The sequence below is a fragment of the Cavia porcellus genome, unplaced genomic scaffold (assembly GCF_034190915.1).
Source record: "Cavia porcellus strain 051 isolate PalLab524CR breed Dunkin Hartley unplaced genomic scaffold, mCavPor4.1 scaffold_29, whole genome shotgun sequence".
Lineage (NCBI taxonomy): Eukaryota > Metazoa > Chordata > Mammalia > Rodentia > Caviidae > Cavia > Cavia porcellus.
Genome location: NW_026947512.1, coordinates 20,889,535 through 20,946,318, shown reverse-complemented (window position 1 = coordinate 20,946,318; position 56,784 = coordinate 20,889,535). Strand labels below are relative to the sequence as shown.

Sequence of the window (56,784 nt, the reverse complement as noted above, 5' to 3'; positions counted from 1 at the left end):
CTTTGCTCTGTGGCCCCTGACATTTTAGCGTCTCTCACTTGTTCGTGCTTTCCTTCCTCCTTGACCCTTCACGCGTGCATCGTTCTCCTCTGCCTCAGGCAAACCTTCCCAGCAAAGCCTACTCTTAGGTGGACTCAGCTCCTCCTATTCTGTACCATTCCCAGGTGGACAAACATGGCCAGAGGAAAACCACAGCTGCACATCCTGGCCCTGCCCAAATGTGAGCTGTGACAGCCCTAATAAGGCCCAGTACGGCCTGAAACCCAGCCACTCATCCCTGTCACTCTGCACCGCGTGGTCCAGCTCCAGAGAATGAAGAGCCCTGGCTCCTGCTTGTTTAGGGCTTTCTCCCTGGCCACTGTGCGGATCCCATCTCCTCTTGGTCCTGTTGTTCCCTCTCCCCTGCTGAAGGATCGGTTGTTTCTTTTCTCTTGGGTCAAAAGCCCACAGTTTGAAGGGTACTCCCCATCCCTGTCTCTGCAACCTGGGAGCTGCAGTGGGGCAGGAGCGGTGGCCCTGAGCTTGTCTCTACTTCCCCACCTGTGCATCTCTGCCTCCCTTCCTCGCTGGGCTGCCTTCCATCCTCTAGGGCTGTTGTGTGGCCAGGAAAGAAAGGTCCTACAACTGGTGTCTTCTGGCTTTGCAGGTGTCTGAAGCTCACTTCTAGCTCTGGGGTCTTGCACAGGTATCTTGTGGTGCCTCTTCTGGCTTCCTTAATGACAGCATCCTTGACATAGACTGTAGGGAGCGGCACGACAGCCCCATTGCTGCCTCCCCGCCTCCCTCTCCTAAGGGCACATAATGCGCCTGCCTACGTTAACCATAATCCTCTCCTGCTTACGTCACATACCCGGAGGTGATGATGACCCATCAGAAACCACCCCGTAGCCTCTTCCTGTCCCACCAGCCCGCCCTTGGCCCATAAAAGATCCGACCACTTCCTGAATAAACGAGTCTTGATTGGACTCCTCAACTTGTCTCAATCTCTCTTTGTCTCCCACCCTGTTCTATTCATCCCCGTTCCCCCTCCAGGTATATACCCCACAGATTGATCTGCGGGCCGGATCTGCAGACCATGCCTTTCTCCAGCTGCCCATTCACCATGCTTCCCATAGCTCCTGATCACCACATGAATTCTTGTTGGCCAGGGGTACACAGCTCTAACCAATGAGACGTAAGCAGGAGAGTGCGATAAGCTTCCCAGGAAGCTGGTGCTATTCCTAAACGCCTTCCCCGCTCCTCCCCTAAACTGAACTTCGGTGTGGTACCCGGATACACATGGCTCTTCTGAAGTCTATCTATACAGGGGCGGTCTCTGTCCAGACAGCCCAGACCACCATCTCTATTCTCCTACGCATTGGCATTTTGTTCTCACCATCATAGGAGCTGAACTACACTCTCTCCTCCATGGAGCCCAGGCAGCTAGTCAGCCCAGGTTCTTGGCTACCACACCGCTGCAGGCATCTCCAGGCTGCAATGCATGCTAACCCCTAGGAGGCCCCTAACACCCCATCTCTTAGGCTGCTCTGAAGGATGAACTTCTCTTCCACCATACACCAACATTCCACAGCTTTCTTGAAGAAATCAAATTCTCTCTCCACTCTTACTTTCTTCTCAATTTCAACCCTTTAATACCCTCAAGGTGGTCAGTGTGTTTAGGGCCACAGAATAGATTCTCATTTTTTTTTTCATACTGCATGGATAGAAAGTTTAGTCCTGTCTCTAGAATGTGGGGTTAGTTTATACCTCAGGCTTTGTGTTAAGCCTTTGAGCTGTCGGTCAGTCAGAAATACTGTAATCCCAGCACTCTGGGAGGTTGAGGTATATATATATGAATGGGGGGAGAGTGAGAGATGTGAAGACACTGGCTTTAGTTCCCAGCACCACAAACAAAACAAAGAAGCAAGGGAGAAAGATCTACATTTTTATTCCCTTGCTATAGGGATCCATATCTGTAACTGAGTCCATGACATAAAGCTTGTGGGTTAAGATGAGAGACACAAAGCCCTTAAGGGAAGAGCTAGAGGGCGACCAGCCGTGAATACCTGCAGTTCTGCAGCCTTCGAGCACCTTCTTCTCCATCTTTAGAATAAAGGCTCTTTTCACTCTTGTCACCTCAATGTAAAATCCAGCCACTGGGTATCCAGGTGCCACACCCAAGTTCAGTTTAGGGGAGGAGCGGGGAAGGTGTTTAGGAACAGCACCAGCTTCCTGGGAAGCTCCTCACACTCTCCTGCTTACGTCTCATTGGCTAGAGCTGTGTACTCCTGGCCCTAAGCACGCCTGGGAAAGTGAGAATGACTGAAACCAGCTTTATCAAAATCTTAAATTTTACCGTGAGACAATCTCAAACTTCCTGGGAAATTGCAAGAATAATACCAAAACCCCTTCTTCCCCCTTGAACTACCAAGTAAGTTGCCAACTAATGGCCCAGCACCTCTGAAGAATTTAGGGTGCATTTCTTGTACAATCAAGGCTAATCTACATAAAACGTAACCACAATGCCACTGTGGGACCAGGAAAGTCATGACGATATGCTCCACCTTGACGTCCCCAGACCCCTTCACTGTTTTGCTGTTTGTCCCAAGAATCTCCTTGCTAGTAACTGTATCAAGTCAGAATCCTGTCTTGTATTTAGTTGTTGGGTCTCTAGACTCTTCTGTCCGTCTGGAACAGTTTCTGTCTTCGCCTGACTTTTGTAACCTTCACATTTTAAAATGTTAAGACCAGTCATTGTACTGGTGTCCCTCCTGTGGGTTGGTCAGCATCCTCCTGGGTAGATTCAGGTCGTGCCTCCTTGGCAGGACACCCTGAGCATGATCTGTTCTCTCACCACCCCATCCTTATGTGGAGCTTGGTTCCACTTACCCTGTTTCTGAAGATGCCTGCCATGATTGCCATATTGCTGTCTGCTCAGCCCCTCACTGCCACAATTTTCTTTCTTCCCTTTGTAACTAAGAAGTATTGTGTAAGGCAACACTTTGAAACTATTAAAATACCTAGTTCTTTTTTTTTTTTTTTTTTTTGTCTTTTTCATTTTTATCAGTACCAGGGATCGAACTCACGACTGCCTGCTTGCAAGGCAGGCGCTTATGCCGCTGAGCTAAATCCCCAGCCCCCTAAAATACCTAGTTCTTGTCAAACATGAAATTCACCCATTTATTTATATCAGTTGCAACCAGACTGCCAGACCCTTTTTGTGTAAAGGGTCAAATTGTAAACATTTTAGATTTTGTGGTCCAAAGGGTCAACTCTAGGAGATACAGATACTTTTCTAACAAGAGAAAAGAAAAAGTTAACAAAATTTACATCCATGGAAATTAAAATTATAGTTTAAATAGCTACACATTTGGTCTGGGGACGTTTCCCCCGTAACCACCTCTTGCCCGCGTTTCCAGCCTGGTTTCTTGTTTGGTGCCCTTCAGGCCCGGACTCTGATCCCACGAGCAGGTTTGGGCTCCCCGGGAAGCTGCCTTTCTGTCTGGGACTTCTGCTCACCATGCACTACCGGACTCCCCCATCATTCTGCCCCCTACTTCCCTGTCTGCGTCTTACAACCCAGGACAAGCTCCTCTCCCCTGCATGGATGCCCACCTTGCTCTGCCTTATATGATGATTTTAGGGAAAAGGGGGAGTAAGGATGCTTTTAAAAATCTTCACTTTTTGGCACACGTGCTGCTATGGTTTGCATGCAGCTCGTCCCCTGAGGGTTGGAAGCTCAGTCCCCTGTGTGGCTCTGTGAGAGCCAGATGGGCTCTGCAAGGGGAGGGGCCAGTGGGGCTGCTGCCCTCAGAAAAGATGAGTGTGGTTTTCACGGCCTGGAATATCTCTCCCAACACGGTTACAAAAGTACAAGCCTGGCCCTTTCCTAGGCTCCAGTTTCCTATAATTTGTATAGCCAACAGAGCCTTCCCCAAAAGCCACATCAGTGGGTCAGTCTTGGGCTTTTATCCTCTGAAGCTGCAAGCCAAGTAAACCTCTTTTCTTTATAAAGTATTCATCCTTAGGTATTTCATTATAGCAATGCAAGATAGACTAGTGGTTACTTATACTTTAAAACAAATAATGGCTACTGTACATATTGTTTTCATTATTGTAAACACTTGATGCTGACTCATAGAAGCTTCACAGCCTCTATGAGAAATTGTATGATTACAATCTCTATTACATAGATGAGGGAACTGAGGCACACAGAGGTTTAGTAATATATCCATGATCACATTCTCATAAGGGGTAGAACCAGGACTTAGATCTAGGCACCTTCAGCTTTGCTAGTTATTGTCAAAATATTTTTTCAAAATGGTTTTACAGAGATGTTCTCATTACGGGTGAATGAGTTCACATTTTTAAACTTCCCTGCCAGTGACTAATACTATCAAACTAAAATTTTTCCAGCATCATAGGCATAAATATTCATTAATTTTCTAATTTACATGTCATGAATTACTGGTAACACTGAGAATCTTTTCACTAATATACAGTATTTGAGACTTTATTTTTTGAGAATGATCTTTTCTGATCATTTCTCTGTTTATTGGGCTTCTAATTTTCTTACTACCTCTGAGGTTTTTTTGACATATGGGTATGAAGCCTTTGTAAATAATTTCTCCTCATGTGGTTTGTTCTTTAATTTCACAGGTGGAGTTTTTGTTGTACAGATTATAAATTTAAGGCAACTGACTTGATTCTCTCTTCTTTCATAGCTTATAATTTTTGCAAATCATTTGAAAGTGTCTTTCCAGTATGAAAGGCATAAAGATATATCTGTATATTCTTCTAAAAGTTTTAAAGTTCTGCTCTGGAAATATTTAGGCATATATTCCACCTGAAATTTATTTTTGTGAGTGCTATGTGGCAAATATCTAATTTTATTTTTTCCCATATGGATACCCAGTTGTCTTTGCATGGCTGACGTAGAAATCCATCTTTTCCCCTGTTGACTTGAATACCATGCATGTTGTTTATCAAGTTCCCGCACATGTGTGGTTCTGTTTCTGGGTCCTTTAATCTGTTTGTCTCTCCCTGTGTGAATAACACACCCTTTAATGCAAGGCTTCCTTTCTCCGTCCTGGCTTGAGGTGGCACTCTGCTTCTCTGTGTTATTCTATAATCAGCTTCTCAAGCTTTCTAGTTTGTTAGCTTTTTACAGTTTCATTGAGGTACACCTGATGTACAATAACTGCACATTTTTAACATGTACAATTTAATGGTTTCACCATATGTCCTTATTCATCAACATGAGTAAGTGTAGGAATGCATGTACCTGTGCAGACAGCGAAATGGTGCCCAACTATCCCCATGTCCTGCTATTCATGTCCTTGTATACCCCCCTGTGTGGCCAGGACCTGTGGCTTGTTCTAACCAATAAATGTGCACAGCAGCTAATGGGAAGTCACTTCTGTGATTGTGTTACCTGGGGTTGTCATTTCCATCCTGCCTGGACTCCTTTACTCTGGGGAGCAAGCTGCTACACTGTGAGCTACGTTATGGACAACTCCACATTCACAATCTCTGACATGAGCAGAGACTCCAGCCAGTAGCAAGAAGGTCTCTGAAGCTCCAAGCCCAGCGACCCGTGAGGAACTGAACCCTGTCAATATCACCTGGCCGTGGAGTAGACCCTTCCCAGTCAGGGGTTGAGAAGAGTCTGCAGCCCCCGCCTGTACCTTGACCACAGCCTTGTGAATGCCTCTCCAGCAGCTCAGCCGTGCCTGCATCCCTGACCCAAGAAACCGAGAGACAGCGAATGACTGTCAAGTCAGAGGCTGTTGTATTAGTGCATCACGCAGCAATAAAAAACTGATATAATACCCGCTTCTCCCGGTGTCCTTGTGGCTCTCCACTGTCTTCCTGACTCCAACTCCAGGATTCATTGGTCTGTTTTCTGCCCACAGTTTAAATTTCACTCTTGACACAGTCAGACTTTTAAAGTTTGTGCATTCTAGAGGGTATGTAGTGGTAGTTCTTTGTGACTTTAATATTAAAGTACTAATGACTAATGACACTGAATATCTTCCCATGGGCTTATTTGCCATCAGTACGTCTTCTTTGGGACGTTGTCTGTTCAAATCTTTGCCCATCATTTAACTGGGTTGTTTGTCTTCCTCTTACTGAATTTTTTAAAAAGCAAAGGGATCAAGAGCTGGGTGGACAGGGAGGGAGGGAAGGGAAAGAGGATGAAACCGGAAGGAAGCGCTGTTATGTACACATACTGACTTCCCACGAGGAATGTAAACCATGTACTGCAAACACGTACTAATAAAATAAAACTTTAAAGAGTTCTTTGTACTATCTACACACATATCTTTCTCCCCGTCTGTGACTCATCTTTTACTCTTTGTAACACAATTATTTGAAGAGCAAATAGTTTACATTTTTGTAATTGGCTACATAATGTCCCTCCCATCCAAAAATATTTCCAGCAACCTAACTCCTGGAATCTGTGAATACATAACTTTACATGGTAGAAGGAGAAATCATGGTATAGGTGGTTTTAAGATTGTTAGTCAGCTGAATCCTAAAATAAGGCCTTATCCTGGTTTATCTGGGTGAGCACAAAGGCGTTTTAAGAATCGTGAGAAGCAGGACACAGAGAGGTGATTAGGGGCTGGATGGAAGGGGAGGATTCAACCTGCCTTTGTTGGCTGTGGAAACAGAAAGTGTGGGGAAGCTGATGGGAAGGAGCCAGGGCAGACAAAGAATTCTCCCTCCTGCCTCCAGGAGGGAATCATCCCATGGGTGTCCTGAATTTTTATTTTGTATTAGGAATAGAACTCAGGACTTCATCTCGCCAGGCAGGCCCTTCTGCCTCTGAGCTACATCCCTAGCTCAGCATTTTTTTAAAGTTAGATTTATTTTATTTTATTTATTTATTTTTGTTAATTTTTATTTTAAAGGGGGTAAAATTAAACACAACAAAACAGAACAAAATAGGACGTAAGAAAGCAATGTAAGAGATATAAATTTCAAAGCTAGATGACCTGAGATCTTCACAATCATATTGTCTCTTGTTTTCTTCCAAATAGCTGTCCATGTCTTCGCATACAGAGAATTCATGCAAAACAACATAGTATAAAGCTGATCCAAACTGCATAAGGAAGGTGTTTTAGGTCTTCAAAACCAGACAATAGGGAAGTCACTAATGGCTGTTGTAGAGTCTCTCATTCTCTTCAAAATAGCTGTCCATACTTTTATGTATATTGAAGTTCAACAAAACAAAACAGGAGGGGGGAGGGGTTGCTTGGTTTCCCAGTGCTCCAGGTCTCAGCATGGCACAGGTGCCAGTAAACTCTGGTGACTCTTGTCCTGGGCCACCAGAGCCTGCCACACTCACAGCCACTCATGGGAATTGCGGTGCTTCAAGCTGTTTCTTTCTAATGAATTGACCATTTCACTGCCCATGTTCTGAAATGGCCAACAGACCACAGAAACACTCTTTAGGCTCCTGCTTGAAGCCAACAGAGTCAGGAAGCTGCGGCCTCGATTCAGTGCCCGCAGCTCAGCATCTTGACCTTTAACCCAGGAGATGCGTGTCAGATTTCTGATCTACAGAATTATTAATTTGTGTTATTTTAAGCCACTAAATTTGAGGTAACAAAAAGTAACTGATAAAAGTGTTATTCTTTGTGTTTTATTCTTCCATAATTTGTGCTTTTTCAGTTTTGGTTGAAAGCCACTAAGATTTTCACCCTATATTTTCCTGCCAGTTTACAGAGTAGCTTTTTATATATTTAACTTTGTGATGCACTTTAAATTTATTCTATACATGATGAGAAGTGACTGCAGAGGGGACAACAAGATTATCTATTTGTTCCCGCACCTTTTGTTGAAACATTGTTTTTCTCCATATAATCGCCCCCCCCCCCTTTTTTAATCCTTTGGTCTAGTGTGTGTGAGTATATTTGGGGGCTCCATTCTTTTTTTTTTAATTTTATTTAAAAGGGAAAAGAGAAAAACACAAAACAAAACAAAGTGGTGTAAGGGTACAAGTAATACAGAACTACAAAAAAAAAAAAAAAAAAAAAAAAAAAAACCAGTAAGAAATCACCAGGTAATAGATTACATATTATCATCTTAGAAATAGTTGCTCAAATCACAGTATCAAAGAATACAAAGTGGACATTCAAACAGTGAGACTGCAAACAGTTGTGTTCAATGATCCAACCAAAAACATTAGTATGGTCGGGTATTTAACACCCCTAAACACACTTGCTGTTGTATCCTTTAGAGCTCTTTTTTTTTCCCTCTCTTTTTCACAACAAAATTTATACATTTTGGGTTTTATTACTCCTTAGTTCTTATTACTTTTTGGGGGGGAGAGAATAAAGTCAAATATGGCAAAACAAAGCTGTCAGTCAAAACCAAAGATAGACATAGCACATGATGTAAAACAGAGTACAAGGTTATCAACAATGGTTATCAACGATGTCTCTTGTTTCCTTAAAAAGAATTGTCTATCTCATTAGATATTATAAAGTTGAACGAAACAGTAGAGAACAAGACCAATAAAACAGAATAGAACAGAGTCTAATCAGTCAAAACAAGATCGTGGGAGTATTACAGGACTTCCAAAACAAGTTAATAGGAAATCAAAAAAAGTTACTATTATATATCCTGCTAATTTTTTAAATTTTTCCCCTTAAGGGGCTCCATTCTTTTCCCTTGATTTCTACTCTGTTTTAATGTGGACAGCATCCTGCATTGATTAGAAAATAGAAAATGTAAATCTTCCAATTTTTTTTTTTTTTCCGTTTTCATTTTTATCGGTACCGGGGATCGAACTCACGACTGCCTGCTTGCAAGGCAGGCTCTTATGCTGCTGAGCTAAATCCCCAGCCCCAAATCTTCCAATTTTGTTCTTCTCAATTATTTTTGTCTTTGTCAGTCTTTCCTAGTTCCATATAAATTTATACAAAAAGTTTACTGGGGTTTTGATTAGGATCGTGTGATTCTTAGGTCAATTTTGAGAGAACTGGCATCTTAACAATATTCACTCCCAGTTTACCAGTGTGAAACATCTCTCTGTTTAGATCTTCTCTAAGTTCTTTCAGCAGTGCTTTAGTTTTCAGTGTAAAAGTCTTACATGTATTTTTTGAAGTTTTCTCCTATTTCCTATTTTGGTGTTATTATAAAGATATTTTACAATTTTCAATTCTGAGCTAGGCAGAATAGCAGCCATCCCTGTTTCTTGGGAGGCTGAAGTAGAGAGTCATTTGAACTTCTGAGTTTCAGATCAGCTTCGGCAACCAGTGAGACCACATTTCAAAAAATTTCTATTTTGTTACCAGTATCTAGGAATAGACTTCATTTGTTGCATGCAGTATAATCTTGCTAAATTCACTCAGCATTTCTAGTAGTTATTTTTATAGATTCCCTAGGATTTTCTAGATAGAAGAGACAATCATTTGCAAATATAGTTTTACTTCCTTAATTCTAATCTATATGCCTTTTATTTCTTTTTCTTGCCTTATTGCATCGTCTAGAACCAAATTATTGAATCTATTGCCACTAAATTTATACTGTTTCCTTAATTCCTTTTATTAGCATATTAATGTTTGTGCTTGGTGCCAGTTATTTCTGTCTTGTTTTTCCTTGATTATTGAGGCTAGAGATATGTCAGTTTTATTCATCACCTCTATGAATGAACTTGGGCTCCACTGATTTTTCTGTATTTGATTTTTCTTTTTATTCAATTGTTTTCTGCTTTTATCTTCATTTTATCATTGTTTCTGCTTTAGGTATAATTTTTCCTCTGCAATTACCTAAGAGAAAGTTGAGGTCATTGAATGTGAATCCATATACCTCACTATTCCTGTTCAATATTACAAATTTCCCTCTAAATACATTCTATTTTATGTTGTTTTAATCAAAATATTTTCAAATTTCCTCTGTGATTTTTTTTTTTTTTTGCTCATGGCCTTTTAAACATGTATGTTTGTGTGACTTAGATTATTTATCTCAGTAAATATTCCACAGACATTAGAAAGAAGACACCATCACTATTTTTTTTTTTTTTTTTTGTCTTTTTCCTTTTTATTGGTACCAGGGATCGAACTCAGGACTGCCTGCTTGCAAGGCAGGCGCTTATGCCGCTGAGCTAAATCCCCAGCCCCACCATCACTATTTTTATAGCAGTATATTCTTAAAACTTCAGTTAGGTCCAATCCACAGAGTTTTTTGTTCAAATCTACCAAATCCTTGCCACTTTCTGTCTAATTAGTTTTTTGTTTGTTTTGTTTTGTTCTGTTTTGTTTTTGAGACAGGATCTCACCATGCAGTTCAGGCTGGCCTCGAGCTCACTTTGTAGCTCAGGTTGGTCTTGAACTCACAACAATCCTCCTGCCTTGGTCTCCCTAGTGCTGGGATTATAGGCGTGCACCACCATGCCCAGCTGTCCACTTGTTATATCAACTACTGAAATAAGAATGTTGAGGGGCTGGGGATTTAGCTCAGTGGCATAAATACCTGCCTTGCAAGCAGGCGGTCGTGAGTTCGATCCCCAGTACCGAAAAAAATGAAAAAGACAAAAAAAAAAAAGAAAGAAAAGAAATAAGAATGTTGAAATCTCCAACTAGAATTGTGGATTTTTCTATGTATTGTGATCAATTTGTCCTTTATGCATTTGAAGCTAATTTAAGGTATATATACGTTTTTGTAATTCTGTTTTCTCTTGAGGAAATGACTCTCCTTCCTGGGGATGAGTCTTGCTCTCAAGTGTACTTGTCTGATTCTGATATTAGTATAGTCATTGCAATTTCCTTTTGATTGGCACTATCACCTCTTGGTGTCCTTAAGGACTGAGGACTCACTGTGGTCCAGGGTTCCCTGTGGATCCCAGAAGCTGGTAGTAGATATTTATATAAATTGGCATATTGTTTTCATATAGCCTAATGTATCCTCCCATATGCTTAAATCATCTGTAGACCACTTATATAATGTACACACTATATAAATTGTTGTTATATATTTATCATTTGGTGAAAAATTATAGGAAAAAAGTCTGCACATGTTCAGGACAGACACAATTTCTTTTTTCCCAAAAGATTTCTGATCTCTGGTAGACTCCTTTCACAGATTCAGAAACCTGGATATGGAATGGGGACTATGTTAGCATGGCATATATTTCCATCCTTTTACTTTTAATCTGTCCTTGATTTTATATTTAACTTGGGTATCTTAGAGACAGAAAATAATTGCGTCTTGCTTTTATTTTTAATCCAGCAGTCTATTCTGACAATTTCTGCCTTCTGATTAGGGTTTCAGGACTAATTGCATTGCATGTAGTTATTCATACAGTTGAATTTAAATCCACCAGCTTGTCTGTTTTCTATTTATTCATTCCTTTCTTTCATGTGTGTGTGTTGTACGCGTGTATGTGTGTGTGTGTGCATTGCTAGGGGCTAAACTCGAACTCCTGCGTGCTAGACAAATGCTCCACCACTGATCTACATCCCAGCAGTTCTGTTCCATCCTCTCTTGACCCAAGTCTTCCTTTTTTGTGTATCTCCTTGTTGTTAATCACTTCTACTATCCCACTTATCTTCCTTTTAATTTATTATTTGTATCTCTGCTTTGTTTTGCTTCAATCATTGTCTTAGTATTTCACTGCATCCTACTTTCAAGTTAATTTTTACAACGTAATCTAAAATATAAGATCCTTATGACAATACATTTCTATTTCTTCTCTGCCAGCTTTTGTGCTATTGTTCCTGTATGGTTTACTTCTATGTGTTTAAGGCCAGTAATATATCATTTTGCCTTAAAAACTGACTTCTCTTTTAAAGGTATTTTAAAAATTGTGTTTAAAATCTTGTATTTACTCATGCCTTATTTGTTTGTTTGTTTTGGATTTTGGAGGCAGTGTCATTATGTGGTCCAGGCTGGTCTTGAGTGCGTTACACAGCCTAGTCAGGCCTCAAACACACAGTGCTCCTCCTGCCTCAGCCTCCTGAGTGCTGCGATTACAAGCACTTGCCCCCACACCTGGCCCACCCAATATTGTTTCCCTTTTTGTACAAAGAACTTCCCTTAATGTTTCCTATAGATCTGATCTACTGGTGGTTTTCTTTCTCTGCTTTAAACCTTTATCACTAATTTTAAATAATTTGATAATGGTGTGTGCTGACAGTTTTTTCCATACTTCTGCCTAGGAAGGAGCTCACTGGATTATAGTTGTAGATGTAGGATTATGAATATAGGGTTTATAAGTTTACATCAAATTCAGAAACATTGGTCATTATTTTCTTAGATATTTTTCTCCCCCTTCTTTTTCAGAACTCTGATTAGCTTGATGTTGGCTTAAAGTACCTTTTCAGTCCTTGGCTTCTTAGTTCCGTTTTTCCCCTAATGCTTCTCAGTGTTTGTTTTTCTATTGGGATAGCTTTATGTTTGCTAGTCCTTTCTTCTAGAATGTCTAATATGCTGTTAACCTCATTAACTATATTTTTATTGTTATTTTTTTGAGACAGGGTCTCACTGTGCAGATCAGGTTGGCATTGAACTCACAGTGATCCTGCTACCTCAGCCTCCCCAGTGCTGGGATTACAGACATGGGCCACCATGCCTGGCTCATTAAATATATTTTTAATGTAAACAGGACAATCAGGTCATGTTTATGTCCCCCATACCTCTCCTTATCCTCCACGTGCATCCTTCTATATTGCTGAGCACATGAATTATACTTATCATCGCTGTTTAATATTTTTGTCAGCTCTGTAATTTCTGGGTTTGTTCAAAATCAATTAATTTTTCTTCTAATTCAGGGCCCCAGTTTCCTGCTTTTTTGCATCCTGTTAAGTTTTGATTAGGTGCCATATCTGTCACCCCTGTGGATTCTGACTTTTTTTTTTAAGATGGGGTCTCGCTATGTAGCCTCAAACTCACGGCAAACCTCCTGTCTCAGCCTTCAAAGTGCAGGGCTACAGGTGTGCACCACCACGCCTGCCTCTGACTTCATCTTTTAACCCCAGGTCTTCCACTCCAGTCTGACCTTGACCACCTTGTGCACTCCTCCTGGCTCATCTGTACTTGTGACCTCTCTTTCAAGAACTCCGCTCCACTTGTCTGCTCTTAGCTGTCCCATGGGGAAGCTCACTCACATCATCTCACTTTCTGCTCAAAGAGACTCAGCCACACGTCCTTGCTTTACTTACCGTTAAACATTTATGGTGTAGTTTGGACCAAGAACGTCCACTAAAGGCCCCAGCCTATGGCACTCTTGGGAAATTGTGAAAGCTTTCACAGTTGAGTACTAGCGGGAAGATGGTCACTGGGGGTGTCCCCTTGCAGGCCACTGTGGGACTCTGAAATCTGTCTTCCCCCAGTCCTCATACTCAGCTTGAGGCAAAAGGACCTCCTCTGCCACACAATCCTGCAGTGATGTCCTGCACCACATAGCTCCAAAGCAACGGAGCCCATCAATAATGGACTTAGCACTGTGAGCCTGATAAACCTTTCTGTCTTATAAGCTGATTATTTCCACATGTGCTACACTAATGGAAAGCCAATTAACACAATTTGTACTCATTTGCTAGCCCTGCTATTGATTACTCCCTCCCTACCTCTTGCCCCTACTGAAAACCAGTGCTATGAGACACACAATCAAGTTATTTCCAATAGATAACAATAGTAGCAGAGGAGAGCGATCAGCAGTGTTCAGCGCATCAGGGGAGCTGGACTTGTACCAAAAGTATCCATGCACTGGGCAATCAAGGAGGCAGTGACCTCAAAGGCAGTTGCATAGGTTGAGGTGCTAGGTCGCAGCAGGCGAAGAATATCCTTTCCCTCACGTGTCCTGGTTTTTCCTTCCAAATGCATCTCATCCTTCCCAGCTCAACCCTGTTTGTTTATTTATAAGTAAGTCCATTTTAATGTGTGTATTTAAGGTTTCCCACATGTTATGGGTTATATATAGATAGTAAAACGGTTACTATAGTGAAGGACGTTAACGTAGCCATTGGCTCATTACCTCACATAGTTACTTTGGGCGGTGGTGGGGAGAACAGCTGAAATCTATTGACTTAGCAGGAATTCCAACTGAGGCCGCAGTCTTACCACCTACACTCTCTCATCATAAGTTAGATCTGTATCGTTGCTGGTCTTACTTGTCTGCTCCTGTTCCTCTTCTGAGCTCCATTTCCCCATTTTCTCCCCACGTACTTTATAGTAACCAGTTTTGTTCGTCTGCTTCTGTAAATTTGAGTTTTAGAAAAAGACTCCACATATAAGTGAGATTTTGTGATATTTTCCTGTGTCCAGCTTAGTTCACTTAGTATGATGGCCTCCAGGTTCAAAAATGTGGGAAACTGCAGGATTTTTGCATCGTTCTACAAGCACATAATGTCTATTGTGTCTGCAGACAGTTTGTCCATCTGTCTATCAACTCACCCTAGGTTGTTTTCCTTTCTGGTCTCTTGTGAATAATGCCGGAATGAACATGGGAGTACAGATGTCTTTGTAAGTTGGTGATTTCATCTCTTTGGTGTGTATAACCAGAAAACTAATTGCCAACTTGTCTGGTGCTATTTTTAATTTCTTAGAAACTTCCATTTTCCATAAAGGCTGCAGCAGTCTACACTCCCACCCGGAATGTGCAAGGAATCCCTCTTCTCACTCTCACCACCTTTCGCCTGTGATAACAGCCAATCTAGTGGCCTTTGATTTACATTGCCCTGATGACTGAACACAGCAAGCATCTTTGCAGAGTCCTGTTAGTCATTTTTATAGCTTTTTGGAAGAAATGTCTATTCGGTTCCATTTCAATCAGGTTATTTGTTTGTCTGGTATTTAGTTGTATAAGTATTTTGTAAATTTGGCACATTAACCCCTTATTAAATACACAGTGTACAGATATTTTCCAAATCTCAAGCTTGATGTTTCATTTTATCTTCTTGGCACTTCAGAAGCTTTTTAGTTTGGTACAGTTTTGTTTGTTTTATTTTTGCTTTTATAGTCTAAGCTTTTGGTATGAATCCAAAAATTCATCATCAAGGCTAATGTGTTTACTGTTATTTTTTTTAGGATTTTTATAGTTTCAAGTCATACCTGTAGGTTTTATACCCACTTTTAGTTATTCTTTTATATAACTAAAACACGGTGCAATTTCATTCATTTGTGTGTGGAAAACTAGTTTCCCCAGCACAATTTACATAGTACACTGTCTTGTGTGTCTTCTTTCTACCCTTGAAAAAATTACAAGGCTGGTTATGTATGTTTAATTTATTTCTGTTCTGTTTTACAAGTCTGTATACTGTTTTTAGTTTTGTAAGAGATTTGGAAATCAGCCAGTATGACTAATTTGACTTTATTGTTTTTCCTCCAAATTGCTTTGACTACTAGAAGTCTTTAGTTCTATACAAACTTTAGAATTGCTTTTGTCTATTTCTGTGAGGAATACCATTGTGATTTTGGTAAAATCTGCATGCATCCATATCTTGCTTTGGATAGTATGAACACTGTAACAAAATTCTCTCAAACTATTAGCAGAATATATTTTCTATTTACTTGTGTCTTCTTCGGTGGCTTCTAGTTTATATTTTTCTGTGCAAAGACTTTCACCTCATGGCTTAAATGTATTTCTAAGATTTAAACTTTGTGATGCTATCATAAATGGAATTATATTCTTGGTTTCTTTCTCAGCTGGGTCATTATTTGTATATAAAAATGCTACTAGTTTTTAAAATTGATGTTGTATGTCATGATATTTTTAAATTCATTTGATAATTCTAACATTATTTTGAGGAATCTTTTGGGTTTCCTACACACAGGATGTCATGTAAAATGGAGCTAGTTTTACTCCTAATTTCCTGATATGATTGTCTTTTTTTTTCTTTTTCTCTTGTCTGATGAAATGTTAGTATTTCCATGCTGAGTAGAAGTGTTCAGAGGGGACATCTTTCTCTTCGTTGGATCTTAGTGCAAAGGTTTTCAGTTTCTCTCATTGTTGGCTTTTATTATGTCAAAGAAACTTTCTTCTATATTATACTGCAAGTTTATCCAGAAAGCATGTTGAATTTTGCAGATGCTTTTGTCATGATCGTGTTAGCTGAATTCTTACAGTCACACCTGTCTACTCGGTCTTCCCCTTGGGACTCACCAGTTTGTCAGGCAGGACACAGTGTGATGGGAGAGGATGTGGGGAGGTGCGTGTGCTTGGATGCATGTGTGTGTGTGTGCGCGTACTAATCATTAAAGACAACAAAAGTAAAAAAATATAACAAGAAGGCACCTAGACTGAAATAAGCGTACACTTAAAGCCAGAGAGAAGGGACGTAGGGACGCCTCCCTGGCTCCAGAGCACCCAAATGACTGAGATGCAACACCCATGACTCATAGTCCATCGATCCTGCAGAGCCTTTGGAAACCGTGTTCTCCACTGACAGCTGAGCCCTGTCCTCTGAGGCCCAGGGCAGGGAGGCTCCTCGGGGAGATTTACTCCAATGCTCTGCAGTCAGCATGATGGATGAGGAAGCAAGAGCTGCATGGGGCAGCTGTGGCCAGCAGGGCTGAGCAGGGAGACAAAAACAGCAAACACAGCTATGCACAGAGGAGGGCTAGGGGCCCGAAGACAGAGTGGGGGGGGGGGCGTCATGCACGGAGGGAGTGACTTACAAACAGCCCAGGAGGGCCTCAGGGAGGGAGCTGCCAGAGGAAGATAGATAAGACATCAGGTGGCACCTGATGAAAGCCAGAACAGAAGAAGCTTCCCATGTGAATAAGGAGGTGAATGGAAACAACCAAGTGTCCCTGGAGTCCTTTGTCGGCCCCCAAGCCTGCCCTTGGGATTTGGTCACTAAGAGGCCTCAGGGGAACAGGGGCTGAGCAGCATCAGTGGCAGAGAGGATGCTGACGCCAGGTTTCAAGGGCTGAGGAGCAGATAGAAAGTAACAAAGAGGAGCGCCAAAGCTAGGAAATTAAAAAATACAGGATGTGCAGTTGCATTAAAATTCACCCGAAATTTACATTGCAAATAAACCATGAATAATTATTTTAGTACATAAGCGTATCCCGAATATTGTATGGTGCATACACATACTGAAACAATTATTTGTGTCTCAGAAACTCAGGTTTAATAGGATGTCCTGTCTTTTCTGTATCAGTCCTAGGCTTTGAACTTCTCTCTGTGACTGCTTGGCTGGAAGAGAAACTCCGGGTGACAGCCCCCCTGGAAAGGAACCCGGTGCACTGGGGAGTTATGTTTGGGATGGGGTCATTGGAGCTTGCAAAGCAGATGACAATGCTTTCTGCAGGAAGTGAAAGAGAACGAGGCTGAAGACAGTTAGGGGGAAATCATGGATTATTTAAATCACAGCCTCTGTGCAAGACCAGAAATCATTTTTGTTGAATCCATCAATTCAAAGCAGCAGTTTCTCCCCAACTTTCCATCCCACATAAAGCCCAGAATATTCAAAAATTTTCCAATTTGAATTCATACGTGTTTTGCTGCTATGTTGAAACCATGGTTTTATGGATGTAATGCGAGCCATTGCCAGTAGAGCCTCTTTTTCCTTTGTTCTGTCTTTTTCTTGCTGTTCTAATGACCACCCGAGCTGAAAACATTTTGCTACACAGAGCGATTCACTTTGCCAACTTCAACATTTCTTAAAATCCTCTCAACAGATACAACTGTTTTTCAGTAGCTCCATTCCATTAGCAGTTTAAACTGCATGGCTGGGTCTTCAAAAGCCAGTGAATGTGGGTAGTGCTATAATTAGGCTCCTCTTTCCTCCTTTCCTGTTTTTATTCTTACTGCTAATGGTGAAGTTATCAAAGCCTCTTCTGATGATGAAAGTATTATATCATTGGATTTGTCACATGTGACATTCAACAGCTGTTTTTCTTACTTAGTACACCAGTTTCCAAGATCACATCTGGTCTGCAAAACTGGCAGCTTGGTGTCCTTTTGTTTATTTTTATTTCTTTTCCTCTAATCCCCTAGGTCTCTGCCAGATTGGTAGCCTTCAGCAGTCTTTTGTTTCTGTGTTTGTATGATAGAAAGACACCAAGGTTTTTTGTTCCTTGTTTGTCCTCCCCTCCTCTTCTTTCTGCAAGTACTAAATCTGTTTTGTCTTAGCCCATCTTGGGACCAGAGCCCAGCCTGCCACATCTAATTCTGTGCTCAGTTTGAGGTGTGTAGACCCCAGCAGGGGCAGCACTGTGACTTCCACTGTCCACCCTGGGACTGTCACTGGATGCTATTTTATAGTTGCCTCCTTCCCGGCATCTTTGAGGCTGGAAGAAAACCGAAGGCTGCCACCCATTCTCTCACATAGCCTGCCAGCTTTGTTTTAAAGAAACCACCAGAGGATTGCTGGACTGCTGCTCCTGACTGGTACCAGGACTCAACAGAGTCCATAGGGATGGAAAGCAATGCTTTGAAATGCCCTCGAGATGATCTGCAATGCTGTCTTACAGTACTCAGAGCTGGGTCTCCAGTGGTGCTTGGGACTCAGGACTAGGATTGGGAAGGAAGAGTTTTTATGTTTGACCTTTTTTCAAATAAAATATGTTTAAATGTCTTTACCACTGCAATTCTTTCTCTCTCTCTCTCTCTCTCTCTCTCTCTCTCTCTCTCTCTCTCTTTCTCCCAATGTTTCTCTTTCTCTGTTTCTCTCATCAAAGAGAACACAAGTGCAGAAAGAGATGGAGTTAAATCTTGGGCCAGGCCCAAAAAGAAAAGCAGTTTTTTTATTATTTTGTTTTTGTAATTCTAGGGACTGAACTGAGGGTCTTGTGCATGTTAGCAAGTGCTCTAACCGCTTAGCTGTACCCCAGCTAAACTTCTTTATGAATCAAAATATTATAGTTTTAAATGTAGATGTCACCAGCAGGGGCCTTTGAGGTGATAGTTTTCTTTCTGTTAGGCTGACAGGCCATGGAGGTAACGTGGTCTGAGAGCTGAGCTGTCCTCAAGAATGTGTGGCTGTTAAGGCTCAGCTATAATGTGTATTGTGAAGCCTCACAGATTCAGAGGTGGAGTTTGCAGGTTCAGAGTGGACAAGTGCATGTGTGTGTACGTTGGGGGCGTCTGCGAGGAACTGGTCTTTGAACAGGGACTGACAGCCAGTTCAGGATAATGACTGGATCATGGGATCACTATATCCATTAACAGGTTCATCCATTGAGGAGTTCATGCCTGCATGTGCCGCAGGAGGTAGAACCTGGTTGGAGGAGTGCCTCAGTCAGTGCTCACTAGAGAAACAGATAGAACACAAGATATGTGGTCATTACCACAAACATTCAGAGGAGGAGGAGTGCAGAGGGTCTGTCTGCACACTGGAGCCCTAAGGACTCAGCTGAAGGTCAGGAGCTCCCTGCAGTGCCCTGTGTGAGTCCGCATCAGAAGGCCGATGGGTCTGCAATAGAATGCTGAGAGGTCTGTGATTGAAGGCTGAGGGATCTGTGCTGGAAGCTGGAGAATCTGTGCTAGAAACAATGAGATGACATCCCAGGTGAGTAGGCATCACTTGTCCAACTAAAGTCATGCCAGTTAGTGACCAGGCCAGGAGCTGGACTCAGGTCTCCTGGCCAACCCCAGGGCATCTCTGAAGTCTCCTACAAGAAAGTAAATTTGGCAAATGAGAAGAGGTGGACAGAAACAAGGGGACAAGTGCCTCTGTGTGAGTGCATGTGCGTGCGAGAGTGCAGGTACATGCATGTGTGTGTGTGTGTGTGCATGTGTGTGTTTGTGGGGTGGGGCAGGAACTGGCCTTTGAATAGCACACAACAGCCACTTTGAGAGCCTCTAAGAAGCTTACTGTTTTCCTTTCTTTTTCTTCCAACCTCAAGAAAATAAAGACAGATGAAGGTTAAGGCTGGGTGCAGAATAAAAGAAGGTAAGTAAACCATGGCCTTCACAGCTCTCCTTCCTACTGCCTTTGCCCAGTCATGGAACACGCTAAGGACCCAAAATCCTACCTCTCAAAATTTGGCCAGTGTTTCCACCTCAGGGTAGAGACATGGAGAGATGGAGGTCCCGCCTTTTCAAGACACCAGGCCCCGGCAGCCAGGGCTGGAAATGATATCCCTACCCACTGTGGTTATGCTGTGGTTTGAGACCTGTATGCTATATCTCCCAAGCAGTCCTGCCACAGTGAGGGCCATGAGATCTGGTGGACTGTACCCTGGCTGGTGGCAGAATCCACGTTATTAGGCTTCTTTCTCACTTTACTGGGCAGGAAATTAGACTGCCCAGGGTAGCACCTTCAGCCCTTCTGCTCCGCCATCCTTCATGCATGGCCTCGGTTTATCCTGCTGCCACCATGCTTCCTCCTGTCACGTGCTCCAGGCAGGAAGAAACAAACAAACAAACAAAAAAATAGCAGAAAGCAAGCACTATCCCAGGAGAGCCAGGCTTTCCCATCCATTCTCCAGCAGCTCTACAGTGCCTCTAGGGTGCTCCTAGCTGCAAAGGCATCTGTGAAACGTCTTGTCTGAGCAACAAACTGTGGTGCTATTAGGAAGGAAGGGGAGAACCAGTATAGGATAAGAGATGTCTTCTCCCAGGAAGGTGCAGCTAGAATACAACTGAGTGCTTTTTGCTTCCTCCCCATCACAGTCTACTGCAGCAGACTAAATCTGAAGGACTCGTGAGCCCAGCTCCAGAAGCCTAGTGCCTAGGTGAGTCTTTGCTTTGCCCAGTGCCTATGTGCAGTGGCACGCATCACGTATCACCCAGCAGCCTTGCTTGCAAGCCTTTTGAACTTTGCCTCATCTCAACAGCTGCTCCAATCCCCCTCTCTCTTTTGAAACAAAACAGAAAACAAAACAAAAAAAGACAGAGGGCAGCCTGGGCTGCTCTTCTGTGCACCACCCTCCCCGGTCTTTCCCGTGCTTCCCTGCTCCCTCTCCTGCTTCTCTGTCCCCTTCTTGTGGAAATCCATTTGGACTCTGGGCCCTTACAACCCTAAGCTTTCACTCTTTACCCCTGTAAGCACAACAAAGGTTGTAAACAGACTCCGAGAGATTATTCAACACTTGTAAGGTGTGCTGTGATATTTTCTTTAGCTGTCCAGGTTACCAGCGAGCCTGTGGAAACACCAACACTGCTTGTACAACACCTGTCCACAGCTGTGGGGGGTGGGCAGGAAGTTGCTCTCTGCTCCAATCAGGGAAAGCTGTCCCAGCCCTGACCACTAGCCCTCTGCTCTCTTGCTTGTTTTTAATCCAAACTATCCCTCTCCACTTTGATATTCATTTTAGCCAATCATATTCCCATTGGTGCCTTCAAAGGCCCACGGAGACTCTCCTTGGAGTGAGTTACCCTCCCTGGGCTCCTTGCCTGCACTGTGTACCCCACAGGAACCCCTCGCTCAGAGGATTGTCATTTACATTTGGTATTCAAGTTGTACATTCCATTCTTTAATGCGTGTTGGGACCAACCTGAGGTCAAGGTCTATTCTTGGGACGAGGGTTACTCATTTGTTTTTTCCCCTGGCTGACACTTTTGGGCTCCTTCCATGAGTCAGACACTGAAGTAGGGGCTGAGGACACGAGACAGACTTAGCCCGGGTCTCCCCCAGGAGCTGCCTGTTCTGGTCCTTTTCAAGCTCCCAGGACAGGACAGTGCTCTGCCCCATGCCTTGGATGACTGATTTCTGTCTGGCTAGGGCCAGGGAGAGGATTGGGATTCGATCTCCAGAGATAACCCACCCACCTCTGCCTCCTGGACTCCACACTCACTGCCCTGTGCCGCTCCTCGTCTCCTGCTCTCCTCCCCGCGTCCTGGCCTCTGGTGTTGCTGTTGGCTCTGCCTCCTGCCCCTCAGCCAGGGGCTGAAGGAGCTTTTATTCCAAAGGAGGGAAGTCAGCTGAATTTCCAAACCCAAGATTTTTCCACTTCTCTTTTGCCCTTCTTCTTTTGCCCAAATACCACATTCATTTTCTCATTCTAAGGGTGAAGAACTTCAGGGGTACACAGCGGGAACAGGGAGAGCTGGTATGAAGAGCTCCACCTGTGAGGAGGGGAGGTAGTGAGAAGGGCCTCGAGAACCCAGAAGACAGAAGGGGATGAGACAAAACCAGACAGCACAAAACTCTTCTCCTTCCTACCCTGCGCTCTGCCCACTTTTTCTCCTTCCTCTCTCCTTTCATCCCTTCCTCCCGTTCCCACTTTCTTGTTCTTCCCTTCTCCTTCCTCTCCTCTTCATCATGCATGCATGCACTGCTTCAGGCACTGAACGCACCCCTACTCTGTACCAGACGAGTGCTGCCAGCCGAGAGCAGTGACCACAGAATCAGAGCTCAAGGCTGGTACTGTCTTATGGCGGTGAGGAGGGGCAGGCAATGGCAGGCTGGGCCGAGGAGCCAAAATTGGCAGAGGTGCTGGTAAACCTGTGAGTCCATGCAAGAGCGCACGCAGGACATTTCACACAGGGGAGCTCTGAGGATGGAGCAGACAGGACACAGAGAAGCTCTAAAGGGCCCCAGAGGGGGCTGGCTTTCCTCTCCCTCCTGGGGAGAAGCACCAGGCCGCCTCAGATTTAACTCCTGGATCAAGCATTTTCCATCTGATCATATAAGGTCACTTTTATTATTCTTAATGTTTTAAAAATGTGTTTATTTATTGAATCTATTCTATTTTTTAGAGTAGTTTAGGTTCACAGCCGAACTAAATAGGAAGTAGAGAGTCCCCTGTATATTCCAGCACCTACCTCCACCCACTTGGTCGCCTTGTGATGAACCTATCAGTGGTCCATTTGTCACGAGTGATGAACCCGCACAGACAGGTCACTGCCAACCACAGCCCTCACCCCATTCTCCTGCACCCTGTGGGTGCGGATAGCTGGGAAATGGCCTCTGCCCACTGTTGTAATAGCACAGAGCAGTTTCACTCCCTTAAAACTCCTCTGCTTCACTTAATCTTTTCATCCTCTATTTCTTTCTCTTGAAATGAGAAAAATAATAGCAGTCTCTTGGGGTGATGATGAGGGTAAACCAAGATCATACACATGATTGCTCTGCTGGAGGTGGGGATTGATACGCTTTTCCCTCACTGAAGGCCTGACTACAGCATGAGCTGTGGCAAGAAGGTGTTGTGGGGAGGGCGGGGACTTTCTCCAGAGTGGCAGACACTCGGCTGCATCTGGCCTGGGTGTTAGTACCTTGGGAATCGGGATTGGGAGGAGAGTGTAGAGGAGCATGGATTCCATCAGGGATGCTGGGCTGTTCCCTGCTCCTGGACTAACCCAGCCCAACTTCACGCAGGCGGTCCTGGCTGCTCTCAGCAAAGCTCAGGGAGCCTGCATGAGTCACTTCCACGTGGCTGATGTGGGGGAAGGGGGGCACTCATGCCCGGGCTGGGCCACGCTGGCATAAAGAAATAGTTCCTGAAAGTCCCTGGCAGGAATGGGCTGCTGTGGGCTGTTAACCTGCCATGCAAATGGGCTGGTAAACAACCTCCGATGAGAATCCCAGATGCTGTTCATTCCAGAGCTCCAGATGAGGGCCAGGCAGAGGAGGGACAGCTCCAAGAAGCCAGGCTCTGGAGCAGAGGCAAGCTGCCTGCCCTCCAACATGCAGACAGGGACCTTGTGCAGGCCTCCTAGATGTCCCTCACCAAGATGGGCAGTGAAAATGCAGGGAGGACACCTGGCAGCACCAATGGCACACATGTATCACTGTTATGCAGGCTGGGAGTAATCATCCCACTCGGCCTGGGCTGTCTAGACAGCGCAGATGAGCAAGGCCTGGTACTAGAGACATGGGTGGGCCTTGCAGTAGGATGTGTGGGCTCCCCAGTCTCCACCAGGGGCACAGCTGGGTTTGAGGGCGTGCCAAGTGCTTGCTGTATATGTCCTAAGAAGCTATTGGCTTGCGGTGAGGAAGGCTGGGCAGTGAGGGAATGCATTGGAGCACATCTGGTGACCTGATTTTTTGTTTTCCTGCTCTTGATTAAGGACTTTGGCTGTTCCTGGGGCTGGAGGAAGAAGACAAGGAAACAGACTTGGGCAAATAAAGGGGAAGACAGGGGCAGGCAGTGCTTGTTACTTGGCTCAGCTCAGAGAGCTTGTTGGATCCTGGAAAGGCCTCCACTCTGTTTGAGGAGGAAGGGGGTTCCGTTTCCCTGAATGAAGAGTTAGAGAGGAGAAAAGTATGATGATATGAGCATTTAGCTGCACACTATGGTTTTGTGAAAATGGCCCCCACCAAAGTCTCGTGTGTCAGAGATGATGGGGACACTATACTCACCAGTGGATTCTTCATGGGTGAGTTCAGCAGGTAAATGTGCTGTTAAGAGTCATGGGCCATTTGTGGACTGGAGGAGAGAGAACAGGGCCATACCAGCAAACAAGCCCAGTCTGGGACCAGCATGGGCCACTGTGAGACTGGGAAAAGCCAGACCCCGACCCGTCCAGTGTATAGGCTGGCAATACAAGAAGGACCATTCCCTCAGCCCCACCCCCATAAACAACCTGCTTATCCGGAGAAACACAGGCCGTGATGACAGTTACTAAGGTGAATTGCAATTGGATGCCTGTGGTGCTTTGGTGTTTCACTAACCCTGCAGGTCTAGAGCCAGTGGTCTGATCATAAGTTCAGAGGACAGTGGTAGCAGTGTGGTACCTAGTGGGGAATCTCCTTCTGAGGATTGCAGCCATTGTTGATTCCCTATAATCTTGTTTTGAGTTCTGTTCCATTTCCATTGTTTTGTTAGGTTGGGTTTTATTCTCTCTTGTTTTGTTTGACTATGTTAAATCCAATGGCAGGAGCAACTATTTCAAAGACAGCAAGATATATTATGGTGGCAATTTTGGATTTGCTATTGTCATGTTTTGAAACCCTTTATTTCATTCATTGTTTTATTTTTATTGTTTCTGTTCTATTCTGTTCTCTTTGATTTTTACTATGTCAGAAGTTATTTGTAGCTATGTTGAAGACATCAGAGGCATTATGGTAACTGTTGTTGACTTTGTAATGTTTTGAAGTCCTGTATCTCTTACTCTGGTTTGTTTTGATTGGTTTTACTCTATTTTATCCTCTTAAATAAAGGAGTCAGGGCATGGTTGGTGGTGGGTCCCTTGGGGTGTGACCTAGAAGGATGTATTCTTGTCCCAGATTCCTCCTCCTCTCTCTCTGCTTTCTGGTTCCCATGGATTGAAAAGCTGTCCTCCAACATGTCCTTCACTGTGCCATTTCCGCCTTGGACATGACCAACCACAAACTAAAACCCTGAGCCAAAATAAACATCATCTCCTTTAGGTTATGGGTGTCAGGTTGTTTGCCCCAGAGACAGGAAAATGGCTAAGGCACAGCGTGTGCAACAGGACACCAGATCCAATCGTATCAATTTATCATTCCAGAAGAAACACAGGACCACACTCAAGCCCAGGCACAACTGCCAGTGATACAATGAAAGCCTGCCTAGACTCACAGCTACTGACACAAGGGTTTGTGTATTAAGACGAGAGGGGTCACACTGACCCCTTAGATCAAGACATGTGGACCTTAGCCATCAGCATCCCTACAGTTTGTGAAGTCTGATGGCCATCTCAGGTTTCCCACAAATTTCCAGAGACCAGCTCTGCTTCTGATGAATCTTGGAGTCAGGGTCATCTGGCCAGTTGAGTGACTGTCCCTGTCCTGCACTATTTTCACTCAGATACAGATCATGTTAGACAACAGCTTCTGGAATGGGACAAACGTAGGAACATTTAGAGAAAAGAGACGATGTATAGTAACACACACAATATAAAGCAATAAGTCACTTCTGGTCTTATGTTTAAAAATTCATGCGTTGTTTTTACAGCTTCAGGCCTGGACACTTTCCACATTTTTCAGCAAATCTTCTCATCTTCCCTGTTGTCTTCTTTTTAGGGAAAAAAACCAAATTCCTCTCATTTAGCTCTCTCCAACCTTTGCCACCAACCTTGGCTCCTGAACCCTCTTCGCACAGTCAGAAACCACTGGAAGTTCTGAAAATAGTCCCTGTGGCTTGCTGATTGAGCCATCTGCTGCCCTATCTTCCTCTATTAAGGGTTTTCCATATTTTTCTAGTTACATGGAAATATGCAAATACATACTTGGATACATAAGCACAGACCTTTCTATCCATTTCCCCAAACAGGTTAGATAGAGAAGAACCCTTCCATGCCAAGCTCAGGCCAAGAAGCCAAATCTAACATCACCACTCCCCCCATCAATCCTTGGTTTCTGGGTTCTCAGCCCTCACATCACCATGGATTTATTCATTTATAAAGTCAACATCACAGAGGCCTACTTGTGTGCTTGAGCGATAAAAGATGAACAGAACAAGACCTCTAAACTTAAGGAGCTCAGACTTAAGATGGAATGGCAGATAGGAAAATGGGTAATCATGACACACGGAGCTTAAGTATGTGGTAGGGGAATAAATGTGCTACTAGAATCTACAGAAGTTTTACAGGGTGCAAAGCAGGTGTGTAACTCACTACTTAAAGAAGAGCAGTAAATTGAGAACCAAACCTAAACTATCTGTTATTTAGTCCTGGGAACAGCACAGATTTTACTCAATTGAGAAAAATGTAGACTTTACTTAATATGTGGATGTTTTGGAAGAGAATGCTCAGACTCTCAGGTAAACTTATCTGAGGAAGTGACAGGTAACCAGAGGCCTAAAAGAAGAACAAAGAGTCAGCAGGGAGAAGCCACAGGAATATGTTAGACAGAGGAAGGGGCACATTTGCATCTAAAGCTGAGAAGCTAGAAGCCCAGCACCATGGATGCTGCGAAGTGGGCAGGGGAGGGGGCCACGTCCCCCCACTCCATCTCAATACAGTGGAGTACAGAGGCCAAGAGGACTTGGAGGAAGCAGAACTGGCCAAATATGTGGATTTAGCTTTGTAATTTTAAAGAGCTTTGATCTGACCAGCTGAGTCTGGAAACCCCAGCTGCTCTAGCCTGGGAGATACAGTTTAGAGAGAGTACAAGCGTAAACTCACAGCTCTACGACCTCAACCTTGAGGGTACTGGGGTCACCTGTCCTTCTGAGGATGTGGGCTTCTCCCCCTTAAAAGACTCATCATTCTGACCCCGCAGTGTCAGACTGGGACTCAGCAGTGAGTGTGACCAGGCTACAAAGGAGACACGTGAGCGCCTGAGGACACCTGACTTCTCCTTTATCTTGGTATCTGAATGCCAGATTGACTCCATTGGACTAAGCCAATACTGTGGTCTCAAACCTATCAGGGACCCTGGATGTCTGTCATTTTAAGCAGAGCAGAGTTCAGGTATCCAGTGTGAATCAAAGAAGCAGCCCTCACTCAGATTCCAAGCTAGACAAGCTGGTTGTATGGTGTCATTTATAAAGGATGGGAAACCATCAAAAGCATTCAGCAAGGAGATGTCAACACCAGAAATGTGTTTGTAAAAGACTATGAATACCTTCTGAGGAGTGAGTTATAGGACAGACCATGAACAAAGCCAAAGAGACTAATTAGGAGATGACATTAGTCAGAAATAGCCTCAAGAAAAGAAACCTCAAAATAGCTTAAAACTTACAATGACATTTATTGTTTACCTACAGGAAATCAGAAAATAAGGCCTCCTCAGGGGCGGCTGGGCAGCCCTGTGATATCGTTATAAACCCAGCTGTGGAATCCTTCTGCTCCTGTCTCCTCCATATGTTGGTTATTTATTCTCTTGCTTATTCCCTCATAGTTGCAAGATGGCTGCTGCAGGTCCAGACACAATAATCGTATTCAAAGTGGGAAGACGAGGAAAGGGACAGTATTACCGTCAACTGTTCCTGGTGGTAGACAAACAAAACTGTCTCTGAAGCCCATCATAGACATTTACATTTCATTGGTTAAAACTGGTTCGTGTTGGCATTTAACTATAAAAAAATGCTGATAATTGAATGGCTGGCAAAGAGGAAGACATTTGTCTGTTATGATTCAGTTGTGGAGCTGGAGAAGCGGCTGCCTAGGGGGTTCTAACAGGCAGGGAAACAGGGAAGTGCCTGTTGGGTGGGAGATAAGCAGTTCTGGTCACAAAGGTGAGAGGTGATGGCCAGACGAACCACGCAGCACTGGAGACATAGAGTGTAGGAAGTAGGGGTGATGGAGCGTGATGGTGGCATTGGGGGAACGAAGGACAGGAAGGAGTCATGGGTGACTGCTGGTCTCCAGCTTGGAAAGCTGGTGGGTTACAGTGTCATTTACTAAGACAGAGACTATGAGGAAGTAACCCGGACATGGAGAAGAGGGAGGCACACTTTCAGGCATTTCGAGCCAAGGTGGCCATGTCTAGTCTATCCATGTGTCACCGTCAGGTATGGAGGTGGGTATGTGGCTTCAGAGTGCGGGACAAAGGTCTCAGCTATAAATACGGACTCGAGAGCCACTGGAAACCTCAAGGGTGGATGGGCTTCTCACAGAGGATGCTGTGCTGCACAGAAAGAAATAGAATTTGAAAAGGTTGAAGAGAGGAAAGAGACATTTTTCTCACCCACCAAGACAGTAGAGTGGGGCTACTTTATATCACAGAGCATGCAGGACTCACAGGTGGCGGGGTCTCTCTTCCTTCCACCCCCACAGTTATCTTTTCCCCATGTCCATTATTGCACTGTTCCCTCATGATCATCCTTTCCACAAGCACGTTATGATCCTCCGTTTAAAGGGAAACCAAACAAAGCCTGAAACATTGTCACAGCTCCCTGAAGAGAGGCCTAGGATTAGGACCGGCCATCTGGAAGGGACAGTGACCTGCTGACCTTAGAACAGCTGGCTCTGCGGCCACTCAGCAAGGGCCTCCCCGTGAAGCCCTGACTTTCTGTAGACCCCATGGTTGATCTCTGTCTCTTTCTCTCGGAGGAGCTCCTGGCCTGACATGGTTTCACAGCTCCGTCCCCACCACTTGGCCCTTTAACTTCCTACTGCCAGTCTCTGCTTGTGTAGCGTGGGAATAGGTTGAGCATCTGTAAGTACAAATGATAAGATCCAAGAGAACAGAGAAACTTAAAGATACAGGAAACAGAAGTCAGAGGTGCCAGGGCAGAGGGGTCTGCCACCTCAGTGGAAAGAAGACAGGCAGGGAGTGGGCAAGGGTGCAGGGCAGATGGTGCCAGCCACCCCGCCCTACTTCAAACCTTCTCTACATAGGCAGGAAAGGAAAATGCTTAAAGTCCTAGGCTCCTCTCACAATGGTCTTTCTTCTTCTTTGTTTTTTATTTCCCCTTTTCCCCAAAGAAACTAGCTTTGGTGCCTACAAGTACAGCAGTTATCCTGCATCCATGAGGAGAAAGGCCACGCACTGACCGTGATAGAACAGGAGGGTAGAAAGGCCTGGTGTCTTAATGACATCCTTGGCTGCTGCACTGGCCCAGTGCCTCCCCGCAGGATGCCTGTTGTCCAGGAAAGAAGGAAGGAAAGAAAAAGGAAAAGGGGAAGGGAAGGGAAGGGAAGGGAAGGGAAGGGAAGGGAAGGGAAGGGAAGGGAAGGGAAGGGAAGGGGAGGGGAGGGGAGGGGCGGGGAAGGGAGAGGAGGGGAGGGGAGGGGAAGGGAAGGGAAGGAGGAACAACTTTTTTAGGTAAGCCACTATCCATTAGGGTCTGCGTTACTCAACTAAACAAGCCTGACTGGCGTACTCTCTGGGACTCCCCTTTTCCTTCATCAACACCCCATCCCCAGGTGGCTATGGAAATAAACAATCTTCATGGCAGTAGGTGGCTGAGTGGGGCACCCCAGGGAATATATGGGTGTCCCAGCGAGGTCCCACAGAGAACAGCAGATTCTGGGCCTGCAGATCCAGAGGAGCCTGACCAAGGGAAGAGTGTGAGCTGAAGTTTCTGCAAAGAGGCTGCCTTTGTACCGAAAGAATTTTTGGATTGTTTGGATTTTACTCAGGTGAGTGTTTTGACCTTATAGAGAGAGATGCGAGAGAGAGATGTGGTGTTATAAATTAAAAAGCCTGCATTGGACTGGACTATTTGGGGCCCTTTGAGAGACATTTTTCATGGACCTCAGGGCCTGGCCTAGTGCTTTTTGTGTGACTGCTAGATAGGATCTTAAAGTGAATAGTAAGCTGGATGGACCCCTGGCCTCTACTAAGCCTTGCAGCTGGGCAGAAGTGGGCACGTGAATCCTCTGAGCAGTTTTCCACCTTACTGGAAACCACACCTGGATCTTATGAGAGATTTCCCATCTTTTTTTTTTTTTTTTTTTTGTCTTTTTCATTTTTATCGGTACCGGGGATCGAACTCACGACCGCCTGCTTGCAAGGCAGGTGCTTACGCCGCTGAGCTAAATCCCCAGCCCCCAATTTCCCATCATTTTATAGTTTGCCTCCTCCACTCCCCACCCCATTTGTTCTCTGTGGGGACTGTAAAGGCCCATGTGGTCCCCTCACAGCAGCCACCTCACCCTTCGGGAAGCCGCTTCCATGGGAAACAGCATCCTCTGGGAGCTCCTGTTGTTGTCAGGATGAGGTCTTTTGTGCTACTTCAGAATAAGCCATTTTTTTTTTATCCTGGAATTATTTTCTCTTTTTATGTCAGCAGGAGTAATGAAGACAAAGGACCACAGGGAGGCACATGTAGCCCAAAGAACAGGCTAATGATGCCAGCAGGCTCGGTCCTACTGTGAGACCTGCCATTACCAGCCGAGTAGCCTCTCTGGGTCTTAGCCATCTCATCTGTGGAGCAAGATAATTGCAGCTACCTCAGTGGTGTCCAACTTTTAAAACATCAAAAAAAAGAACACTGCATTTTGAAATGTTTTATCTACCAAGTTGCAGGTACCAAATAATTTATGTTTCCAGGAGAAGACTGTGTTGATCTGACTCCAGCCTAAAGCAAGGGAAATGGAACTTCTAGAGTAGCTCACTCCCCAGGGTGAAGATCCTACTATTTTGAAAGACTGAAACTGTCTCCCAGGTTCTCTTTGGTTAGCTCTGTGGACTCAGAATGAGGCAGAGATGCACTTCCCGACCACTGACCTAGGAAATCCCCAAGGCTCAGCTCCCTACTGTGTGCTAGCGCCTGGAGCCCCTGTGTGGCCTCCTTCCTGCTCTCAGGCTCAGTGCTGGCTCCTGGAGTCCTTTAAGAAAACCACGCCCATCCAGATGCCATGCTCTTCCTAGTTGGAAGACACCTTGCTGGCCCAGCCCACCTGCCAGCCCTCCCTGAAGATGGTCTTCTCCCTCCTTGTGCGGAAGGGGCTGTCCTGCTTCTAGCTTCTTTCAGATCCCTGTCCTGCAGCCTTGTCCCAAGAGGGCTGGGACCTTCACACAGACTAAGGAAGGAGCATGGATCCTAACTCCTTTGGTCAGTGAGGAGAGGGGTAAGACCCAGTCTGTTTCACTAAGCTAGGATGCAGTGTCCAGTAGGCTGTGAGAGCACTGAGTGATGAATTCTGCATGCTAAAGGTCAGGGTGCAGGGTGAAGGCGTGGCTGAGTCAGGCCTGAATGGGTAGGGGAACCAGGTCAGCACCCAGAGATTGATGGCACTGAGGACGGTGGGCTGAGCTGGGCAGGGGCAGGGCTCGGATCCTGCCTAGCTACTAATGTGCGTGAGTTTGGCATCTAAGGCATCCTCTCTCCTTCCTTCCTACAAATACTTCCTGAGCATACTTTTTGTGTATGCCAAGTACCCTGTGTATACCAGGTATGTACCAGGAATAAAACATACTTTGTCTTAAAGGAGCTTGCAGATCAGTGAAGAAGAAACACGAAGAACTTTCTCTAGCCCCTCTTCAAGGAGACATGTTCTAGATCCCAGACTAGTATGTGGCTTGTCTTCGTGATGGCACCAGGTGCATGCCATCAAGCCGAGGAGCAACCTCAGCAACTCTCAGCCTGGGTGGGACAAATACCAGGCTGCTGGCATTTGTCCCATCTGGGCGGGGAAAGAGATACTCTGAGTCTTCTCTGTTGGCTCTGCCTGGGGCAGGGATGAGGCCAGGTGCCCTTATCTGCTCCATGAATCTTAAATAGAGGAAAGACTTCCCTAGGGGGCCCTGAGCTTTTCCTTCCCCTCATCCAGTGGTTTCAGGGAATATGGGGTGGGGCATGGCCCTCAGGAGGTCAAGCTCCAAGTCCCCTCTTGAGTGTGCACTTTAGGAGAGGAGGAAGGACAGTTCTTCTGCATGCCTTGCTGGACTTGGACAGGCAGAAAGGGCAAACCAGGGGTGCGGTCAGTCAATGGAGAGACTCATGGTAAAATCATCACAAAATAATCTTCAGTGGAGCAGCAACGCGGGGAGATCTGGGGGGACAGGGGCCAGTGCTGGTCACTCTGTACATCAATCTTTACCAAGCATCTCCTGAAGCCAAGGGTCATTTCTTTAAGGCATTCACATTAAAGTTGGTAAGTATACAACAAGGATCGTAGGCAGAGTGGGACAGCTGCCCTGGGAGAGGCTGGAGAGCCAACAGGCAGAGGGAACGAGTGACAGAGGGTAGGTTTTGAAGCAAGGTTCTGCATGAGTCAGGGCTACATCTGGCCTCGTGTAACAGAGACCTAAATGCAAGGCTTAGGCAGAAGTTTGCCTTCTCATAGCATGGAGTGTGGAGGGAGGATTGCAGAGGGCTCAAACATGTCACAAAAGGCCCCTTCTGTCTTCCACGCCAGCTTCCTTGACATGTGGTTGTCATCCTCCCGGCTGAAAACCGATTTTTCATGCCTGGCCATCACATCAGAGAATTTCCAAGGAGCAAAATGACATGTGCCCACTCTCACTCTTCCTTTGTAATTTTTTTAAAAAAGTTTATATCCCATTAGCCAGAATCACAGCATCACTCCTAGTAACAAGGCATCCTGGAAAAATTAATATTTTTAGGAGGACATCAATCTTCCTTCCCCAGACAAAATCAATGTATTCTGAGAACAGATATAGGCCAGGAACTAGTGGCATCCACCGGAGCCCTGCACAATGACAGAATACGCTCAGGCAGGTGTGTCAGGAGGGCTTGCAAGCACACCAGTGCAGCCAGAGCTCAGGGAGTGAGTGGTGGGAGGGTAGACTGGGCAGCTGACCTCGCCTGGCTTTGTGGAATTGCTCCCCTGTCTGCACCCTCTACAGCAGTGGGTTAACCGACGGGGAATCAGCAGTAGCAGACAGTGCAAAGCAACTGGAAAAGTCAGGATCAGCTGCCATGAGACAGGACTGGAATTTAGGGCAAAGAAAATGACAGTGAATCCCCTGTCAGCCTCAGTGACAACCAGAGGGCACTGTTGGGTGGGCCCATCATAATCTCAAACCAGCGCACATCCCCCAGGATAACCCGTTGTCCCTCACTGTTCCTGAGTAAGCTGTTGAGTTAGCTGTATCCCTTAGCTTCTGCCTGAGGTCTGTTTATTATTGTCACTCTTTCTGTCTAGTCTCAGTTGTTCAGGGCCACAGGGAATGGTAGTGGCACTAGGCAGAGCAGAGAGCTATGCAGAATGATTGGCATCGATGATGCTGACTCCAGCTCTTAGGTATGTGATAACCCTTTGTGTAACTCTTCCCAGAGGCTCCTGAGATGGGACCTGTACCTGGAGAGGGAGGGGAGCAGCCATGTCTTGCTATGAGTATGTCAGTAGAGGCCTGGGTTTTCTACCAGGAGGCACCTCTCTGAGTCACTGAACCCAGCTGGCTGTCATCAATAAATCTCTCTGTTATGGTTAGGATCTGAAATGCCCCCCCCCCCCCCCGCACGCTCATTGTGTTGCGTTGATTGCCAGCTAACGGCTCTGAGGAAGTGGCTGGCACTCACTTTTCCGGTGGATTAACTCACTGATGGCTTCGTACTCCCACCCGCTTCCTGGCTGCCATGAGGTGAGCAGCCTTGCCTGCCTCTCCATTTCTGCCATGATGCTCTGTTGCTCTAGTTCTGATCTGGACCACACCCCAAAAGCCCATGTGTTGAAGGCCTGGCCCTCAACCTATGGTACTACTGGGAAGTGGTGGAAACTTTAAGAGCTGGGATCCAGCGGGAGGCCTGTTGGAGCGTGTCCTGCTAGGGACAGGCCATCGAGGAAAACTAGGGGACCCAGGACCTCCTTTTCCTTTTCCTCTCTTTCATTCCCTTCCAAGCCATGAAGTAAGCAGCTCTGCTTCACCAGGCCCTCTTCACTGTGATGTTCACCCTCACCACAAGCCCAAACGCGCGAGAGCCAGCCAGCAGCTGTAGAATGGTAGGACCCGGAAACCCTGAGGTGGTGAGCCCAAATAAAGCTTCGCTCTGTGAAAGCTGATTATCTCAGGTACTTGTTCACAGTGCTGCAAAGCTAACTGATCCAGGGAGGGCAGAACATTATTTAAAGGCCAGAGAGTATGGTTCTAGATTTGCTTTAATCAGTTCTCATTCAATCAATTCTTTGGTTTCTTGAAAAGCGCAATGCTGTGATTCCTGAGATGCTGAACTACAAGCAGATTTCCAGCGCCCCTTACAGAGGAATGGCAGAGTGGAAGGACCAAGGGATTGACAGTGTTATCATCCAGCCTCGTTTCCCACCTTTTCCAGAACACTCTACTGCATCCTTGCAGGAAGTGGAGAATTATCAGGGACAGAAAATTCATCACAACTCCTAACCTCTCCAGCACTCAGAACTATTAATGGGAAATTCTGTCAGCTAAAAGGAAAAAAAAATCTTCCTCATTTTACACAACTATGGGGCACCATTGCGTTCTCTTTACCAGGTATTTTGCTGGGCACTATCCAGAAAAATTCCAAGGAATGCTACTCTGATCCTGCAAGTTCAGTTCTATTATCCTCATCTGACGGAGAAGAATCCTGGCAACCAGAGTCTGAGAAATTTGCCCATCATTGTGAGGCTAGTGGTCAGCACCCTTGGTATGAGACATTAGAACCCCAAGCTTGTGCTCTTTCCATTACACTGGAATTACATGGCCTTGTCATCACTGACCTCTGTGGTGGGGCTGCCCCGTGCATTGTAGGATATGTAGTGGCAGCATCCCTGGCTGAATCCCCCCCTAGACACTGATATCATTCTTCCTTCAGTAGTGACAATAAGTTGTTTCCAGACAGTGCCAGATGTCCTCCTGGGGATGGGAGGCACTCACAGCAGATTTGTGTCTACTGCATTACACGCGGTGTTCTCTTCTGAGTTAAATATTTTTCTTCTGCTCATTGGCCTTTGCTCTCCCCTGTGAAGTCATGGGAACACCCATTTCATCTTCACCTGCCTGGATGTTCTTCGTCTCCAAATCTCTTCTCCAAACCAAACTCCAACTTTCCTTCATCATTTCTCAACACATGGTGGCTGCTAAGCCTTTCACCATGGTGCCGCCCTTTACCAGTGATCATCAGCTGTAGACCAATGCACCAGACAAAACAAAGAACTTTCTCCATCACATGTCCTCTCTTCTCCTCCATCAGAAGTAATCATATCTGCTGTCTTTCCTTTGTGAAGTTCTTGATGTATCTACTAAGGGCTGGTGTTTCCTCTTGTAACCCCCACCAAAGAGGGGTCTGATGTCCCTTTTTCCATCTTAAATCTCCCTCATTTGTGCCATGCAGTGGACGTGATGTGTCCCCAGTGGGCTGTGTGCTGGAAACCTAGTCCTCCATGTGGCACTGCTGGGAGGCTATGGGACCTGTCAGAGGCCTGGTTAAACTGGAAAGGACAGTGCAAGCCCTGCCCTCAGAAGGGTCTGATATGTTTGTCATGGAAGCTCATGAGAGTGAGTTGGTATAAAAGAGTAAGATGGGCCCCTCCTCACCATCTTCTTTCTTATCTCATCATATGATCTCTCCCTCTTACACATGCTTCCACCATGATGTGACATAGCCAAGAAAACCCAACAGAACTGGAGCCATGCTGTTCAGACTTCCAGCCACCAAAATTGTAAGCTAATAAAACCTCTTTTCTTTGTAAAACACCCAGCCTTAGATATTTTGTTATAGCTGTGGAAAACAGACTGATACAAGTTATCTATTGTGTTTCTTCACATAGGCTTTTATCTCCTCCAGTTCTAATTTGCTCTCCCATTTCTCTTAGCTTCTGGCATAAGGTCCAACACATAGGCTCTCATTAAAAGTTGAATGAATGAGTGAATACATAATAATACCATAAAATGAATACAGTGGTATCTCAGCTCACAAACACTTTTGTTTTCCAGCACTGTGGTTCACAAATGGAAATAATTTGATAAAATTTTGTTTTTGTTCATGAATTCTGCATTGGGTGACCAAAATGACCTTGGCCATCTTTTCCAGAATTGCAGAACAAATTATGTTCATGAATTGAGGTACCAGTGTATTGAGCTTATATAGACAAAAGTGCTTTGAAAAGATATAAGATATCATACAAATATAAAGGACCTGCATATCCTTCTCTCTCTTTCAACTCAATCCTTTTACACCTCATCTTCTCCAAGCCAGGCCAGTAGGTTACCAGAAAAAATTTTAACCAAGGTTTATTTGAACAATAGGTAACTGGGGAAAGAAGGAATCTGTGAAATTTTTTTCACATTCTCTAGTCTGGAATGGCGGCCCCAATAAGAGCTTATTTGTGGGGTAACAGTATAATATGTATGTAGCAGGAGCTGCCTTCCCTGCATTTCCTCTCTCTTTGCTCTCAAAGTTAAATTTGCAAAGCAGCATATTAGAGAAATTCAGTTTTCCCAAGAAACTACTTCTGGAAATTTCCTCCAAGCACACATGTGGAACAAGCAGCGTATTAACAAGAGAAGGCAGTGTGTCGTGGGCACTGAGCCAGTGAGCCCACTGGTCCCAGAAGCTGGTACCAAGACACGTTGTTGCGGCTGGTGAGAGGTCAGCCAACATTGAGCATGTCATTGAGTGTGTCCTTAGCTCTCTGGCAGTCTGGGAGGATGGTGGCACCAGCAGCTATCACTTCCCAGGGCCTCCAGGTCTGTCTGTCCTTCCAGCCTGTGCTGAGTTAAATCTCTGTGGGGGCCTGAAAAGTGGTAGAAGGAAAAGAACTCACTGATACACAGCCCTTGATCTTGGGGTTGCTCTCTGCCTAATGGGGATCCCTGCCCTTGGGAAGTTAGGGAAGGGAACCCATACAGGAAGACAGCTCAGTCAAGCTTGCCATTAACACAAATATCACAGCTACATGCCATGGCTACACAGTGATCTGCTGCTAGGTGGGGACAGGTGGGGACAGGGACCTGGGAGGGTCATAGGAGGGAGGATATGCTCTGCCTTCTCATCCCCCCAGTCAGCATGGAAGGAGCTGTGTTCCTCACTGAGCACAGAAACAGTGGGGTGCAGAGGGGAGAGCAAGTAGGGAACAAGGGGAAGGTGGTTATACTCAGAGCATGTCCTTCTCCCCCTGGCATCCACATTTTTCTTGATACAAAGCCAGGGAATGTGAGTGTGCTTTGGAAAGTGGTAAGATCATAAAGTGGCGGGACCTTGGGGACACAGAGCTGAGCTGTGGTTCATGCCTCGGCCCTGTCCCTGGCCAACCTACTAAGTGGCTTTGAACAGGTCCTTCTGGCCCTCTGTCTCCACTCAAAGCCAATCCCTGCCTGAGAGATAAAGAGGACCGTGGTATAGGCTCAGCCTTGGGCCAAGGCAGCCTACACGGGGGACACATCTGCTGAGCCCGTGCCTGCCCTGTCTCCACCTCCCCCGGCTGGGGCCACTCAGACCGAGCCAGGAAGACAGCAAGCACCATCCTTGGCTGTTTCTGTGGTCACAAAAGTGCACTTAGCATGCATCACACGACCTCTCCCTCATCAAAACAGAAAGAAAATTGACAAGCTGGCACCGTGGGCTGCATCTGACAAAATGAAACTGAACGGAGATAAATGTCAGCCCTGAACTTGGGCTTAAAAACCCAACTGTGTGAGCGCAGAAAGAGGGGGGCTGGGCTTGGAAGCATCTCCTACAGGGACGCTGTAGGCCTTTATGGGGTGGTGGGACCCAGCAAGGGCTGGAAAGAACATTTGCCCTCCGGCCATCCAAATGATAACATTCACAGTGTGCTCAGCATGGCACAGTCACACAATCCCGAGTGACCTCTGGGTAGGTTCTACGCTGTTATCTCTACATTGCAGCAGAGGAAACTGAGGGGCAGTATGATTTAGGTCACTTTCTCAAGATCTCATGGCCAGTCAGGTGCAACCCAGATCAAGCTGGGCCCAGCCTCCAACAGCTGGGAGAATGGAAGTGGTGACAAGGTACTGCTGTGTGCTGAAGAGAACCTTCTGGAATGTCTCCAAGACCAGCACCGTGGGCCTTCATCAGAGGCAATGTGGAATACACTCAGAAGGTGGCGTAGACACACACACAGGAGACACCCTCTGTCCCTCCATAGTTCCCAGGTGCACAGCCTGCAGAATGGGGAGTCATCAAGATGCCACCTTCACGGGCTGGGGATTTAGCTCAGCGGCATAAGCGCCTGCCTTGCAAGCAGACAGTCATGAGTTCATTCCCCGGTACTGATAAAAAAGAAAAAGACAAAAAAAAAGATGCCACCTTCAAATCCCTTCCCCCATACCCACCCTTTACCAGCTCCTTGAGTGTCAACAAGATTAACACTCCTAAAACCCAGATCCCTTCCAACTGTGCCACCCAAAGCCCTGCCTTCTCTTTTCACCACCTATCCCAGTATGACCCCACTTCCCTCCATCCTGATCCCCGCTTCTCTATCCTAGGGAACTGGCATCCCTCATCTGGATGTCTGCTGACCTTTGCCAACTGTTCTCTTATTTAATGGTACACTCCAGTCACTAGCCACATGACAGAGTGCGCTCTTAAAACCATCGGTCACACCATCCACTGACCTGACCTGAGCCCGTCTGTCCCGTGCACACCACACTGAATCTAGCCCTGCCTCACTCTCCAGCCCTCTCTCCCTCAGTCCTTGCTCCGGGGGTTGTAGCTGGGCTGGCCTCCCTCCTGCTTTTGCTGCATGCTCTGTTCCTGCTGGCTGGGAGGCCTCATGTGCCATTCCACTATCTGGAATGCTTTTCCATCACCCCCAGTTCCTGTGGTTGCCCCTTCTCATCTTTCAAATCTGGGCTTGAATGTCAATTGGCCGCAGAGGCTTCTTCAGCTCCTAGGCTTCAAGTAGGTTTGCCCACATCGTCCAGGTTTAGATTCCTTCATTGTACACAGCACAGGCAGAAATTCTGTATTCATCTGTGCATTTATTGTAAATTTCCTGAGCACAGGGACCATTTTATTTTGTTCCCATAGCAAACCCATACCTAAACAGAAGCACTTGATGAGTAAATATTTGTCAAGTGAATGAAGGGTTTGGAGAAGAATTGGTCCTGGGAGTCCAAGAGAGCTAGCTACACCTGAGAGATGAGCTGTCATCAGTGTATATCAGAGCTGGGACCAATTTATTTAGCAAACACTAATAGGATACTTACTCTGTGCAAAGTGCTTCTCTAAGCAATTCCTACACATCAGCTGAGCTAGTGCTCACAAAGGACCTGTGAGGTAGGCATGGTAAAGGCGCCTGTGTCTGACAGAGAGGCCAAGGAGTTTACCCAGGAGGCTACCATCAGTAAGGGGCAGAGGTGGAGCCTGACCAGAATCTGTTCTGCCCTGCCTCCATACAAGGCCAGTTGTGGAACCTTCTGGAAATCCCTCTCTGGATCAGCAGAAGACAACCCTCTCTGAAGAGGCTACTACAGATGAGTGGGCAGGCTCTGGAGGCCTGGTGAGCCTGTGTGCCGGGAGGGATTCAGGCAGGTGCCTTCTGTGGCCTCCACGGGGTCAAAAAAGGTTCATAGCAGTGGAGGTGTTTGAAGCCATTTGAACGTGCCCCCTGATTATATCTTGTTGCTGCTGTTCTCCAAGCTGGCCAGGACTGGAATGCCAATGAGGCCTCTGAAGGTCAGACTGAAGGTTGCAGTCGGGGAGGGTCCAGCTCAATCCAAGCCCACCCCAACACTTTACCCCAGCCGATCTGCCCACTTCCCCTCCTCACTTTCAGTATGGGCAGAGGGGAGAGCAAGGCAGAAAGGGGACAGGAGCTAGCCAACACAGGACAGGATAGGACAGTTAAAAACAACAACAACATCTCCTTTTGATTTATGAGATTTGCTTTGAGCCGGGAGATTTTGGATGAAACTGAAATCCTTTGGCTTCTTCTGCAAGAGCTCGGCTTCGGGTTTGTTTACCAGGCAGGCTGCCTCAGCTTGCCCTGAAATTCCTGGCAGTGCCCAGCAACAGCCCAGGGAGCAGGTCTGGGGTAAGGAGAGCCAGGAGTACTTGCCCCGTGGAGGAGCCCCACCGCCACTTCCGCCTCCATCTGTTCCTCCCAGAGCAGGCAGCAGAGCCAGTCTGTACTCTCATTCAGTTGTTCAGCTTCCCTCCTCCCCCAACCCCAGCCAGCTGCGGGGGCAGTGCATGGTGGGCAGAGATAAGGCTCTGCCAGGGCTGCTGGAGCAGGGCAGAGGCCTGGGGCTGGGGGAGGGGGCTGAGGGAGGCACTAGGCACTTGCCCATCTGCAGACAAAGGGCAAGAGGCAGAGTGGAGATAGTTACAAGAGCCCTGAGGAAGGAGGGGGCAAATCAGGATGCTGGGGGAAAATCCAAACAGTAAAAAAAGGAAGGAAGAAGAGAAAAAGGAGATTTTTACCTCCTCCTGAAGAGCAGAATAAAGAAAATGGCTTTATCACTGAACCACAGTAGGAAGTGCTGTGTTGAGCTGAGGAGGAAGAGGTCCTCTAATGTATCCACTGGTGTGATTCCACAGCACAACTGCGCCCTAACACAGGACGCCTCGGAGAGAAGAGAGGCACGGGCCCTGAACACAGGCAGGCCTGCAGTGTGCCTTGGGAAGTAGACCAGGATTTTCTCAGAGCCAGGACAAGGACAGAGAAGCAAGAATAGCTCCCAAGCATGGGACCTTGGCTCTCTGCAGACATTAGCCACCTGTTATTCCCACACCAGCTACATCTCCCGTCCTACTGGGAGAAATGTCAGACTCAAGCTTTCTTCACTGGCTTTCTTCATTTGAGCTCAGGTCTTCCCATGTCTTGGGGACAGGAAGCAGGAAGAGGTTCACTGGCAGCAGAGGAAGGCAAAGTAGTTGGTGGAGAGAACGTTGGCCCTCAAAGGCCAAGTGAAACATTGGATCTGTCAGCAGAGATGTCTTTTGGCCTTGAACAAATAATTTCCGTATCATAATAAAGTAAGAGCTTGGGCTAGGTGCTCCCTGAAGCTGTTTGTATTGCTGAGTACCCCTTCTTTAGTTAGGACCCCTCCTTCCCATTGCTGCAGTCACCTTACTCCCTACCTCTGGCATCATGTCACATGGGTATAATCGCCAGCTGCAAGTACCATTTCTGCATCCCATGTGTTATTGAGACCAGAGCCTGGAAATGATAACCACATCATCTCTGATTGAGTCTATTCAATTAATAATTAACTAACCAAATATCTATTAGCTCTGCACCTGATGTGGTGTTAATTAGTAGTGCAGCAATATGAAAGAGAACTAGACACGGATCCAGTTCCCAAGGGCCTACAACTAATGGTGACATCTCCTCACACCTGCCAAGGATGTTCCAACTGTGGTCTAAAAGCATGGCAGAACAGCTTCAAAGCTAGACCCACTGCCGCCCGGCTTCTTCCACTTAGAGATGAAAAGAAAAGCTTCTATGAGCCAATGCTGAGGAATCTGGGGCTATGTGGTCTCTGTTTTGACGGCTGTGCTCTGTTCCCCTGGAAGTTGGCTGCCTCTGACAGTTGCAGTGGTCATAATCAGTCCTCTGACTGTGGTTAATGGCCTCTGGGGGAATCTGGTGGTGTCTAAACAGGAGTGGGATGGGGGAGTCAGACCAGGAATAACAATTCACATAAGGATGAGCTTGAGACAAGCAGAGAGCAGTGTGGTCACACTCAGACTAACCTGACTCAGGGAGAGACTCTTGGAGAAGGAGACCAGTGGTAGCTGGTTTTTGGGGAGGCAGGGTTTGAAGGCTGACCTGACAGAGGGAGTCAGAATGCTCAGAGGCCTGGAGAAGCCAGAGTCAGGGGCTGGTTCCAGGGAATGCAGATAAATCCTCCAGCTGGCTGGGGAACAGAGGGCCAGGGTACTGTGGTGAGGAATGGTATGGAAGCAGGGGCCAAGCTGGGTTAAAAGCATCTCTTAGGCAATGCTAGGGGTCCTCAGCTTTATCCTGAGAGCAGCAGAGGAGCCGTTCTTCCTGCCTCTTGACCTTGTCAAATCTCACCTCTCTGTGAAGGCCCCTTCAGATTCCTTTTCTTCCAGGAAGCCTTCTTGGACCACCCCATTCCATTCATTCATCAACAAACATGTCCTAGGCCCCTCCAATGGGCCCAATACTATGATGGGCAGAGGTGGTGATCAAGCAGATGAGGCCCTGACCCAATGAGCTTCAGTGGCGTGGAGCCTGGGTGACATCTCCGATGTCTCTCATGCCCTTCACATGGCACTCCAGAGGAGCTATGTAGAAAGTCCTTCTCCTCCCTAATCCCAGCACAGCCCCTCCACAGAGAAGAGAGACAGAAGCACCAGCAGAACCCTTGGCCCCAGGACGCAGAAAGAGAACAGAGGGACGTGGGACGGGAGGAGAGGAAACACCTGGGCCAGGTGCCAGCCCCAGATGCCTTGGGCCAAGCTGGGGTTCACAGTCCTCTGTTCTGGAACGTGACAGGGGCTGGCTGGGGTGACTGACAGCAGCTCTTCCCAGAGCCATTCGCTCCTTATCCTGGACAGAGCCACACTCTAGCTAATCTCCCTCTTGGTGCACGGCTGCCCCTTGGTGGACAGAGAGCAGGCCCTGCTCTCATTCCACTATGCCCATAAAAGGAGAGGCCCAGGAGCCTCCATCTCCACTGAGAGCCAGTCCCTCCCCTGCCCAAGGCCATGCCTCAAGTCTGGAGCAAGGCCCTTGCCCTCTCTCATGTCTAATTTGTGACTGAGCCCCCTCTCCGGGCTCTTGTACAGCAGCACACACTTACTATGGGTGTAGGTCCCTCGTCACCGTCTTCCCAGGCAGGCGTAGACCAGCTTCTGTCAGTGGGCAGTGCCCAGTGCAACTGGTTCTTCTGAGATCAGTCTAAAGCCCACACTTCGAGAGTCACTGTGCCACCAGAAACCAAGGCTGCGACTCTCTGAGCTCCCAGAATCCAGAGAGGGCCCTGGGCTCCAGGTACAGGCATGGAGTGCAGCGCCAGAGGGACTGGGGAATCAGGAAGTTTTTGGACTGGGGTGCAGGGACAAGACAGAAGGCTTGAGGACAGGATTCTGGAGGACTGAGGCAGAGTCCAGAAATGCTGTGAAACTAGGTGCATCCATTTATTTTTGTTTCCCCTTAATTTTTTTTCTTCAGATAATTGACTGGGTGCAGCGGCTGGAAGGAGAGATGGGGTGTTAACCCTTCAGAAACCTCTGCATGAATCGTCCTGCCCTTGCAGCACAACCCTGGTTCCTCCGCTGGCCCTCACCTCCTAGATAGAAGACACTGCCAAGGTACTGCCTGCGAGGCTAAGTTGGAGCTAGAGGAACACCACAGAAAACAGGAACTGAGCCTGGAATGTGAAGAGGCCGTGGAGCCAGAGCTCCTGAGACAGGAAGAGGAGCTGGAGGGTCCAGAGCACAAGGACCAGGCAGATGCAACAGGGGCCTCTGGGGGAAGCCTGGGCTCCAGGAGACCTGTGTCCTGGGGCTAGGGATGGTTTCTCAACCTTATGTCCTTTATCCTCATTGCACCAAGGATCCTCACTTCTTCGGTAGCAACTGAATTTATGCAAAGAGCTTAAGTAACGAGTCTGAGGTCCCATGGCTAAAGTGGTGGTGTGGGGATTTGAACTCAGCTCTATCCAATTCCAGATGGCTCCCTAGTCCACCAGCAGCATTTCACCCAAGAGGGACGAGGCTGAACCTGTGGAGATAATGGGACTTGAGGTCTGGAATTCCAAAATCCTAGTACTGAAATATACCAGCTCTCTCTCGAGGAGAAATTAGACTCAGTCAGAATAATGTTGTGTCTTAATTAGGTAACCAATTAATTTTGAGGGGAAATCAGAGAAACAACCTCCCTCCCACTTCCCTCCTATTCTTGTCTGCCTCTCTTTTTCTCTCCCTCTAACATGATTTATGGAGCAATTACAACTTGTTAGGAATGGTGCAAAGTCTGAAGAACAAATGTGCAGAAAAGCTGGCCCTGCCCTTGGGACCGATAATCCCTTGGGGGACTTCCAGGAAACTGAGGCAGCTCTTCGCATACTCCTCATTCTGGGTAGATTTTTTTCCAAGTTTATTGTGAGGCCCAGCAAGCCTCATGCCTCTCCCTCTAGCCATTGCTCCCTCTGTTTTGGGAAACAAAAGGTCAAGGTCTGGGCTGGCCCTTTCCTTCCTGGAGCCACTACAGAAGCTGCACCAGAGTGGGCAGTGAGCCTCAAAAAAACAAAGCCTGACCAAGCCTGAGCCTCTGGGCTCTGTATCTGGACACAGCTGGACTTGTGGTGGCCCGAATTCTCCAGATCATAAACCATGCTGACTTCCAATCCTGGCACAAATGAGCAGCTCCTTGGCCTCTGGCCTCTTCTGCTCATAGTCACTGACCCAACGTCTCTTCTGCCTGGACTCACAGACGGGGCCCCATTGCTCTCTGGTGCACATCACATAGCGCCACAGGGCTGCACGTAAGAAAGCTGGCACCCATCGACCCAGTCCCAAAACCACTGCCTGTTTTTCTCACCCATTCTCTCTCCCACCCCACCCCACTCCCAGCCCCTCCAGTAGTGGGGACTGAATCCAGACCTTTGTGCATATAAGACAAGTACTCTACCACTGAGCTGCATCTCCAGCACTTTAAAATTCTTTTTGAGACAAAATCTTAACTAAGTTATTCAGGCAGGCCTTGAACTCACAACCTATCAGTCTTGGCCTAGTTGGTAGCTGGAATTACAGGCATGCACTGCAGCACCCAGCTTCCACTTATCTTTCTTTGTACCAGATCTGATCGCGAACCTTTCTTTCCCCAGATTCCTATCTTCCAAATTCCTCTTCTAGTTCTAACCGCACAATCCTTCTCCTTCATTTCCTCCTGATCCTGTGACAAAAAGCCTTAACTCCATGGTCTGGGAGGCAAGACCTCCCTGGAGAGAGCGATGGGGAAAGAAGGTGACAGAAAAGCCAGTATCCTCTTTGCTAGGTAGGAGGGGAGGAGAGGGCCAGAAATACTCGTATAAGTAGTAATTTTTTCATCACAATAGCTGTCACTCCAGGGAGCTCCCCTCTCTGAGCCTTGACTGAACAGAACAATTTCCTGACCAAATGACCATACTTCCAAGACTATTTGAGCAGCCTTGATTTCAGATCATTGCATTCCAAATCCAAACTATAATGGGAGACCCATCCGTCAACTGTCTTATATTCAGTTGGGAAATATGGCCAGTGTATCTCTGCCCCACCTTTCCTTTTAACAACCTTAGTACATTCTGACTGTGTTAAATATTTGTCATTTTGCTGTTGATCCTGTTAGTGTCTGTGAGTCACCTGGAAACTATAGGCTCCTCAAGATGCTAAATTGCTTCTATTTCCATTTTTCCCTCAGCCATATGAATAGGTTTGCATTAACTGATGCTGTGTAACAAATAGCCTCACATATAGTGACTTAAAATAGAAACAATTGCTTGTTACCTCATTCTTTCTGTGGAGCAAGAATCTGGGGTGGTTTGGTTGAGTGTTTCTGGGTCAAGCTCTCTCATAAAATTGCACTCAAAATGCTGCCCAGGATTGCAGCATCGTGGGGCTGGAGTGGGGCTGGAGAATTCAACTCCAAGGCTGGAAGTGAGGCTAGCTGTGTGGGAAAGCCTTTGTTCCTCTTCAAGAGAGCCTGTCCCCAGAGCATGGGTTTGCTTACGACGTGGTGGCTGGATTCCACAAAGAAAGACAAGCAGATCTGAACCTTCTCATGACCTAAACTTTGGAAGTCATGTGTTACCACTTCTGCTGCTTTCTATTGGCTGGAATAAACCCAGACCCCATTTATTAAAAGGAAAGGAAATATAAACTCTGCCTCTCAGTGACAGGAGTATCAGTCACATATAGTAAGAGCAGGTGGCATGGAGTAAGTAGATTGGGGCGGCCACAGCATCTTTGACTTTTTCTTCTGTTTTTTGAGATCGGTTTTCACTATGTAGTTTAGTTCTCACAATGTAGCAGGGCCTTGAACTACTGTGTAGCCCAGGCTGGCCTCAAACTGGGAGCGATCCTCTTGCCTCAGTCCCCAGTGCTAGGATTACAGGCCTGTGCCACCACACCTAGCTCTCTGACTCTTTTGAGCCCAAAACGCACGCTCTTTGGTGAACTTAGTATTTGTTGACACCTTGAACAGACCGGTCCTTCCATAGGGCATAGAGATAAAGAAAAAAAAAATAACGAAAGTTCCTGATTCTTCACCATTCCCCTTGCCCTTGTTCTGTCCATGAAGTCCTGCAGTGCCTTCCCACCTCGATCCTGGCCCCGACCACAGACCACAGGACTGCAGGTGCGACTCAGGTGGAGCTGTCCACAGCCCATGCACATTTCTCCTTGGCTTCTTGTACCTCTGTGTTCACCATGAAAATGAGCCTGGGCCCTATGGGGAGTATGAGACCTGCATTGCCTATGACCCCAACTGAAGTCTGCTGACCCACAGTATGTGGGCAAGGCCAGCAGAGATAAAGAGAACAATATGGCAGTCTCAAGATCGTGATCAGAATAGACACTAGGGTTTTGAGGCCCTGAGCTGTGGGGCTGGTCAGTTATGCTGTGCTTTTGAGACAATAAACACTGGATACAGAACTTTGTCATGAATAGCACCTCATGAACAGGCATCCGTGAGCCTGTGTTCTACTTCTGGCTCAGTTTTAACAGTACGCAGACCCCCACAGACATCCACGTCCCACTTCCCAGAGCCCATAAATATGTTACTTACATGGTGAAAGGGGCTTTATCGAAATGACAAGGCTCAGGATTCGGAGAGGGAGAGATGATCCTGGGTTATCCAGGTGAGTCCTGTGTAAGCACAGGATCTTGAAGAAAGGGAGGCAGGACAGTCACAGCCAGAGAGGACGGGTGACAGCAGAAGCAGAAGTGAGGGTGACACACCACCTACTGCAGGGCGTTTTGCTGTAGTGGTCCAAGCCGACTAAGACAAGGTGAGGACCACAGTCCCTCTGCCAGTGAGCAGGGCCCGTTTGCTGTCCTAATTCCTGTTATTGCTTTTGCTGTCACACCCCTGCCTTGGCAAAGATGGACGTCCATCCAACCTTCTGGCATCTGGGCATCTGGTGGGTAGATTCTTTGTGCTTGTAAGTCACATGTATGAAGGGCCAGTTGGAGAAGTCAGCCCTGCTTAAAGCCAGGCCTGTCTCCTAAGTGACAGGTTACCTCACTCAACCTTAACCAAAATTTCTACAGCCCTGCCCTGAGTCACCAAACCCCTCTCAGGCTGTGAGCTCTCACGGAGGCCTCAAGATAAGTGTCCGCAGGTAGACTGGACCAAAAGTTCAGCTCCCCCAACCCGGAGCATAGCTAGGCTCCGCTCTTAGCTGCATCTTTTCTCCAATCGGTGTCTGGAGACAGGGTAGCCATGGCAGTGTCCCTTGGAGCTGTCATCCAGGGCTGTGTCCCTTCCTGCTACTTCTCTGCGAGTTGATGGGTTCCGTGTGGAGTTTGATGGGGTAGACAGTAAGGAGAGAGCTTCAAAAGGAGGTCTGGGAATTAGGAAGTCTAGATTTTGAGTTGGGGTGGGACAAGGACAGAGGAGCTCTGTCCCTCCTACTTTTAGAGGAAGCTGGTATAGCCCAAACTGTTCAACCCCTTTGCCCCAACCTCCCTTCTCCACCAGCTACGCGCAGCCATGACCTCCACGTCTGAATTTACTAAACACAAGAACATCATCATCATTTCCACAACAATTTCCAACTTTCCCCCGAAGACACTGTCTCACACAATTCCACAGTGGGTTCATCTCTTTTCCTGCACTGTCCATTCGTCTCCCTGGCTTTGAGTTTGTTGTGTATCTCTGCACTCTCCCTAGAGAGCAGGCAGGGGGCGCACAGGACTTCACCCCCCAGGGGTCTCTGGAGCAGGGATCTGTGTTTAAACCCCAGCCTGCCGCTTCATACCTATGCAGCCTGAGACGAGTGAGACGGACCTGGAGCCTGGGCCTCATTGGCCTTGGCTTTTGTTCTGAAAGATAGGACTAACTGCATCCTCCCTGACAAGGTTGTTGTGAATTAAGTCGAACAAACCGCATCAAGAGCCTGGCACACAGAGAATGCTGGAAAGTGTTAGACACTGCTACTTAGACCTTCATGTCTTGGTGAGCTCTGATCATTCTGCACCGACCCTCTTCTCTGTTTCCTTTGTCCGAAGACAAGAGTCTGAGGACTAAGGAGTGGGGGGCAGAGGTGAATGTCATGACCCAACGTGTTTATGTTCTAGTGAGTTCCGAAACACACCTGAGCTTGGTAAGAAAGCCTGAGGCTGGGCATGCATTGTCGCCTTGCCTGCTTGTCCCTTCTGCTCCAGTGACAGCTTCCAGCCTCAGTTCCCTGCCTCACAGGGTCAGAGAAAAGTCTTCAAGGCAAGGCTTAAAGAACAAAGCTGACTTTGAAGTTCCTGAGGCACCCCCTAGACAATCGGGAGCCCAAATACCTGTACCCGTGTGTATGTTCCTGTTTACAGGGTGCCTGAAATTGAGAGACGCTGGATAAGGCTGCTCAGAGAGATGGCAGGAGCGGACGGAGCAAGTCACCCCTGCCTCCAGGGAGTCTGACTCCATCCTTTCCACCCAAGTGTTAGGGAAGTCCCCAGTCTGCCCCAGGGACACAAAACGGGTTTTACAGTCCAGATGATCCGGAAAGGATCTGTCCTTCTGCAGCCAACGCCACTGTCTTCTTTTCAAGGTGCCAAGACAGTGAGCAGATAGTGGCCGCCTCTGTCCCATGGTGAGAGCCTTTTCCAGGTCTGCGTCTGCACCATGGCAAAGAGATCTCTGATGGAGCAGGATGCAGGGCTGCACCACAGAATTGTCAAGGGGACACAGAGGAGGCCAGGACTCTCCAGGATCCCTTTCAGAGGACTTGGGGTGAGGCAGCTAGCTGTTCCAGACATCGAGACAGTGGGGACCTCAAGCTCACTAGTGTCTGGGCTCCCCTTAGCAGCAGACACCAAAACACACGGCATCCAGGACCCATTACACGCACGGAGCAGCACTGGCTATGACACTGAGAAACATTTTCCATTCCCAGCCCCTGTTCTGGTAACTTCTCTCTGCATTGCTCATTCTTCCAGTTTTTCCATATTTGCCGGAGATGAATGAATGACTAAATTCAAGAGAAATGTTTTTTCAGTGCAATGTTTGGAAAATGACTGCCAGTATCACAATGACTTCTTTCTCCTGGTTTGTTTGTTGGTTGATTTTTTTTTTTAAGGGAGTGGAAAAACTTTTTTTTTTTCTTTAGAAAGCCACCTAAAGGCTCAGGTTTGTAGTACAGTGACAACCTGTCTTTCACTTTCTAAAAACACTGCAGATTTTAAAAAAGCTCTTTTTGGCAAATCTATACATATATATGGTTTTAAATGTATGAATCTTGGTTCACAAATGCCTGTATGTAAGATACGTGGTTTTCCTTTGTTTTCTTTAAGAAATTATTTTTTGTTTTGACTTTTAGTTGGACTACTGAAATCTTAGTCTTAACTCAGGAATCAACTCCTGTTTCTTCAAGGTTGTGATGAGTTTATGGAGTGCAGTGGGCCCAGGCTTTGATCCCAGGGTGACCTGCAGAAGCACCCTACAAGACCTCTACCTCTCTACCTCACCTTGGGTGAGCCCCTCAGATTCAGGGACCCTGTGGTCCCATCAGGTGGTGGCTTTCTTGGTTATTTCTCAGAGGCAGTTCTGGGGCTCTCTCACCTGCTGGAACACACAAGAAAGTCCTGGGCAGTTGCATGTTCCCTCCTGACAGCAGGGCGCCCCCCTGGTCATCCCCTGCAGCACTGTCTCTCTGGGAGCTGCCTGGGTACAGAAGTCTTCCTGGTTTTGAGTCCCTCTTATCTCCTGGGGTTCTGGGTCTCCCTGGGGCTCAGCCTGATCACTGGATGAAAAAATGGAGAGGCAGAGCCCACTTCTCCAAAACTTGCCAATGTCTCTTCCATCCTCCCCTTCTATTCTCTCCATGCACCTGAGTTTTAGGAACTGTCAAACAGGCAGGGGGAGGAAACTCTTATCTTTTTCTCCCCAATCTTTTATTTACTCCACAGGACTCGGAGATGAGCTGGGCAGGAAGAGTCTTGCCCTGTTGACACAACCCTGCCCTGAGGCTTTGGGGAGGAAGGCCAAAGAGCAGAAGGAGACACTGGGAGGGGCCGTGCGTTCAGACAGTGTTCCTGCCCCACCTAAACCCTCAAGCCTTTCATATGGTGACCATGTGTACAGTATTTTCTATGATAGTACCCTACTAGAGAGATTTTATGCTTTAAAAAAAAGACTCTCAATTAAATCTCCAGATAAGTATTTTAAATTAAGTCTTTGTCAGGACCTTTCATATGGACGTACTAAAAATACAAGGGAGCAGAGGGAGGGAGAACCCCTGATTACTACTGCTGTGTGTGTGTGTGTGTGACACATCCTGGCAATGAGTATAGTTCTTGTGTCACACTGCTGGCTGGAATAAGGCGCTTCTCAGAAACTCTCGAGAGGAAGGGGAGTTACCCTGAGCGCTTCCAGCTCTTTCGGGATAGTGGTTGTGCTCCTGGGTCTCCAGCCCCCTGGGACAGCCAGTAGAGCTGTGGACTCCGACTTGCTGAGGGACTCTCTAAAATGATCGCACAGGTCAGTCATGCCTGACCTTGGAGAAGCCACAACAGCCTATGTCATCCCTCTCGAACGCTGTCCATGCTCTATCCCTACCCCCAAAGGCAGCATCCTTAACATCCTACTACAGAAAGTTTATGATCAGACTGTGCCTCCCCTATCGAGGTGCTCTGAAAGCTGCTAGTAAGTCACACTCAAGCCTGATGCTCTGCCCTTCTAACCCCTCACACCTCCTCCCGCTGGTCCCGGTTGCCCCGACAGCTCTCACTCCACCCAAAACTGGCCTCCACCTACACACTCCTCCCTAATCACCACACTGGTGCACACCTGTCCCGCAGTGAGCTCATCCTCCCTGATATACCCAATCCTCCCTGCGTCACACACCTCTGTGGTCACACTCAGTGCTAGTTTTCAGCCTATCACATCAGTTAGGCGGGCTTGGGTGGGGGGCAGTGTTGTGAACATCCTGAAAGTGTGTGTGAGATTTTGTGCACACGTGCATTTTTTCCCTGTGGACACAGCTGGTAGCTTTCTCCAAACTCAACTGAAAAAAAGATGCCCTTGCCCTACAGAATTGAGTCCCGCCTCTTCCTCTGCTTCACCTCCTGGCATCGTCCCATCTCCTCCAGCCCTCACTGCTCCTGAATCCATATCCACGGGCACAGACTTGCAGTTTCTGGAAAGTACCATCTGTTGAATGCATGTCGTTCCTTTTTCCCAGAGGGTGTTACCCAACCTCTTTGCCTACAGCTTCAGGCAGCATCTCCTCCAGGAAGCTCCCCCTGACTGACCACTTGGAGTCAACCAGCCTCTCCACCCATTGCAGGAAGGCAGCTGTTTCCCCCGGGTGTGCCTCAGAATCTCCTGTGCACCTTTGAACACAGCGCAGATGTCCCAGTTCTGCCTCAGTACCAGTGAACCAAAATCATGAGGGAGGAGGTCCCAGGTATTTGAGACACACCCTGCATGGCCAGCCCCAACCGCAGGACTTCCTTTGTGTTCATGTTTCTTTATGGCACTAGACAATAACTCCTCGGGAGCAAGGGTCTTGTCTCAGTCAACTCTCTAGTCCCCCTGGCCCTTAGGATAGTGAATAGCTCAAGTGAACCCTGTTGCTGGGTTTATTCTATGTCAGGCCCTGTCCTAAAGGCTTTGCGTGCTTTATCCCATTTAGTGTCCTCACAGATTCTCTGTGAGGAACACCATTAACCCCATTTATAAAGTAGGAAATGTTTGATGCATGAATGAGTGAATCATAATTTCTAGATTGTTTTAAGGAAATTTGAGTATGACTCATTGTATAACGTAACTATTTTTTAAATAAATTCAGATTTCTCAGCTCATAAAGGTAACATTGTTTAGGAGGTGTGTCCTGAAATATGCTTTCCCCTGCCTTCACAGAATAAAAGCTACATCTCTGAGTGCTGAGGGCATGGCTTGGTGATATAGTGCTTGCTCAGCATGTGTGAGGCCTGGGTTCTATCCACAGTGTGCAGGGAAGACTGTTTTTCCCAACCTCTTTTGCAGCTAGGCCTGGATTTTGGTGGAAGTGGCTAACAGGCTACAAACACTGGTAGTATTGATCACTTCTGCCTAACAGGCTCTTCCCTTCCCACCAGTTGGAAGTCAGGATAAATGTGAAACCCCAATTTTTTGTAAAGCCTGGGTCATGCAAACAAAGACTACAGCTAGGGAAGAGGGGACAAAGCAGTCAGTAGGTATTCAGGGAACTGGTGGCTCTGTGTGAAGCAGGCCACCTTTACAGGGAGATGCTGGGGACTGAACATGCCTGCCACTGAATCCCACCAGTGTCTTGCTAAGTTGCCCAGGAGACTTACTAAATTGCCTAGAACTTACAATTCTCCTGCCTCAGCCTCGCAAGTAGCTGAGATTATAGGTGTGCGCTACATCGGGCCTGTCATACTTTTTATATGAGAAAGAGATTTTGCTTTGCTTAAAACACTTTTTTTTTTAATTTTGGGTTTCAGTCATAGCACATGAACTGGTACAGTAGGTTTGAGTTAACGTGCTGTCACATGCCCCAGACATTGCTGGCCCTTTGGGGCAGATAGGGAAACACACATAAGACCCTGTCCATACCTTCAGGAGCCGTCATGGTGAGTGAGAATTAACTACAAGGCACACACAGGCAATATGAGGGGATACTGAGGATTTCAGCACAGACTCTGGGCCCCCACAGTTTGGGGGTAAAAACATCAACTCTGATACATCATAGAAGCAAAAAGCGGAAGCCAGGCACAGGTGTGATTATTTTCTAGAAAAGAAATCTATTTGGATGCTTGCAGAATCAGACAGGACTGACAGACAGCCACTCAATAAGCCCTGGATACATGGTCTGAGCCAGCTCCTCCCTCAGAAAAACAACAGAGAGGCCTCCAAGGGAGGGAGATGGCTTTCTTGTCCCGTGGGAAGGAGCAGGAGGCTTTCTTGCCTCCTTTCATGGTCAGAAGCACCAAATCCCAGTCTCTAGGTGCCATCTGCTCTCTTGGGAAGAAGTGACCAGGGGAGTATTTTCAATCATAAGGTCTCTATCCCACCACCACCCAGACCAGGGATTGAACTCGGTGACCTCACACTTGCCAGGCAGGCACTTATGCCCTGAGCTAAATTCCTTGCCCATAAGGTTTTTAAATCCTGAGGTGACTATTGGAAAGCCCAAGAAGCAGAATTATGACCACTTAGCTCTTCAGTTAGTTGCCTCTAAGCTGAACAAGGCCTTCAAGGTCACAAATCCTGCCCCTTACCACAGAATCTGGCAGGACCATTTCCAACTGGAGGCTCCCCAGAGGGAGCAGTGGGTTCAGGAAGCAGGGGAGACCCTACAGCTCCACATAGCCTCAGCACCTGGCTGCCAGACGCCCAGCCTTTCTCTGGCTCGGGGATTGTCTCCTCAAGAGGTTGCCCCAGAGACCATGCGCCATCCCTGCCTAAGCTTCCTGTGACCTCAGACACCTGGGCTTCCCTCTGTTCGCCCATTCACCTCCCAAGAATCAGCGGGGTGGGAGCAGGGAACTCCCTGGTACTCAAGATTTTCTACAGTCCGACTGTGCCCCTTACTAACAGCCTTCCAAATCTCCATACACACACACCGTCCCAGCCATCCAAGGGAATCACGTGCCCAGACATTTTTACAGAGACTTGAGAGTTGTCAAGCACAGTATTTCAGGGAAGTGGCATTGCAAGTGCTTGAAAGGGCCCTGAACTCCAGCCTTCTTGGGTTCAAATTCCTGCTCTGTACTTACAAACTGTAACTTCATAGGCAGTTCCTTAACCTCTCTGTACCTCAGGGTCCCTATCTATTAAGTGGAGGTGCTAGCTCCCACCTCACAGGACTCAGAGCTGATGTACACAAGCTGTTTAGCTCACGGCTGCCCTATGGCAGCAGCCATGTGGTCACAGATGGGATTCTCACACCATCTTGGGAAATTCTCGTAACACTGGAAAGGAAAAAGTACAGCTGCTCTTCACAGAGGAGGAAAGCAGGACCAGAGAAAGTGAGTGACTCCCTTCAGGTAACACAGTTAATAAGTAACCACAGGGCTACTCCGGGCTAGTGCACTGAGCCCCAGGGACTGGCATCCATTCCCGAAGCGCCTCCACCTCCAGCCCTGGCGTTCCTGTGGCCTCCCGCACATTCCAGACGCCTCCCAGCCGCAGCCGCAGGGCCAGGGAATGGCCTGCTCCCGCCACACTCCTGTCCCCTTGGTCTCAGGCAGGGAGCCTAGTGGGACCCACACTGGCAGTGGTGGTGGGCACCGTATGGGCAGGGCCACAGCTCTCAGGCATTTCTCCAGCCAGCCGCAGAACCCTCTGTTATCTGTAGGTGTCACTCTGTGGGCTTGGCCTGCACTGTGGCAGGGGGCCACACAGGGAGCCTGAGATAGCTGCTTGCCCATGATGGCATTGGGGAAGGGTCCTGGGACAGCCCACAGGGTTAAGCTCTCTGTGGGCTTGGGAGCGCAGGATAATGCCCTCAAGACACGTGGACAAGCTCAGGAGAGGCGTTTATGAGAGGGTGTGAAATGCTGTGATTCCTCACTCTGGGACCCCTATAACCTCTTAGTAGCCGTCTCTAACCGCCCTCCACCCCACACAGTCACTACCTCTGCTCACCACAGGAGCGGGAGTGGTCAGCGGTCTCACTGTGGACCTCACCAACAGACAGACACAAAACCAGAGCCAAGGAGATCAGGCAGGTCGGGAGCCAAGCAGGAGGAGCTGGCGGGAGCCGGCTGATTGCTGTCAGGTGGGAATGCAGACCCAGGATTTTGAGAGCTTTGGGTTTTTCCAGAGAAGTTGGAAATTTGAATTCTTTAAAAATGTGAAATCTCCCATTTTTTTTTTTTGATGTTGACAAGTAATTAAATTTCTATTAAAGTTCTAGTGAACTAAACAAAACACATTCTTGTGTTGAACTCAGATCCAGGCTTCCAGACTTAGGTCCACACAGGGCCTCCTAGATGCCAAATCCCTGCTCTCCCCAGCCAAGTTAAGACACGCAAATGCCCTGAGATGGTCAAAGACGAGTCAGTGGAAACGAATTATCTATCATTTGTGCCAGACTTACTTTGGGGGATATGACATATATCTCAATAAAAACAGACAAACCTCACCCTCAAGGAACATAATCTGTATTCTAGATGAAGAGACACAATAAGAATAATTTTATAAAGTATATAATGTGCTAATAATTGTCAAGGAGAAAACTAAGTCCAAAGAGGGAGCTAAGAAGTTTTGTTCTAGTTTTGTCATTTCACAGAAGGTGGCTAGAAACAGTCTCCCTGCGAGGTGAAATGAACCAGGACCTGAGAAGTGGCAGGAGGGAGCTGTGCAGACTCCAGAGCATCCAGAAAGAGGAAATGATAGGGGCAAGGTCCTGAGGCCCAGAAGACGGGACTGGTGGAGAAACAAAAGTCATCAAGGGCTGCTAGGCACAGTGATGGGAGATCTGTGGGATTAGCGGTGCAGGAGGTCCAGTGAGAAGGGAGAAGGAAGTCCAAGTGCCTAGGGCTTTGGCTTCACCCCTGGTGAGACTGGAAGCCACAGGAATCACAGGATCTTTCTTGTTGCTGTGTTATGAACAGACTGAAGACAAGAAGCAAGGGTGGCAGCAGGAAGATTATAAGAAACTATTGCAATAATCTGGGTGAGGCCATGATGGTGGCCGGGCTCCCGAGGGGCAGCCAGGAAGGTGCTAAGAAGCAATCAGATTCCAGATGTCCTGGGGTGATCAAAATAGACAGCAAATATTAAAATTAAAACATTTAATATAGCATGAGACACACTGCCACTAATCTACCACAAAAGACCTTACCTGGCTTTTTTATCCCCTCATTCTTGCCACTTTCTAAGCTGTTCTGCAAGCTCTTTTTGATGTCTTTGTGAAGTATGAGAAAAGATACAGTAAATGCTGATGCCGATTGCCAAGGGGGCGGGGCGGGCACGACTCGTGCAAACATCACAGCGTGTCCTCATCCTGCCTGTTCACAGGGTCTGGTACCACAGAACTGTGGCTCTTCTCCAAACCCAAAATGACCATGAAAGGAAAATGTTTTTTAATAGTCATCAAGGCAGCCACGAAAGCACACCTAGAGACAGCCCAGTGGCGTGCTGGCAAAGGTTTACCATTGGCTCTGAGGCGATTTCTATGGGGTAAACACCTAATGTCGCTGATTTCAAGCAATGACTGGGACATCAATTGGCTCTCAAGACTCCTGAAAATGTCGCAGCTTGGTGAGATGTGAGAAAGAAGAAAGAAGACTCCAATTTGGGACAGTTAATAATAGATATAATAGATAAAATAATAGATATAATATAATACCATCTGTGTCCAATAATAGATAGGGAGAGATACACTGGGATTAGGGTTAGGTGAAAATATCAGAGGTCTGTTTGAACATTTTAGGTCTAAGGAAACCACTTTAGCTGCTATTTTAAATCTCATAATCCTTGATCGTCACTGTTACCCAATATTCACTTACGTCTATCTGCATATTTGCTACTTTGGCTGTTCTTCGTTCTTTCGTGCCTCACAGACATTTCTAGGATCATTGTCTTCTGCTGGAAGAATA

The 56,784-nt window shown here is 46.8% G+C and overlaps 1 long non-coding RNA gene and 1 other non-coding gene across 2 annotated transcripts; one reads left to right on the top strand and one right to left on the bottom strand.

Moving 5' to 3' along the window:
* Positions 1–7,361: 7,361 nt before the first annotated feature.
* LOC111758305 (small nucleolar RNA SNORA2/SNORA34 family) lies at positions 7,362–7,494 on the bottom strand. The gene has a single exon (XR_002792501.1). It is a non-coding gene; the product is annotated as a small nucleolar RNA SNORA2/SNORA34 family (small nucleolar RNA).
* Positions 7,495–19,678: 12,184 nt separating this feature from the next.
* Positions 19,679–35,798, top strand: LOC106028714 (uncharacterized). The gene is made up of 6 exons (XR_010044425.1): positions 19,679–19,832; positions 20,555–20,616; positions 29,718–29,818; positions 30,469–33,731; positions 33,990–34,159; positions 34,290–35,798. It is a non-coding gene; the product is annotated as an uncharacterized LOC106028714 (long non-coding RNA).
* The last annotated feature ends 20,986 nt before the right edge of the window (positions 35,799–56,784 follow it).